This window comes from Cryptotermes secundus, unplaced genomic scaffold (assembly GCF_002891405.2).
Source record: "Cryptotermes secundus unplaced genomic scaffold, Csec_1.0 scaffold75, whole genome shotgun sequence".
In the NCBI taxonomy this organism is placed as follows: Eukaryota; Metazoa; Arthropoda; class Insecta; order Blattodea; family Kalotermitidae; genus Cryptotermes; species Cryptotermes secundus.
In genome coordinates, this window is record NW_019737390.1 from 333,618 (window position 1) to 392,562 (window position 58,945).

The 58,945-nt window shown below is 40.7% G+C and overlaps 3 protein-coding genes across 5 annotated transcripts in view; 2 read left to right on the forward strand and 1 right to left on the reverse strand.

The window, feature by feature from the left end:
- Positions 1-1,811: 1,811 nt before the first annotated feature.
- On the reverse strand, positions 1,812-21,351 carry LOC111870250 (elongation of very long chain fatty acids protein AAEL008004). Its single transcript, XM_023862368.1, has 8 exons — positions 21,322-21,351; positions 15,401-15,475; positions 13,951-14,141; positions 10,870-10,947; positions 7,690-7,746; positions 6,551-6,656; positions 2,619-2,755; positions 1,812-2,043 (listed from the first exon to the last, which is right to left on the reverse strand). The coding sequence occupies exons 2-8, from the start codon at positions 15,456-15,458 to the stop codon at positions 1,879-1,881; spliced, it is 792 nt and encodes a 263-aa protein (XP_023718136.1). The 5' UTR covers positions 15,459-15,475; positions 21,322-21,351; the 3' UTR covers positions 1,812-1,878.
- A 10,463-nt stretch (positions 21,352-31,814) lies between these two features.
- Positions 31,815-40,310, forward strand: LOC111870240 (elongation of very long chain fatty acids protein 7-like). The gene is made up of 6 exons (XM_033753742.1): positions 31,815-31,999; positions 32,405-32,485; positions 32,864-32,920; positions 35,113-35,218; positions 36,853-36,989; positions 40,020-40,310. Exons 1-6 carry the CDS (start codon positions 31,994-31,996, stop codon positions 40,179-40,181), a joined length of 549 nt encoding a protein of 182 aa, XP_033609633.1. The 5' UTR covers positions 31,815-31,993; the 3' UTR covers positions 40,182-40,310.
- A 4,275-nt stretch (positions 40,311-44,585) lies between these two features.
- The window catches only part of LOC111870257 (elongation of very long chain fatty acids protein 7), a 23,515-nt gene continuing 9,155 nt past the window's right edge, over positions 44,586-58,945 (forward strand). Inside the window, exons 1-5 of one of the 3 annotated variants that reach the window (XM_033753734.1) lie at positions 44,586-44,630; positions 47,935-48,001; positions 52,121-52,311; positions 54,676-54,756; positions 56,778-56,834. In XM_033753734.1, the coding sequence (XP_033609625.1) occupies positions 44,601-44,630; positions 47,935-48,001; positions 52,121-52,311; positions 54,676-54,756; positions 56,778-56,834 (426 nt within the window). In that variant the 5' untranslated portion in view covers positions 44,586-44,600. Of the gene's footprint in view, positions 44,631-45,019; positions 45,096-46,259; positions 46,375-47,934; positions 48,002-52,120; positions 52,312-54,675; positions 54,757-56,777; positions 56,835-58,945 lie in introns of those variants that run through there. The other 2 variants (XM_023862380.2, XM_023862381.2) reach the window with 2 other exon arrangements.

Consider the following 58,945-nt stretch of genomic DNA (forward strand, 5'->3'; position numbering starts at 1 on the left):
GGGCATCTCGTCTCACGTCATTGTGCTCTCAAGTTTACCAAGGGAATCTCTTCTCACGTCATTGTGCTCTCAAGTTTACCAAGGGCATCTCATCTCACGTCATTGTGATCTCAAGTTTACCAAGGGCATCTCATCTCACGTCATTGTGATCTCATGTTTACCAAGGGCATCTCATCTCACGTCATTGTGATCTCAAGTTTACCAAGGGCATCTCATCTCACGTCATTGTGATCTCATGTTTACCAAGGACATCTCGTCTCGCGTCATTGTGGTCTAATATTTACCAAATACGTTTCGTCTCACATCATTGTGTTTCATGTTTACCAAGGACATCTCGTCTCACGTCATTGTGCTCTCAAGTTTACCAAGGGCATCTCGTCTCACGTCATTGTGCTCTCAAGTTTACCAAGGGCATCTCATCTCACGTCATTGTGGTCTCATGTTTACCAAGGACATCTCGTCTCACGTCTTTGTGGTCTCATGTTTACCAAGGACAGCTGGTCTCGACCCATATTTATGGACTTGCCTACAAACTGTAAGTACCCAGTGAAAATCGCTAAGTATATTACATGCACATAATTTTCATCATTGGATTTTACGACACCAGATGAACGTAACCCTATATGTAATATGTTAATTGTGTTCTCGTTATTAGCGCTGTTAATGTGTTATTAATGTACCCTTAAGTAGATAACAACTTTATTTAATTTAGATATTGCCTGTTATACATGAAACAAGTTAAAATTTCCTCATGTTTTCAAAGTGATGAAGTAATTTGTGCTTCAGAAATCCATGTACGTGTAACTATTTTTTTCTAAAATTGAGGAAGTATGGTATTGCTTGGCCTACATTCTTCCTTCAAGAATATTCCACGAATATATAAAACAAACACAACTGCTCTACATAATTGTAGGATTTGAGGTTCGCACAGCGATGGTTATCAGAAGTACATTGTACAGTCATCTGGGATAGAGCGGGTGTAGTCCGTTGACAGTAAACCGACGTTTTGGAGGGAGATATCGTCTCAATCTTCAGGGAAGGAGAATAAGACGAGCAGGAAACCAGAATGAAAGCAGATGGCAGACAGATCTCTGTTCTATGTGCATATCACATAATATTCTCACAAACCATTTTATATTAAGTTCTAATTTTTCAGTGTCATGTCACAATATTTTGCCATAACTACTTAAACATTGCCCGTTACGTGGTAACGACTCGATAAATAAGAAAGTCATCGTTAGGCAACGGCTATCAAACACATTGTAGCGGCTTGTTTTTCTATACGTAAGCCCTTAGTTGAGGTTACGTTTTGCCTCTTGCTTGTAACTAGTTCTCGCTACCAGCGCACGACCTAAAACAAACCGCTAAAGTATAAACATGCAAGGGAAGAAATCGAAATATATCATCTGGACAAGTAGACGACGCCCTTGTAATGTATAAAAAAAGGACTTTACAAAAATTTTAATGGGGAAAATTAATGGATTTTAATAGAAAGTAAATTACAGCGTATGGTAATCTAGTTAATGTTAGCTAGATTGCGTTTACAGCATTTTAAATCATGAAATATTGCAGTTACGTATGAAGTAAATGAGTCACATTCAATAGAGTATAAGAGCTTTGGCAAATTATGATACCTGATGATGGCCGGTTGGGGCCGAAATATGTTGTAAAAGGGAAAGTGAAAAGGAAAGACTAAACATAGTTGCATTGTTGATGGAACTGTATTATTACGGGTAAAAATGATAGTAATAAAACAGGATTCAACAGTACGTATTAAATTTTTTCCACTTGAAATTCAGAAAAACTTTAAATTTAGGTGTCAGATAGAGCAAAATGTTTATTATTCCATGAAAAGGACAAAGTTGCAAGGAAAAGCCATCACATAACCTTTCTCCTTAAATATGATTTCCTATAAAAATTGTAAAACATAATAAAAACAAGTAAACTTTGAGTGCCTGTTACCGTGGCCATTATTCTTGAGTAGATACAGTCTTTAATGAGTAATGCAGAATAGGCATGAAGTCCAATAAACACAAACTGAATCTGAAATGAAACAAAAAATACATTACTAAAGGCCGTTTGTAAGGATATGCAATATGATGATTATCTGGAATCAAATATTACATTTCAATATGGAGATATTAAAGTAAATACGAACAAAAAACGTATCGGAAAGCTCGAACTCGAAGAGAAAATCCGGAGAGAGAGAGAGAGCAGAACATTAAATCAAGCGGGTTAGAAAGAAGACGGAATAGGTAAATAGAGATGGAAGGTCATACAACACAATCTCATATGCACCACTCAACACTGCATCATTTTTGCATAGAAAACACATGTCGCGTGATTGCTACCCGGCCAGTCCATTGGTGCTCTGGCTGCTGCCTAGCAAAATTCTCGGCACAGACCCACAGAAAATTCGTCACGTGACCGCTACCCTTTGTTTCGTGACGTTACAGCGGACACAATGGTAAAACTACTCAATATTTTTGGCCGCGTGTGTGTTGCGGGCCTCGCCTAACAACGGATCTACATGTCACAATATGAAGTCTACATTTAAACGTAGTAACAGATGGCAAAAGACAACTGAAATGAATTGAGTTAATATCTGTATTGTTTACCATTTGAAGTTGGGTGATATATTTCTTCCACCAAAGGTTATTCCTGTACTGAGGCCACATTGATGTCATGAAGTAGTAGGAATACATTACAACGTGGACGAAAGAGTTCACATATACCACCATCTCTCCGTGCCCGCCTGTAACATCGAAAGTTTAAGATACATCACTATCAGAGGGACGCTTGTAAAATTGACATGTATCGCATTTTCGCCTGTAACATTGAACCAATGCCGCACCATAGCTCAAGCGGTTAGTCGCTGGCTTCCCACCGCTGCGGCACGGGTTCGATCCCGCGTCTGGTCAAGTGGGATTTGTGGTGGACAAAGTGGCGCTGGGGCAGGTTTTCTCCGAGAACTTCGGTTTCCCCTGCCAATCTTCATTCCACCAATTGCTCCACAATCACCCTCACCTATCATCTGGGGCTAGTACAATAGGCCAGAAGTGACCGCAGTACAAGGGACTTAGTCCCACCCCACTGGCAATAAAAAAAACATTGAACCAGATCAGAACACCAAGAATGTCACCTGGTAGTCTATAATACTGAAATATTTCAGAAGACCGAAATTCAGCCATTGTCGTCTGTAATATCTAAGGAATTAATATATCCCAGTGTTGTTCCGGAAGCCTCTAGCAAGAAAATTTGAGATGTATCATCACTGTCGCTTGGTCGATTATAACTTCTGAACAACACATATATCCCAGCATTTAGGCTGGCTGTCTGTAACATCGAAAAGTCTATCATGAAGAGGTAACACTGAAAGATTCCAAGTATCATAGCAATGTCTCATGACAGATTATAATATCAAAATAGTTGACATATGTCATTGGTTCTTCATGGCCTCCTGCAACATCATTAAGGTCACAAATCCCACCACTACCCCACGTAAATTTTGGGTCTTCCATGTAAGTTTTAGATATACTAACACCTTGCGTGTGTTTTTTTCCATGGTATTGTCTACCCATGAGCCAATTCTTGTAATTGAAGAGTGCTGCATAGACGAAATTTAATTTCCTTTATTAAGGAAGCATATGCTTGATTTTAAGTGAAAGGAATCCAATGACTTGCTATCTAATAAACATTAATTTTGGTTTTGTCTGCAAAAAATATTACTAAGCGAATTGTTGCTGCAATTTTGTTGTAGGTCTAACTCCTGATGTATACATCAACAATCAGCAAATACCACGAAAAACAGAGGTGAAATATCTCGGAATGACAATGGACAACAAACTTACGTGGAAGCAACACATAACCAAGAAGCGTCAACAAGTTGACTTAACCGTCAAAAAACTAAATTGGCTAATAGGCAAAAAATCAAAACTATCAATAGCTAACAAAATTCTGATTTACAAGACCATTATTATACCTATTTGGACGTATGGCCTGGAGCTATGGGGATGCTCCAGCAAATCAAATATAACAATAATCCAAAGAAGCCAGTCCAAGATCTTGAGAATGATAACAAACGCACCATGGTACGTCTCCAATGCCACACTCCACACCGATCTCGGAATATCAACTGTTCAAGATGTCATCAAACGAAAAAGCACCAGACACCACACCAAAATCGAAACACATACAAATCCACTCATAATGGCGCTACGGGCGAGAGTAGTCAACAGACGACTAAAAAGAAACTGGCCAATTGACCTGATGTAAGGTACCGAGGATCCGTCGCTGGACGACTCCTCATCAAGACACCGAACCAAACAGACCATTAGCTTATAGAATGAAATTCTGATTTCTGATTAAAAAAAAAAAAAAAAAAAATTTGTTGTGCTGAAATGGACAACTGGAAGCACTGAGAAACGTAGGAATATCGTTCTGAGGGCTTCTGAAGGTAGATTCATTGATGTTAGGAAAATGAATTTCCATAAAACACGTGACAGGTCACCCAATTAATACTGGGGCTGAATAGCTCTAAGTTATCTCTACGATATATTATGAGTAGATATGTAGGGTAACAGGGTTGGGCGAGGTTAATGGAAAATGCAGGGTAGGATGTTTGTCTGGGAGCAAAGAGATGTTCTTTTGAAGATGAACTTTTATCAAGTGCTTCCCGTCCTCTGGTGTGGTGCGGCTACTCAGTTCTCCGGTAGAACAGTTGGCTTAGTCTCACGTCGTGTTTTGGCTGGCGATAAACGAAGAAGGAGAGTCTACTGTAACTGAATGATACTACTTCACGTGTTTCTTTCTATTTGCTATCTCAAGATAATATTTTTTTTAATTTGGTAAGTACAATCCAATTCCTGAATTTCTAACCAGGAGGCATACGTTGATTTGGATTGCAAATGTGGATATACGGTGATTATTTCAAAGCTTGAAGACCCTTGCCCCTTTCCTGCCTTCGTTCGATTATTTCATCCTGCACTCAACCAGTTTCTATTACGCTTACTGCTTCAGATCCAACTGGTCCCCCAATTTTCCCCATTTTACTTTACTCCAATAACAGGTAAAGTTGTCCCTGTGTTTACTTAGTTAAGCACTGTGCTATGAAGACTTATGAGGGAGTGGATGTATAGATTAACGTTTTCTGGACCTCGGCACTAGTTGGAGGTGTGGTGATCTTCACGCCCTGGCCGCTTTACACCCGGGGAAAGAGCCCCGGTACCAATAGGATAAGAGACTGGCTAGGCCACAGTGTCGGTTTGGGCGACGTGAAGAAGAAATAATCCTTGACTCTATAGGACTCGAACTCCGACCACTCGGCCATCCAGCCCGTAGCCAGAAGCCATCTCGACTACGATTTCCCGGCTCCTCAGTCATGCTACAGTTGCTTCATGTTTTGTTAGACACACGCACTACGTGGATATACAAAAATACTCCGTGGCCTACAGTCCGCAAGCGAACTTTACCGACCGAAAAACCACCGCTCCTCGGCGAAGTTAGTACCAATTTTAGCGGATAGAGGGTGTCGCGTGTTCAGCGCGACGGATCCCCACGGCCATTAATTTCGGTTTTCTGGACCGGAGCCCCTATTTCCTTGAAATAGCTACTCAATTATCCTCAGGAGTTTGAGTGGACCCCCGTTCCAGACCCACTACCTCTCAGAAATTCCGGTAGCACCGGAAATCGAACCCGGACCTCTGGATCTGTAGCCAGGAAATATGACCACTAGACCGCATATCAAAAAACATGTTCTCTCTGCTTACGAGATGGGAACTGCTCCCGTTACAGTTGTTGTCCCCGCAGAAGTGCTCTCCACTTCTGAAGACCTTAAATGAATCTACAAGGAACCGAAGCCATCTCTACCCGACAGTATCTGGCGGACCATGGTGAACATATTTTACTGTGGTACATTTCAGCCCATCTTTCTCAACTGGTAAATGATCAGTAATATTGAAACACTGTGAGTTGCGGCTAAAATGATAGAGTAGATTAACATGGGTGAATATTCATGTAAGCGAAAGATTCAGAATTTGGAAATCCTCAGAAAGAAAACAAACAATATATTCAGTTGCATATTTAACAGACATCCAGCGGTGAATTATATTGTTATTCAAATGACCACACTGCAGTTTCTGCTTTCGACTGGAAATTACAAAGTACAAGCATAAATATCTCTTTCATATTCATTTTAGATCCACTGATCTGTTATTCAGGAGGAAAGGTGACGATCAAAATGCTAACAGAAATCACGACAGATATTTTAGTATGTAGCAGCTTCGGCACCGACCACAGTAGCCGCACGATTTAAGGCTCGAACAGCGGGATCGTGGGTTCGAATCCCTCTCATGGCATGGTTGTCGGTCAGAGTATATTCTATGTTTATTTAGGTAGCGGCCTTGCGACAGGTTGATCCCCCGTCCATCACGTTTTACCGACTGTCTTAGAATTTAGGAAAAAGGAGATAGAGACAGGGTAGGTTGGGCACCAAATTCGCGAGTTGGCCGCGTTTTAATTGAACAACGTAGACAGACAGGTTCCACTCTACCTGGTACGAATTTCGTTGCAGCCCACACAGTGAACAGCATCATGATATGGTGATACACGTGCAGAAAAGTCACTTGGTTGCTTTTCTTCCGTAAGACGAAAAACACCTGTAACAGAGATTTGGGACCACTTATTGTAGGATGTCGTTTCTTTCGTGAGATAATTGTTACTAGAAGTGTGAAGTGCACCGGTATGATTCTGAGAAGGCAATTTTCATGTAAGGAAGGCTGCTCCGAACATGACGACTTGAGCTAAGTAAAACTCCAACATTCATTCCAGAACCTTTTGTCTTCTCATCTGCAGTCTAAAAACATAAAAATTAGAATATACAAAACTATAACTCTGCCTGTGGTTCTGTATGGGTGTGAAACTTTGTCTCTGACATTAAGGGAGAAACGTAGACTGAGGGTGTTTGAGAACAGAGTTCTGAGAAGAATATTTGGACCGAAGAGAGATGAAGTGACAGGAGGTTGGAGAAAACTGCATAATGAGGAGCTTCATAATTTGTATTCTTCTCCAAGTATAATTAGAATGATCAAGTCAAGGATGATGAGATGGGCAGGGAATGTAGCATGAATGGGGAGAAGAGGATTGCATATTGGCTATTGGTGGGAAAACCAGGAAGAAAGAAACCACTGGGAAGAGCAAGGAGTAGATGGGAGGACAATATTAAAATAGATCTTAGATAGATAGGATAGGATGATATTGGTAGGATTGATCTGGCTCAGGATAGGGGCCAGTGGAGGGCTCTTGTGAACACGTTAATGAACCTTTGGTTTTCAGTAAAATGTTGAGACGTTCTTCAGTAGCTGCACAATTGGCGGCTTCTCAAGAAGGGCTCAGCTCCATGAGTGAGTGAGTCGGATGAGATAATAAGCCCCAAATTGTGACCGAGAATATTATTAGTTACTCGACCAGGGCTATCACACGACTAAAGAGGGTGAGAATGGGTATGAAACGTTGAATCAATATAAATATATAATATTATATTATATTATTAAAATTAAAATGGACCTCGCGTTTTGAGTAAGTTTATGTTAAAAGAAACAATTAGGAAATATCAAATAACTGGAAATGTACGATTCCCACCCATAATTTTGTTTCATCTTCTACAAGTAATTGTTAATGATCGAAACTTACCGTGTCACAGAGATCGAAGACTTTCAGTAAGAAGTACATATACATCAACTTGGCCGCCTAAAAGAGAACATACGAAATGAGAATTAACATGTAATAACTCCACTGAAATGGCATGTACTGTCTTCGCTCACTTGGAAACCGGGATCGTGGGTTCGAATCCCACTTAGTGCATGGATATTTAGTTTGTGTGGGTGCGTTTTTCTGTTTACCCGCCCAAGGAGTCCTACTGAATGTGTAAGATCTAGAAAAACCGAAGTGAACGGAGAAGTTCATGGAGGTAGGCCTAGGCCCACTGGGGCTGTAGTGCCAAGGACAAAAAACTCAACGGAAATACAAGTTCCTCTCCATGCTGTTTAATGGTGCAACGGATATGACATATCTGCTGAAACCGTCTAGTCCTTGAGCAGTTCAAACAAGGACAATCTTGTGGGTATTTACTACTTAACTCTGGAACTAGCTACGTAAGCACATCCGTGGGCAAATGACTATTCACTTCAGACAACAGTTTTCGCTGTGCCACTATTTGCGGTAGTTGTTTCCTTGTGCACTTACTTTATTAATTAACAAACTAACGTGTGTGGCTGTTTACTTACTTAGACGACTAACAGCTTTTCCACGTGGAATAAGAACAAATACCAAATGCAGAAACAACAACAACAACAACTAATTTATTGGCAACGGCTTTTATAAGACTGCAATTTATCTTACGACCGAAAACCCACAAAAATTTTCCCACTGTTTTCCACTAATGCATTAAAAAATATAGAAATATTGTAGATTGCAAAATACCGTATTTACGCATGTATAGGCCGCGTGCGTGTATAGGCCGCAGCACAATTCTCAGACAGAAATTATAGAACAAATAATTTTCTTTGAATATTATTTCAGGAGTAGAACACTCTGTATTACTAATTATGAATATAATTTTCTTAAATGAAGTGTGATTTCGAATATTTCGAATATAAGCCGCATCCCAGTTTTCCTCTTGAATTTTTGGCAAAAAATGTGCGGCCTATACATGCGTAAATACGGTAGTAATAATTAGGTTTCACTTGAAGACAGAGACAGAATTCAGTCTTCGAAACATTGTGTTTTAAATAAAAACAGAACAATGAAAAGGTCCAGAAAAATACCTTTTTTAATATAAACTACTATACGTTTCATCTGATATCTGAGATAAGGGCCCCTTAACTTTCCAAGCGTGTCTACAAACCGTTTTCTTCGCGCTGATTCGAGGCCTCCACATCCTTCGGGTGAAGCCTACACTTCTTTGAGACTACATGCCAGGAATTTACATAGCTTCGCAAACTGATAGGGATCACACATATGCCTCCAAATTTAGGGCTTTTGGGTTTCATAGGACCTTGTTGTCGTCAGCATCAAAATCCACATACACATTCAGAGAGCTTTCCCCCTTAAAGTCTGTATTCCTCTACACGACTATATACGAGTATATCACGTGATCCAGAATACCTCAAAACAAACACTCGCCGACGTGTAAACCTCTAATGATGATTTCAAATGTGTATTTATTATTATGAAATTTGAGTAACAATTTTATTTATAACATCACTGAATCTATCTCTTAAATTTCTGGGACACAACAATTAAAATGTTTTGTATAGTTTCTTGCAGTGAACCAGCCCAAAGACCAAATCGGCTGGAATATGTACATCCACATTTCTACACCATGTAATCTTCTGGTATTATAAGTAAACGCTTGTTAAGGCATGTAAGATAGCCCGAAGAACACCTAGAATTACAGAGTTACAAGAATCAAATTCTGGGAAATTATTTAACATCTAATTTCCTCGTTCAATTGCGTGATTTCAGAGCGAATATTCAACAAATGAAAGGCGCAGTTATGAAGTAGATAAGGAAATCGCCATCGGTGCTATTCAGGGCTTCAGACGATGGTGAAATTCCGATCCCATGGCTCAAAGTATAACTGTAAATAGCATGAGTAATTACAGAACTGCGAAAGTAGGCCTTCTCTGACGAGCGGGTTGCAGTAACTACACAAAAATGTATTCACAGGCCAACTTCAGGTTAAATCGCACATGCAATCAATAAGAACACTGAAGTGTCCTGCCTCCTGCGGTATTAACGTCGTGCGGTCTGTTGATAGTCAACGGATCTCTGCCAGCTGCTTGCTTCATGTTAGTTTCCTGGTTGGCTTAATCCTCGACTTCGAAGATGGAGGCGACATATTCATCCAAAACGATGGTTGACTTGCAAGGGGTAACAAGACATTATGCCCCAGAAAAGAACTCTTTATAACCACCGCTGTGAGAGCCCAAACCAATACTGTAAATGGTGATTACAGGCGAATATTTAGTTAACTGGATACATAACCACACGCCTAATCCATTAATGCTTACATGGCTTCTTTTGTATTTACTTAGGTCTAGTTGTCAGAGTTCCTGGCTACAGATCCAGAGGTCCGGTTTCGATTCCCGGCTGTACCAGATTTCTTTATGAGAAGTAGTGGGTCTTGAACGGGGTCCACTCAGCCTCGTGGTGATAATTGAGGAGCTATTTGAATGAAATAGCTGCTCCGGTCTAGAAAACCGAAATTGACGACCGTTGGGATTCGTTGCGCTGACCACGCGACACCCTCTATCCGCTAAATTTGGCATTAAAATTCGCCGACAAGCGGCGGTCGCTCCGTCGGTATAGTTCGCTTGCGGACTAAAATCACTTATTTATTTTTGTTTATTTATTTAAATAGTGAATCACATGGTTAACTGCCCGCCTAATTGGGAAAAGAGTTGCCTACTTAATTATATGTTTCTGTGAAGTACGTGCTCCGCCGCTTCCTCGATACTGGTCAGCTAAGAATAAAAACAAATGTTGTAGCTACATGAAATGAGTGCCGGTCACAGTAACAGCGCGGTCTAAAGAATGGACTGCCTTCTCTCGCTTGAGCCCTGGGCTCGCTGGTTCGAATCCCACTCCAGGCATGGATGTTTATGTTGTGTGTGTATATTCTGTGTTTGTGTTGTTCTATGTGTAAGCAAAAGTCTTGCGACGGGCTGATCCACCATCCAAGGTGTCCTACCGACTGTGTATAGGATCCGGAAACTGAAAAAAGCGACAAAGACCCTACAGAGGGCTCTAGAGTCGTAATAATATTATGATGATGATGATTGATGATGATAAAATAAGCTGTATACATACGTGCAATCCACGTGGTGAGGTATAATCTAGCGGCTCGCAGAAAATGCGGTACTTCCTTCCCCATTCCAGATCATACAACTGAAAGAAAGAACACATTTCTCAAGATGGCGCGCATTGAATCACGGAAGGGCCCACTGGCACAGACGAAACAGTTTGCACAGTCGCGCGCTCTACTGGCGGGAACAGTGCGCACAGCACAAAATTTCATACATTACATCAACATACAGAAATTCAACTAATATATCATTGTGTATATTACACCGTTATACGTATGTACTTCAGCACTTAACGTATTACAGCGTTATAGGACTACTTTGTATTATGAAAGTTTGAGGTTCGAATCTTGGCATGGAAATCAAGAATCATGACTTAGGTTAGACGTGGTGTTCTTCAGCCCCGTCAAAGTAAATTTCTCGATAATATCTCAGATTAGACTACTATAGTGCGCTTCTCCTTCCTTTCTAGTTGTCTTCTCAGCAATATTCCTGTTACTTAATGATATAACTCTATAAAGTGAGGTATTGAAATCACTGTTAGAAATATCATAATTAAGTAAACCTATAAGGAAATAAATTCTCTGTTGCTGACACACTGTCTCCATGCTGGTTTCTTGTTTCACTTACTCTTTAACCATGAAGATGCAGGCGATGTTCCTCTAAAACTTCGGTTGAACTTCACCAGAAAATATGAAGATCTATCCCAAAAGACAGAATCTCCACAATCACTGCCTTTGTAATTTCAGTAAGTCCAGCAATATTAGGAGAGGTACGAACAGCGTAGAATTCTTGTTCAGTTCTTCTGCTACTTTCTCTAGGTTTCGTATCCGGTAACAACAAGTCATGTTTCTCTCTTATAACATGCATAACACGGAAGCGGAGAATATCATAAGTTCATCAGGCATAAATTCTTAAAATAACGAACCATATTCATACTCTTAAGCAAAGTACAACTTCACCTGTGGCAATCATATTCATTCACTCATTCATCAGTAATCTGTCAAGACGACAGGTCCACAGTCTCTTCCAAAACAGTCCCTCCACTTAATGCGATCTAGAGCTTTCTCCTTCAAATGAAAATATCCTCTTCTGTCCCCAAGGTTATCCAGCATCTTCTTACGTCTTCTTCCTCGTCTTCTGGTAACTTCTATCCGCCCCTCTATCTTTCCTTTAATAACTTCTTTTAGAAGGCAGTTACCGCATAAGATAGCCAATCATATATACTGAGCAATTATAGGATAAAGTTTGAAAAAAATCAGTCCAAATTTTGCAGAAAAAAATAGGTTGCATAGTACAAAAATTCATTTTATTTAATTATTTAATCGACGACAGCAGAAATATTTATGTAACACATTAAAAACTAACATATATATATATATATCAAATTATAAAAATATAACAAATAATCGCATATTATAGATATGTAGATGACATAATTACGTACAATATATGAACAAAAGAAAACAAACATAGAGAAACACACAATGAACTTAGTGACATCAAACAATCCATACAATTTACTACCGAGAAAGAACTTAAAACAAACTGCAAAGGCAACAAATTCGAATTTTCAATATAGAGGAAACCTACGAAGACAGATATTACAATAACTAACAGTTCTTGCCACCCATGTGAACGTAAACTGTCAGGCCTTAAATGTCTACTAAATCGGTTACACACATCCAATAACAAAAAACCAAACCAACGGGAAAAGACTATAAAATATGATACAGAAAAACGAATATAAAAGAAACCTACTTGAGAAACCAATACCACGAACACAAAAAAGAAAACATACGCTAAGATGCCGAGTACCACAAGAAATGGGTCATTTTTTTATATTACAAGAAAGGACTAACACAAATAACCAAACTTCTTTAAAAATATAACTTAGAGTAGCCTTTCACACACAAAACATCATCAACAATATATTGAAACATCACTTACAGACAGATATCCGCATATATCAGGTGGAACGCCTGAACTGCCCATTGAAATAATTGGCGAAACAGGAAGAACGTTCAGTGTTTGATATATTCACGCCATCAGAAGTAATGATAATAAATCTGGATATTCAAATCATATGTTATACACGGACATACTCGTACATATGGAACAATAGCAAACACCATTGACGTCATAAGGACGGGAAGGAAAGGCAGACACATTTACAAAATTAGCATGAACAACTTACATATGAAGGTTACACACACGAAACACACAATCCTATATTCCAAAGAGTACATGAACTTTAAGGTAGGTAACAGTACACAAGTCACCCTGAAAGATATTTAAGCGAGAACAACCACATCAAATCAATTGAAGGAATACAAATTCAGTACAAGGTACACGCGACCAGTGGAGCGGCACACATAAAGTGTAAAAAATACAACACTTAGACATCCAAGGGTAGCACAGTCCAAGAATTAGAGACAGTTTTACACTAAAAAACATATATTACACACTTCAAAGAGAAGCTGCAATACTAAGAGAAAGGACATCCTTAAAACACCAAACTGAGCATAATTACGACGTACATCAACAAGTATTGACAAAAGCGAGCACAGTACAGTAGGTTCCATCAGAATGTTTTGCCCGAAGTTAGCCCTATGAGGCAGAAACCTGCAGGTAGACATAAAATATATTTTGATGGTAGTTAAAGATATTTTAACTGACATTTAGTGAGCTGTATGTCAGTTTTGTATCATCTGAAATAAAGTGTGTTGCAATGTAGAAGGAACAGAAAGCACAAGACATAAATAACAATCGAATTGAGTTAAATTGGATTATTATTATTTTGTTATCAGGCACTCAGTTAAGGAAGAGTGTTACTATTTATTAGTAGAATTATGCTGCCGTGTGACCTGCTCCGATGAGAATTATTTCTAAACCGAAAATTCATTGAGTTTTTGTAGAAGACCTCGGATGGAAGATCGGCTCTCCACTAGAAAATACATTGAATAGAAACACAGGCGGGTTGCAAACCTAAACCTTGGTTTCGTAGAGGCCTGAGATTCAAGGCCGCTTTGTTATTGGCAAGATCATGAACATTAATTTTTAAAAATATTACACAATTATAACTCACCATTTTGAACAGAAAGGCGCACAGGATTATTTGCACTAGATTATACATCCGAATGGTTCGGTCCAGGTTGAAGGCAGGTCTGTTCTTCATCAAGCAGGGACCAAGGCTCTTCACGAAATACAGGTATGAAATTCCGATAAAGAGCACAGGCCAAGGTGAACCCATCAGGAACCATTCGTCACTCCTGTGGTCTGCATAACACGAGAAACAACAATATCACACCCTTGCGGATTGAAGAGCTTGGTTTATATTTCCAGCAGTGGAATATGCTGTTGTCTAGATTTGGGGCGCAAACATATTTCTTTTCTACTCATGTGTTTTCCTTTTCTTCGAGGTTGCAAGTCAGGCAGACTGCTAAGCTGTGTCGTGTACATGCTGGCGTGTTCCATACAAGGGTCCATATCCTAGTCTCAATGAGAGGGGTCGCAAGATAGAATATTATTCAAAATGTCTGGTATATTCAAACAATTTTCTGTTCTCTTTGGTTGACATTCGTCCCAAAAGGCTTCTTAATTTAGAAGATAAATTTTGGGGTACATCATGCTACGCCAATATGCTAAATCTTTACTTTAAAGGACACACATCCGATTATGTTCCTCAGGCAGCCCCATTATAAAATTGTCAGCACAGCTGTCTTTACCTCCAAAGATTAACACAAAAAAAAACAAGAAGATATTTTATATGTAAATTCGTGAGACGGCCTATATTGAAGCCAGAAAAATAACAAAAGAATATCGAATTTTAAAAGAAAGATAAAAACATATATACCTTTTACGCCTGTGGGTTTCATATGGTTCCGCCCCAACAATTCTCCTGCTAAATTTGCTTATCTATTTCACCCACACTCAGTCCACCTTCACTCCTCCCATGTTACTACACCTCACATCTGCACATCACTGTCAATGTCGCTATGTACAGGCCGTGCCATAACTCAGACAGTTAGTCGCCGGCTTTCCCCCGCTGTGGCCAGAATTCGAATCCTGGTCAAGTTATTTGGGGTCTATGATGGACAAAGTGGCGCTGAGGCAGGTCTTCTTCGAGTACTTCGGTTTCTCCTGCCAATTGTCATTCCACAGACTGCTCCATTCGGGGCTGGTACAATAGGCTAGTTAGTGGCCGACGCACCAGTCGACTGTCTCACCCCAAAGCAGGTAAAAAAATGTCAGTATGTAATGTCTTCCTTCAGTATTGTCTTCTACAGTACCACTGCTCATGCTGTTAGTCGGCGGCAACCCACTGCGGCTCGGAAGCGGGAAACACTACTTATATTGGACACAGCACAGATATTTCAAACATCTGGAAACTGTGGCTAGACTGCAGACAATTCCGGCTGTCTGATCATACTCCGAAAAAACATTCACACAGAACCAATAGCTCTGAAATTAAATCAAACTTGCCTTTACGCTCATGAGGTGAACTCGAGATCAGTGGCACTCTGTTGCTGACTTACCTGAGTGATGAAGAACTGTTGTGTAGACATCGGCAACCATATTGTAAATGGAAGCCATGTTGACCACGAGCTGTTCTGCAACACAACAAGAAGAATGCTTAAATAAGCTTCAAAAGTCTCCCCTCAACGAATTTATTTCTTGTTGAGTCTGAGAATTTTACGATGGTGACTATCAAGGGTACTGTTTTCTGTTTTGTAATGGAGATTGCTTCGATAATCACACAGTTAATATTCTGAAGACTAAATTAACCGGGGAAGCACCGCAGTTCGCTAATGGAAAACATTGGTACATAAAAATGTCACTTATGAAATTTTAAAATCAGAACTGGTGGAAGGTTCTAGTGATAAGGTACCAGACAGAATTACGTAATTCATTGCAGGGAGACACCAAAAAGAAAGAAGAGTCGCTCATTCAGTTTTTAGATGGATGCAGAATGCCAGGCGCAAAAGCCATTAAGAAAAGCACGATCCCCAAAGAAGAAAGTGTGTGTGCACTTGATGGCCGCTCACGGTCCCCGCGCGGTCTAATGTCTTCGCTCGCTCGAAAGTTGAGATCGTGGGATCGAATCCCGCTCGAGGCATGGATGTATATGTGCGTTTATTCTGTGTGTAGGCAGCGTCCTTGCGACGGTCAGATCACTCGTCCAAGGAGTCCTACCGGCTGCGTATAGAATTAAGAATGTAATAGAAATTGTAATGCGTTGAACTAGGATACAAATTAGGTAGAAATTTGTGCTACAAACCCAGACAACAAAACCAAGTACATGAGCACAATTGCAAGGAAATGGGGAAAGAAATTATGAAGATATGTAGTGTCTGCTGCTGGCGCCATCTGCGGAGTAAAACCTGAACTCTCAAGGCTGAAACCTTATGGAAAGCCAAGAAGAATCTGTCACGTCATACAATCTCCTTTGCGAATTAAAAACTTCATTGCTGATGAGGGGGATCCAGACAAGAGAAATGTCCAAAGTGGTTTGGCTGATTGGATTGGTTAAGAATGCCATATGGACTGATTCCTTGTTCTTTCGGTACCTGCCGTTGCTTTCAATTTCCAAATCCCAGCTTTCTCCCAGCGTCCCTATGAATCTCTTCAGAGACTTGTTGGGCTAATTTTGATTTTTCTAGAAAACTCTCTTTGAGATTGTGTCTATGTTCGCCAGGCCGCAATGCTAGAGGTCTGCCTATTTCTCCTACCTAGCTTCTGCCACATTCACAGGGATAGTTATTATTATTATTATTATTATTATTATTATTATTATTATTATTATTATTATTGGAGGGGGTGGGTTTCCCCATTTACCGCAACTAATACTATCTATTGTACGTCCCCCTTTGATATTCTACCAGTCGCCAGAACGCTGATCGCCGAAGAAAAATAATTTAATGAGGAACCGAATTTGTCTAGAAGGAAAGAAAGAACCCCGCACATTATAAGGACAGATAGGCAACAACTTCAACAAACAAACTCCATGGCCTGTAGTTCGCATGCGAACTATACCAACTAAGTGACCGCCGCTTGTCGGATAGAGGGTGTCACGTGGTCAGCACAATGGATCCCCACGGCCGTTAATTTCGGTTTTCTAGTCCAGAGCCTCTATTTCCTTGAAATAGCTCCTCAGTTATCCTCACGAGGCTGAGTGAACTCCGTTCCTGGTAGCGCCGGTAATCGAACCCGGGACCCTTGGATATGTGGCCAGGAACTCTGACTACTAGACAATAGAGGCGGTCGACATATAGGCAATCATATCCTAAAGAGAAGGAGAAAGTATTGTCACGTGTTGTGTATGTGGCGCGACAAATAAATTCACGTGGGTCTCGGATTCAGCGAATCTTTATTGGACACTCACACTTATTCACCGTACAATTGTCACCTTTACTGTATTCCGCGGCGGCTTCCTTCCAACCGTTTTGTATGGCCACTAGATCTCAACTATCTTCAGCGGCAGCTTCCTGAAGACTGACTTCTGTATCTCTTGGCGTCTATCCTGAGACTGTCTCGGCGAGTCAGTCAGAGTTACATTGCAACTGACGGTCAGTCATTCAACCCCTTTTTATAACCTCGGCCGTTGCTATGCAAACGACCCTCTGTTTTCTATCACCAGGGATACGCTTTGTTGATACTCCAATACCTACGCAACGGCCAACTGTTGGGGCTACAATACGGCTATTGTCGCTACCTATGCAACGGTCTGTTCTAGCGTTACTATGGAAGTGACTCCTTGATTCCGAACACGTGACAATATATAGGAAAAGAGACAGAAGAATTGGCACGTGGATAGGCGAGCTTCTAAGTACAGGAGGACAGTTAGCATGGAAAACCGTCCTGGCCAATTAATATAACGGACACAGATAGAGAGAGCAAACAATTTAGACCATAGATAATTATATCCATACCTCATCAGGAAGTGAATACCTGACAGGTTATGACCCCCCTCCCCCAGGGGTAGCGGTTTCTACGAAGTAGAATCTTCATACTAACTCGAGGGACCTCAGACCTGGGAGAATTATAGCCTAAAGAGAGGTTCTCAAACGAGAAGAAAAAAGAAGCATCGGGAAATGAGAGACAATGGCGACACCAACAAGAGAGATTCGGAAACAATTTTTAAAATGGCTCCGCAAGCGATGCTGCAGGTTCGAGGTAATAGGTACCATCGTGCCAGAGGTGAAATAGCTGACCGCAGTACCAGATCACCTGGACACAGAAAGAGAGAATATTTTAGACGCAAATGGAACAAAGTAAAACGGTAACAGCATACCAGAGCCATCTCATGGCTCACCTTGAAAATTAGATGGTCATTATTTGATACGACCTCCGAATAGGATTAATTATACGGAATAACGTTAGCCGACAAATTAGGAAAGCACAGGAACTGACGAATTAGGTGACAACACTATCAAGATATAGAGACTGACAAACTCGTTGATGAACACGAGTAGGAAAATAGGGTTCCATACAAGGGTAAATACAGGGTTTATGTTGATTTAATGCTAGTGGGGTGAGACTAAGTCCCTTGTACTGCGGTCACTTCTGGCCTATTGTACCAGTCCCAGATGATAGGTGAGGTTGATTATGGAGCAGTTGGTGGAATAAAGATTTGGCAGGGGAAACCGAAGTACTCGGAGAAAACCTGTTCCAATGCCACTTTGTCCATCACAAATCTCACTTGACCAGACCCGGAATCGAAACCGGGCCGCCGCGATGGGAAGCCAGCGACTAACCGCTTGAGCTATGGAGCGGCCAAGAAATACAGGGTTACTACAAATGATTCATTCCATTTCAAAACACTATATTGGTCGCTCCGTGTTTTTCCCTTTACACAGACAACCAGTATCCTTAAACTGCCGATACCACCGCAGAATGCTCTGTTTACATGGAGGTTCATTTCTGTACTCTGCTCTGAATGCACGCTGCACTACAATAACAGACGAACATCTCGAATTTTCCAACACAGAGAAACTCTTTTCCAGCTTCGTCGCCATTTTGTGAGGAACTGCATTCGTGCTGCCAACTGGTGTATCAGAATGCAAACTTGGCGATTTTGCGGTTCTTTTCATGTATCAGTCATACTTGTATGTATAATACTTTGTGAAACTATAGTGCTTTGAAATGGAATAAATCATTTGTTGTAACCTTGTATTTTAAAGGAAGTTTTCAGGGTTATTCAAGCAAAAGTGAGCGTAGGTAGAGTGGAGAGAGCATACTTGCTGCAGAAGTTTGCCTTGTCAGTTGTCCTGTGTATATTGTCACATGTGTCGGGGGGTACGCCTGACGAAATTAACCTGTTCCAGTTCAGATGATTGAATTTATTGGCATTTCGATTACACACTCTCTCTTAATTACAATTAATACAGCGCCACTACTGATTTACACAGTTTACAGTTCACAGTTGCACACGCACTAGGAGTCTCAGTTTCCACTAGTCGTCTCCTGGCGAAGTCTCTCAACACAGAAACTGGCACTTCAAATTACTATGAAGTCTTCTTGCTATTTCTTGTTCAGTCACCCTGAAACTCGGCACTCAACTAAAACTCTCCTGGACTCCTCTTAGCTGCAGGCGTATTCGTGTTATATAGCCGTCGCACGAACAACGCAGAAAACACAGTTCTACTGTTGCGTAGCGCAGACCACACGGAAAACATTAGTCACGTGATAGCTAAACACTGTTCGGATGTGATATCATTGCACCTGTACGGAAGTGTGTTTACCGAGCTGTTGCCTAAAAGCTGGTTGCATATCCCGATCGTTCGATTGTTGCGTGCGTGTATTACTAAGAAACGGCCGTTTCTGTGACTCAACTGTTCTTGCATGGAGCAAATATGCCACATTATGTATCTGCTTTAGAATTAATCATTGTAATAAAGTGACAACGCGTGTATTGTGTCCATAGATTTCGAATAATGTTACTTGAACGCTGCTGTGTGTGTGTGTGTGTGTGTGTGTACGGGTACACTCGCGCAAAACAAATATGGCGCCTACTCAGAAAGGTCAACCCTCCTCTCCGCGAAGAGATTACCCAATTTCCAAACACAAAAACGGTCTCTGAACGAACACAACTTAGGTCATGGGCCCGAGAGGGCCCTAAATCAAGAATGACTTTGCTGGAATTGCACCGAAGCAATTTATGTGACTGCACTGAACTAGACTCAGAACCGAACCTCTCCTATCATCAATGAAAATGTAAAAAGTGTTGCAATTTTGTCGGAAGATAAACAGTGGACGCTAAGTCAATGAACAACTCCCATTTTCAAATAAATAATTGCTTTTAGAGCGAACATAAATTAGGCCATGAGTTCCAACAGGGCTCAACACAAAAAGCAACTGTGTTGGCTAGGTTCAGTAGAACTTTACTGGACTGGCCTGGACTGAACGCGCAATCAAGGATCCCTGTGCTGGCGAGGCCCAGCAGTCTGTCAATAATGGTTAATCTGAATGTTCCCAGAGCCGTCAGACACTAAAGTACGGTCATGAGTCCCGTGGGATTCGGAAACAACATTTACTGTGCTGGCGAGGCCCAGCAGCAATTTGAGATTCAGTCATCAGTGAGTTATGGCTAGGAGGTAGGCGTAGTTGGTTGAGGCACTATCCTACAAGCCAGAAGGTCGCGGGTTCAAGTCCCGATGAGGTCATTGGATTTTTTTCAACTGACCTAATCCTTCAAGTCGCACTATGGCCCTAAGTCGACTCAGCCTCTAACAGTAGCAGGAATTAATTAAATAATTTTCCTGGGGCGTAAAGCGCGGCCGGCGCGTAAGGCTGACAACCTTACCGCCATTTTTGAACCGATTGTCTAGATAATGTGGGACCCTCAACGTCTCACAACCCTATGGTCCTTCACGGCCTGGTACAGGGATAGCTATACTCTTACTTTATAAGAAGTTGTACTACTGAGTAATCATAAGAAAGAGCGGCCTCCGTAGTCTAGAGGTAACGTTCCCACCTCTTGACTCGTAGTACGCGGGTTCAAATACCCGGCGGAGGTCGTCGAATTTTTAAGGGCGTAAAACTTCAGGGAACAAGTCCTCCGGGAGGGACTTTAAGCCGTGGGTCCCGTGTCGTAGCTTTACGGCACGTAAAAGAACCTCATATCTCCTAAGGAGGTCACTGAGCTAAATTCAAGGACATTTCCCGCCCAACAGCAGTCACTAATACCTCCGGTAGATGGGGGAAGAATTATAGATACCTCTCAGCTAAGTAGAACCGGTCTCGCTGGCTGGGCGGGACTGATGGTAAGCACCAGTACCGGTAGGATATAGAGACTGGTAGAAATCATAGAGGGAAGCACAATGGACCAATACAGGTTTCAGTGTATGGGGAAACCCACCCTCTCTAATAAATAACTAACTAATCATAAGAAAGTAAAATATAACAATTTGTCTTTATTTTTCCCTTGGCACTACAGCCCCAGTGGGCCTAGGCCTACCTCCATGAACTTCTCCGTTTACTTCGGTTTTTCTAGATCTTACACATTCGGTAGGACTCCTTGGGCGGGTGATCAGCTCGTCGCAAGGCCTCTACCTGTATACAAACAAAGAAAAACGCACATACACAAACTAAATATCCATGCCTTGAATGGGATTCGAACCCACGATCCCGGTTTCCAAGCGATCGAAGACAGTACATGCCTCAGACCGCTCGGCTACCGTGACCGGCCAGTTTGACATATACACGAATGAATAGTAATCAGAAAAGAGAATAACAAATACTAGCCTACTTCGGTACTTACTGCAGGCTATCTTCCCTAGATGCAAACTCAGACTAAAGGCCGTTGTGGAGTTACTCTACTTATACAGAATGTAACTGAAACTTTTAAAACAATTTAATGAAGGAAGTGACAAGTAATGTACACGCGCCTGAACTGTTATGTCACTGCATAATCGGAGGTTCATAATTAGATTCTAAAAGCTTAGAATTACTGTGTTTGTGGAACTTTGTCCATCGTCGGCTATTCTAAAGAACTAGAAAACACAACGTTTCGGAAGCTGAATCTGTTTCCTTCCTCAGGTGAGGTGGGAGACATCTGCTCTCTTGAAATGGACAAACGGTTTCGAAAAGATGTAGCAAAGAAATATTTATTGGTATCAGTATCCTGTCAACTGTTCTGCTTCTGTCATTTTCATCACGTTTCTCTTCATTAGCTCCTATCATAACAAATATGTAGGGTCCATTTATCTAGACTGCAAATAAATTTGTCCTTAAGATACACTGAGGGCCGCGCCATAGCTAAAGTGGTTAGTCGCTGGCCTCCCAACGCGGCGGCTCGGGTTCGATCCCAGGTATGGTCAAGTGGGAATTGTGGTAAACAAAGTGGCACTGGGGCAGTTTTTCTCCGAGTACTTCGGTTTCCCCTGCCAGTCTTCATTCTACCAATTGCTCCACAATCACACTCACCTATCATCTGGGGCTGGTACAATACGCCAGAAGTGGCCGCAGTACAAGGGACTTAGTCCCACCCCACTAGCAATATAAAAAGAAAGATACACTATTCAAATTATACAACATATGTCCTGTAGATTTCGTCTCAATATTTTCATCGGCGGGATCATATCATACGAAGCTAAGTTGTGATGGAAACAGTCTTCTGGGATGTGGCGCCGTGTAGATAAAGTGTTAATCGACGTTTTGGAGGAACATATCTCCTCCATCTTCAGGGTAGAAAACAAGAAGAAATCCGCGAGCGAACCAGCGTGAGCAGGCGTTGCATACGTGAGGCGACAAGTTCATCCGAGACGTCGGTTAACACTATATCTACACGGCGCCACATACCAGAAGACTGCTTTCATCATAGTCTTCGCCGTGAAAACCTCATTTACATAATTCTTTCATGTGGTAACATATCTCTAATGTATGTTACCAATTGACCCAACGCATCCATGAGAGTTTCTGCGTGTCCTCACAATTCCACTCGGGGAGCTCGTAGTACAGTGAATGGTTCTGCCGTCTCTGAGCGACACCCCGGAGCTCTACTGGTATAGGCGACTTCTGAGAAGTGTACATTCCTCAGGCCACATGCAGACACAAAGTAGAAGCATCGTCTCGTTTTCTGGTCATGATTAATAATGAGACTTGTATTCGATAATTGGATATTTTAAATATTCTTTTAAAATCACAATAAGTTAATATAACTCAAAATAAATTACCGCCTAGAAATTTCTCAATTCGGACTGGACTATACCTTGCTCCATTCTGGTTCCTCTCTCTTCTGTTCTGGACTGCAACTGTCTTCTCTTCTTGCCTGTCTTCTCCTCGCTTCTGTCTTCTACTCAGCGCTAGGGCATCCGAATCCAAGGAAATTTCGCTTGGTTCCACAGCGCCATTGGTTTCCAAGAATCTATCTCCATGGAAATGTATTTGTCAACTCGTTCCCTAGCAGTGGGTCTACATGTCACATTTTATTTTAATTATGTACAAGAAAAAGATCACGAAATATTACGATCACTTTTCATGCTGGGAATTTGTCATCATTTGTTCCACATAATTTGTGCAGGATTTTCAAATTCTGTTACTGTATTACACATACATGTACAGTACGGAAACTTACGGCCAAAGGATTTTCTTGATTTCGGGTCCTTTAGATAAAAAATTAAACTCATGTAAATTAAATAATTAACTTTTATTTTTCAACATTTGCTTCACCTATAAATTGCTTACAGTTAACAACGAGAGCCATAATTATCACTTTTCTCATTCGATGAGTCTTCATTTTTAAATATGTCTTGCAAAATTAATTTTTCCGAGCATTTAAGCTTGAGCTTGAGCTTATTATAAAACCTCTTCTATGCTACATACCCACAATGTGATGTTACATGTAGACCCATTTGTAGGTAACCCCGAAATACGCGCACGCAAAAACAGAAAATGTATTGCAAGAAGGGTTTTCTATGTGATCCTCACCATAGCCATTGCTAAGCAACGGTTAGCTAAACATATTCCCGCAGAAGTAATTGCACAGAATAAGAGAATATCTAGTGCTACACAAAGGTGCGGGAAACATGCTTTATCAGCAGTACAGTATGTGTCTTCTATCATGTAGCTTAGTTGGTCGAGGCACTATGCTACAAGCTGGAAGGTCGCTGGTTCAAGTCCCGATGAGGTCATTGGATTTGTTCAATTTACCTAAGCCTTCCGGCCGCACTATGGCCCTAGGGTCCACTCAGTCTCTAACAGAAATGAGTACCAGGAATCTTCCTGGGGGGCAAAGGGCGGGCGGTGCGTAGGGCTGACAACATTGCCGCCATCTGTGGGCCGATTGTCTAGAAAATGTGGGAACCTCAATATCTCACAACCCTATGGGCCTTCACGGTCTGTTACAGGGATGCATTTACTTTATTTATTTACTTGCTATTATATACTAAAATAGAATTTGGGGAACATTTGTAACCATATAAATGAAGCTTAGATCAGTGTACACTGTGTATTTATATGGTAGAGCACCGTGGACAAATTCCTATGGCAAGAATCCCACTCCACAAAGGGGTCTTGTAATCCCTGGATAGGCAGCGAAGAGCTATTTCTAATAAGAGTTTTATTGCCAGACTGAAGACCCGTTTATTGGAGCGAAACCCACGCCAGTGCTATGAGAAAGTAAACCCCCAAAAGAGAGTAAAAGAATTATGCTACCAGAATGTCAAGCAACTTGGCTGCCGGGGTTTGGCAACCTCTTTAGACAAACTTCTTTACGAGTAATGGCACCAACTGGGAACCATTATATTTATAGTCTTACCCTTCCATATTTCACAGGTCCTCTAACAGAACGATGTAAAATTGTGTGTTTCAGTACGAAACAAGTCAGCCACTGGATAGCATCCGGAACCTCGCTTATACTGAACTTAGCTCAGACAACGGACAATGTAAATTACAAATGTTTTTTATTTAATAATGAATACAACGATGGATGAATTTCTAAGTGAGGGCAATGAAATTTGCAATCAATCACCAGGTCATTGACTATTGCCACAAAGCCTGAATGTTTTGCAGCAAGATTGCTCTCAATAATATATGGATAAACAACGATCCGCATGAATGTGGACCTGTTGACCTTTGCGGTGGACCTTACGTTCTGGAGACTGTGTGCTTCTTGTGTTACGTAAGCTAATACATGGACTCATGGTGGACAAGCATGATACTTAATTTAAAACTATGTATTCTAATAATTGAGGAGTTGGGATAGCTCTATCGGTAGAGTGACGAGCAATGGGGCTGATAGCTGGGGATCAATTCCAATCAGGGGCAAGAATTTCTCTTCTCCATAACGTCCACACCAGCTCTGGACCCCACCCAGCCTCTTATCAGCAGAGATTTCTCCAGGATTAAGAGGCCGGGGCATGAAGCTGACCATTCACATCCATCTAGTGTTAAGGTTTAGAATGGTGGAGCTAAACCTCCATTCTCTCATATGTCTTCATGGCATATCATTTACTTAATTAAGCAAATGAACAATTTTAAGTTTTACTCTGCTACATGAACACATAATGAAAAAATAAAGCAAAAAATTTAAAAAATCCAGATATCTAATTCACAAAAGCTGTTGAGAACATCCTATACATTAACAGATATGTCCATAGGTCTCTTGCAAAAAATTTCTATACACAAATATTTTCACATAGTTATTTCATTAATTTATTAAGAAATTAAGAAAGCAAATGTATTTTTGTAACAGGCCGTGGAAGCCCATACGGTTGTGAAATGTTGAGGTTCACACGTTTTCTAGACAGTCGGCTCATAGATGGCGGTAAGGTTGTCAGCCCCACGCGCCGGCCGCCCTTCAACCTGAAGAATATTCCAGATAGTCATTTCTGTCATAGACTAAGTCGACCCCAGGGTCATAGTGCAGCTAGAAGGATTAGGTCAATTGAAAAAATAATTCAGTGACTTCATCGGGACTTGAACCCGTGACCTTCCGTCTTGTAGCATAGTGCCTCAACCAACTACGCTACCGCCTGACCCCTACAAAATAGAATTTCTCTGTCACACACTGGTAGATAGCTTGATGAAATTTTGTGGACCGGAAGTGCCAAAGAAAGAGATTAATGGACATGCTCTCGGAATCCCGGTGCTGGAACCCCTTCCGAAATTATTTCCCGTAAAATCCTGCTCCTCATATCAAATTTCCTTCTATGTAGCGGTCATTCACTTGCCTCTTGACCTCCAAGCAGACTTCCCGCGTCCATTTCTCGAATCTGTTTTCAATGCATGAAAATGCCATCAGATATTATATTCATAATGCATCGATTAAGGATATGAGTTGACAATTCAATGGAAAGTCATATCACGTGATATAAAAAATTCATGAAGTTGTCCTGACTCTTCAACATTTCCTCATGCCAGTTTCTTGGGTTATGTGAGAATAGCTTTACCATGACGAAAGGTAATTCATTATTGAAGCCTTTTGTAAATTCGAATAAAGAGACAAAAATCCTGTAAATGAGATATCGTGAATTATATTCGTTAAATATCAGAGCTAGTATAAACTGCTTAAGAGAAAATATAGTATAAACTATGTAAGATTTNTTTGGAGGCGATACGTTCCTCCGAAACGTCGGTTTACACCACATATACACGGTGCCAAATCCCAGAAAACTGCTTTCTTCATAGTATAAACTGCTAAGATGAAGTATACTGTCACGTGTAGGGTAGTACGCGTGAATAAATGACGGGTTGTAGTTCGGATGATTGGATTTATTAGCTCCTTGGTTATAATATCTCTTGATCACACTTAATTTCAACTCTATCACTGATTTACACACTTCAAATTTCACCGTTGCACACGCACTACGATTCTACGTCTTCACTAGTTGTCCTCTGACAATGGATCTGAACGCAGAAACTAGCGCAGTCTCTCTGAGCCACACACTCCAAATATTGCACATAAATGAAGTCTCCAAATCACAAGCAAAGACTTCAAACGACGAATTTTTCGTGGCTCTCTTATAACGAGAACTCATTTCAACGGAACTGCACTTAAAACTGAACTTGTTAAGTAAAAGTCACATTGCGACTGACGGTCAGTCACTCAGTAAGTCTTGGTGTCAAGCCCCTTCTAGGGCTCACGACCAGAAACTGTTTGACAGTTACGGTCTTGTTTCTGTGGGGCGCCCTCTCTGACGAGAGGACGGGTCTGTCTTTTGTATATGCTGCTGACCCTTCCAACGCAGTCTTCTCGGGTCCGAGTCCCTTGGGACTCGCGACCGTACTTTAAAGTCTAAAATTTAAGACTTCCCTTTTCGTCGTCTCCTAGGTCTCGCAAGGTCAGGGTTAAGGTATTTAACTCTGCCTCCGAATGGATGTGAACCTGTTAAGTCAGGTCGGAGTCCGCCTTCAGTTCAATGGGTACAGTAATGCGGCCGGGGTGTGATACTGGCCACTCTCCTCCAACAACTGTCGAAGGGTAAAGTATGGTGGAGCTATAATTCAACTCCCCAATATGTTTTCATGGCATGGTGGTTAATAAATTAAGTCGCAAAGACAACTTTGCTTTTGCCTTCTTTACCATATGTCTGGGTTTATACTTTAATCATTTCTCCGTGTGCAGCTATAGCCAATTAAACAGATGCATCACCCATAGGTAACAAGTAGTACTATTAGAACCATTCCAAATTAACAAAATAAATAATAAAAGTTCTGACACTGGATTTAAGCGACCTTCTGGAGGAAGGTGTTCTGAGGGAATATTAATGTATGCACGGTAACACATCTACTGCTATTAAAGAACATTGACCGACATGCAAACAATAAACCTTTCTTTATTGAACGTTGTGTGACAGAATAGAGAGAATTCTAATTGGTAGGGGCCTTCACCTTCGAGTTAGGCAAAATGTGTAACTTTATCACTATCGGCATTATTTGCCATCAACAGCGTTAGCGTTACGCATGCGCAAGTGTAAAGAAATTGAGTAAAAAATTCCGAATGTGAATGTGAGGCTGCAAGAGGGATTACACCTGTTGGAAGGATTGAATTGGTGAGGGTAAACCAGCTTACAAAAAGTTCCAGCGGTATTGTGGGCATTGCAGTAGCGTTATGGTACACGGCAAAGGGTATTTGGGAAAATCAGTGCCAAAAATATTGTGCCAAAGATAGCAGTGCTCATATGTAAAATTTCTGGTGTATATTGGCACTGATAGTGCACTTGTCCTACGACATCAAAAGAATTCTGGATGTCACAACAGTGCTGGAATTCACAGTGACAGTGGTAACATGGGGATCATACTAGCGCTGAGATACACAGAGACAGTACTACTTCGGGGATATACGGGAGCAGTGAGACACACAATGCCAATGGTACTTACTGTGTGGATTGTAGAAGCGGTGAGACACACAGTGTCAGATGTACTGTGAGGATGAAAGTAGCGTTAGATGCACAATGGCAGTGGTATTGTGGAAATGCTAGTAGAGTTGAGAATTAGAGAGAATGGGGTGCTCAGGGTATGGTAGTAGCGGTGAGTTGCACACTGACAGTTGTATTGTGGAATAATAACGTGAGATGCAATTTACGAGTGCTATTGTGGGGTCGGGAGTAGCGGCAGATACACAGTATCAGTGGTATCGTGGGGATGATAGTATCGTGAGATAGAGCCAGCTGTATTATTGTGATAATAGTGGCGTGAGATACACAGTACCAGTGGTATTGTTGGGATAACAGTATCGTGAGATAGAGCCAGCTGTATTATTGTGATAATAGTGGTGTGGGCTGCACAGTACCAGTGGTATTGTGGGGATGACAGTATCTTGAGATAGATAGAGCCAGCTGTGTTATTGTGATAATAGTGACGTGAGATACACAGTACCAGTGGTATTGTGGGAATGACAGTATCGTTAGATAGACAGAGCCAGCTGTGTTATTGCGAAAATAGTGGCGTGAGATACATAGTACCAGTGGTTTTGATGGGCTAACAGTATCGTGAGATAGAGCCTGCTGTATTATTGTGATAATAGTGGTGTGGGCTGCACAGTACCAGTGGTATCGTGGGGATGATAGTATCTTGAGATAGACAGAGCCAGCTGTGTTATTGTGAAAATAGTGGCGTGAGATACATAGTACGAGTGGTTTTGTTGGGATAACAGTATCGTGAGATAGAGCCAGCTGTATTGTGATAATAGAGGTGTGGACTGCACAGTACCAGTGGTATTGTGGGGATGACAGTATCTTGAGATAGATAGAGCCAGCTGTGTTATTGTGATAATAGTGACGTGAGATACACAGTACCAGTGGTATTGTGGGAATGACAGTATCGTTAGATAGACAGAGCCAGCTGTGTTATTGCGAAAATAGTGGCGTGAGATACATAGTACCAGTGGTTTTGATGGGCTAACAGTATCGTGAGATAGAGCCTGCTGTATTATTGTGATAATAGTGGTGTGGGCTGCACAGTACCAGTGGTATCGTGGGGATGATAGTATCTTGAGATAGACAGAGCCAGCTGTGTTATTGTGAAAATAGTGGCGTGAGATACATAGTACGAGTGGTTTTGTTGGGATAACAGTATCGTGAGATAGAGCCAGCTGTATTGTGATAATAGAGGTGTGGACTGCACAGTACCAGTGGTATTGTGGGGATGACAGTATCTTGAGATAGATAGAGCCAGCTGTGTTATTGTGATAATAGTGACGTGAGATACACAGTACCAGTGGTATTGTGGGGATCAAAGCATCGTGACATGAATTGTTGTAGTGAAATATCCATTGCTATGACAATTTGCAGAAGCATACCGTTAAAACGAATCTACTATTGTCTCATCGTTATATCAGGATTTATTCAATTTCATGAAAATGTCCTTTGTGTTTCAGACCCTCTTCTAACAACAACATGGCCTCTGTGTGCAAAAAGCTTTATGCTGAGTATAGTAAACTTTTCTATTATCTTGCAGGTGAGATATATTTAATGAATAGATATATATTTCCCTTAATAAATATATCATCGTGTTGCCTGTGTTTAAAATAAGTGAGCCTAAGGAAAGTATTTACTTACTTACTTACATCTTACAATTCATTTTAATATTATTTTTCGTTTATTCCCCTTACTGAGCTTATGCAACGCGTTGGTGTTAAAATAAAACAAAAACAAAATTGGTTCTGTTTATAGTCGAAGGCGAGATGTTCATAGCTCAGGTTTTATAGTTCTTGCAGATCTTAGAGGAACGTGGTGTATGGTACAATAGGCCGTAAGTGACTGCAGTACAAGGGAATTAGTCCCACCCCACTAGCAATAAAAAAATGTGTTATAACGGGCAAATGCATTCCCTTCTGATCCCTCCAGAATTTTTCAACCAAATCTTACAGGAGAACCTGATTGTTTCATGCCTTGGGGAGGCAAAGTGAGTTTGAAATACTTACAGGCATATGAATACCATGAGTACATTGACAAAATAATCTTATGACTATCGAATGAAAATACGAAGTTTAACTACATTAAATGATGATGATTTATCATCGTTCTGGATGTAAAGTATAAACAGGCCAACATTTCGTATTTTCTTGTTTCCTATGGCGCTACAGCCCCAATTTGGGCCTTGGCCTAACTCCAAGAAACTCTCCGTTTCACTTCGGTTTACTAAATCTCAGAGATTCAGTAGGACTCCTTGGACGAGTGATCAGCTCGCCGCAAAGCCTCTACCTCAGCATTTCCTATAATTTATCTAAAACTCTTTAGTGTAAGTAAAATCGTTAGTGAATATCCTCACGCAAGAAATGTCCTGTAGTTTCAACGAAATCTAATATATGGCACTCATGGGGAGCACTGCTTACAAGTTTCACAAATTAATACTAACTTCTGCGAAATTAATAACATATTTATATCTGTAAGTAATTTTGGTTATTAATGACTACGTTCCCTCAAAGGTATTACAGACAGAGACGTGGTTCTCTTCAGATTGCACTGGACGTCGCATTTTCAATCTTCTCGAAGCTTCGTCGTTAAGAGTTTCAAATACGAAGAGTTAATTGAGAAATTCAATAGTCTATCGAAGAGATGTAATTAATGTCATATTTTCTGTGATATGTTGTTGAATAATCTGATAGACGTTTCGAAGGAACGTGCTTTCTTCAGAGTGGCTAAGATTCAGACAGAAGACTCAGAATCTTTGGCATTTTCGACTTTGGATTTGAGAGAGCAGGTTCCTCTAAAATGTCGTTAAAAATGTAGCAGATTACACGGCGTCACATTCTGGAAAAAAAAATTATCTTCATTGTTATCACCCTGATAACCTCTCATATTTACCTCAATTTGAGTATTTAATAAGTTGATTGAAATTATATTAGGTCTCTCCCCAGGAACTCCAATTTTCTTAGGGGCTAGGATCCTTCATTTACTCAATTCTACATTACAGAATATATTACTTGTTGAAAATTTCACAGGTCTTTCAATATACGTTTTCTACAAGAATCAATTATAAACTATTTCTCTGTACCTCGTATCTCATATAGCTGTAATAATTTGCTATCGTAATTTCCAACCTCGAGACGTCAATTATAGTATTTCTACCGTGTTGCAGATCACAGGAGTGACGAATGGTTCTTGATGGGCTCTCCTTGGCCTGTGATCTTCATTGCCATTTCCTATGTGTACTTTGTGCAGAACCTGGGTCCCCGTTTGATGAAGCACAGACCTGCCTTCAACGTGGAACCAATCGTTCGGGTGTACAATCTGATGCAGATATCCATGTGTCTCTATCTCGTTTACAAGGTAAGTCACACGAAGTAAGGTAACATTTTACAAAAATGAATTATGAAAAAGCTAGTTGTAATTAATTATTACTGACTGGTTTGTTGATTTATACCGTGGGAATTAACCACGACGAGCAGAATGCAGAGAATAAGAGAAGGAACGAGTCGACTGCTGAGTGCAAGAGGAGCGAGTGTTGGTGTGAAGCGGGCAACAGAAGCAAGGCGCGATCTTATGTTGCTGCTGGGGTAGGCAACCTCCAGATGTGGAGGGTAAAAGTCCAATTTTATGGAGAAATAGATGAGTTGTAATCTGTCTCTCCATCAAGTCGGACATTTACACAACGGAGTCGCCCGTCAAATTGTATTAAATATTAAATAATAACATACAACATAACAACAGGCCTCCGAACACCATATCAGCCATTGTGTATATAATATGTCGGTATGAGCCTTACATATACGTATTACGATTACAACTGCCAACTTCCAAATACCATCACATATACAATATTTAGATATACTTTAGACTATGTAACTTGTTATTTAAGACTTCAATATTATTTTAATTTATATTTTATATTCGGTCATATCATTTTATATCATTGTATATACTTGGAAGTTTAGCACTGTATACTATATTTGACATGCAATTCAGTAACGAAAAGTTTAATGTATTTGCCTGATGATGGCCTTTTGAAGGCCGAAACATGTAGAAACATTATCTCCTAGAGCTACGTACACATATTATTGATTGTTGTGTTATGACGGTGTTCAGTAAGAAATAATATATGATACACAACAGGACGCATTGTTTCTCGGCAGTGATACTCAGCCGTACTTGTTACAGGCACATGCTTTGGGATGGGGAACAAAATACCACGTGTTCTGCCAGCCTATTGACTATTCCAACACAGAAACAGCCACACAGGTGCGTGTGTCTCATTAATAACATCTGAACCTGAGTCACTTCACATTCTTACTCTGTATTTGTTAAGGTACTGCTTTAATATAACCAATCCCCTGTTGCATTTTAAGTTCTGCCTTACAAACCACTCCCACTGTTTAACTTCATGCGAGCAGTAAGAACAGATCTAGTCGATTCAACTCAATAGTAATACAGTATTGCTCTGCAAGTGACTCAGTCTCAGCGAGAGTTTTCCTCGTAATTCAATATGCTATATTTCCTAGTCTCACCTTCGTGAGAAGACAGTGTCCATTCTGCTTTTACTCTTGAATTTATCTTTCTGTAAAGTTAGACATTCCTCATTATTTCTGTATGAAATCTGAACTGGAATTATCTGTGCAGATGGCAAGAACGGTGTGGCTGTACTTCATACTTAAAGTTGTTGATCTTCTGGATACGGTAAGAGAATTTTATTAGCAAAGTAAGTTAGCTTAGTTATTAGCTTAGTAAGTAGAGAGACTAACGTAAACGTTTTGCTTGTTGCGTAACGATATATCAGTAGGGAGGAGTACAGGTTCTCTTCCAAATCATAGTGTGACAGTCCTCAAATTTAAGATCAAAATGGCTACCAAGATGTCAGAGAAGCCAAAATACGTCTGCTAATTTATTTAAAATAATTTATTGTGACATATAAAAAAGATCAAAATATAATCTCAGTTTGAATGAACCTTTTAACCCATGTTTTTTCTCGACAAAGAAAACACGATCACTTTGTTGCATGTCCAGCATTTCAGAAAGATGTTCGCAGATGAGTTAGCTTTCAAATCATAGTTCGAACATACAAAAAAATATGTCCAGATACTACCTGGAACTGACCGAAATGCGGCTTTACGCTCTATTTGAAAACTTCAGTCTATTGGTATAGAAAGGCTCACAAGTTATAGATCTCCAGATATCATCAAATTTCAACAGAATTTATTCAGACACTATGAGAAATATCATGCTCCGATAACAGTAAGCTTATTAACGATTTATGCAGTAAGGAAAAATTGGTAAATAGTACCAATTTGTAAGGATGGAGAAAAACTGCCTGCAGAAAACATCCAGGCCTGTCAGTGTTATCGGCTTCACACACTATTTTGTGCAGTATTGTTCTCTCAAAGTTGATTTCGTTTGTAGAATAAGTTACAGAGGTTCGTCTTAGAGTTCTACGTAATGTATCAACTATTGATTAGATTTTCTACAGATGCTACAGATCAAATTGGAGTATAACAGGACAGTATATTTGATATACATAAACTCCCTCAAACCGTAAGTCTCGGCTATGAGAAACTTTTTGCAGAATGTTTAGTCGATCAGAGGGGCCGCGCATTTGTGGCTCGCTAGAACGCTGAGATCGTGAGTTCAAACCCCACCAAGGCATGGATGTCCGTCTGTGCGTTTTATTCTGTGTTTGTGTTGTCCTGTGTGTAGGTAGCGGCCTTGCGACGGGATGATCACTCATACAAGGAGTCCTGCCGTCTGTATAATAATGATTATAAAACTGAAGAAGAGGCGAGGACCCAACAAAGGGCTGTATAATCATTAATGAATAAATGAATGAATGAACGCATGAATCTGAATGAATAGATGAAAATGAACGAATGAACACAGCGTTATATATATCAGAAGATAGAAATTTCATGTAAATAATTGTTCTACCTACTGAAAATAAAAAAATCAAACACAGGCGAGTCCAATGCATGCAGTCAGACGCAGATGTTCTCACAGAAATTCATAACAAAGCTGAACTGAAAATTTAAGTATTCTCTCTCTCTTTCATCTTGCTTTTGCTCCCACTTTGGACCATAGGGCATCCGTGAAACGTTTTGTTTCTCTTCAGTTTCTTAATCATATAAACATCCGGTGGGACTTCTTGGACAGGAAATCAGCCCGTCGCAAGGCCGCAACCTGCACACAAAGCAACACAAACACAAAATAGACTTACGCAGATAGCCATGCCTCGAGTGGAATTCCAATCCACGATCCCAGTGGTGAAGAGCGCACACATCTCATGCCTTAGAGCGCGGCTACTGTGATCTGAAATTTATTTTTTTTTCCTGGCACTACAGCCCCAGTGGGCCTGGGCCTACCTCCATGAACTTCTCCGTTCACTTCGGTTTTTCTACATCTTACACATTCGGTAGGACTCCTTGGGCGGGTGATCAGCTCGTTGCAAGGCCTCTACCTGTACACAAACATCCATGCCCTGAGCGGGATTCGAACCCACGATCCCAGCTTCCCAGCGAGCGAAGACAGTACATGCTTTAGACCTCTCGGCTACCGTGACCGGCTGCAATACAAATATTACCGTCTGGTAATTCCTGCTATCTCTCTCTAAAATTCTCGAAGTTGATTTTGTGTATTCATTTAACATTATCAGGCATGTGTAGTATAATAGTATAGTGCGCTTTGTTTAATAGTGAGATATTTAGTATACATTGCGCGCTTCAGTTTAGCAATTAATATGTAACTGATACTTGCAGACAACTTAGAAATCCTCAAGTGTTGCCCCTGATTGTTTAATGAGCGGCAGTTTTACAGCAGTAAGTAAACACCACAACACAGCATATAGGGGAGCTAACCGAGTTCTATTTTCATGTTGATTGTAGGTATTTTTCGTTCTTCGGAAGAAAAACAACCAGATATCTTTCCTGCACGTATATCATCACGGCATGATGGTGATCCTTACGTGGGCTACGACTAAGTTCTTGCCAGGTAATATTCAGTTATATGCCACTGTTTCCTACCACTAATATCATAAAAATGCGTTTTTCTCAAAAACAGCCTCAGTGAATTTAATTAATTTTTGACGAATTATGGAAACCGTACCTGTAAATAAAATTGCATAGACAGCGCCCTCACTAAAATGACGACACTCATACTACGGGGACAAAAGTAAACCGAAATGCGAATTATATCGAAACGGGGTTTCGTGGTGGGACGGATTAAAATTTTGTTCGACTTTCAATAATCACTAATGGTCTATGGCGACACAATCGAATTGTTTTCAAGGTAAAGTAGTTAAGGTTAATCATGTATGAGAAGGTATGTGCAATGTTTGCACTTTTATTTTAAACCCCCCTTTGTAAATATTACATTTTCACATTAGCGACCCACTTGACATTCTTGTTCTTCGTCACAAAATCACAAAATTTGCTTTACCATTATCACTCCACTAAGAATAACCATTCCTATGTTGTTCTCTGGGAATTATTGGTTTCCTTCAAAAAACTTGGATTAAGACCCTTGTTTCGCATATGTCGTGTACAGAGATAATTTTACAAAATCGTTAGCTGAAATATTTCTTATTTTTAGACTACCCATCCACATTTTAATTTTTCATAGATATGTTGTCTTCACTTGCTGACACCCGAGTTGACTGTTTCTAGATTACTTTCCTTATTTTGAACTAATAAAAGCAGGCTTACGTCTGTGTGTCTCTCTGTGTGTCCCCTTATTAACTTCTGAATCACTGAAGCAATATTTATTACATTCTGTATATATATAATATTACTTGAGCCCATTTCAGAGGCATAATTCCTAAATCCCTTCCATCAGTCTGTGTGTGTCTCTGTGTGTCACCCTGTCGTTGCTAGGTAAAGACTCGGTATGCCGCTAAAATGACTATACAAGCAACAGTAGAATTGTTGGAGACGTCGTTTTATGTGCGGTCCGTGTCGAATCAAAGGAAAGTACATGATTAGTTTTTCCAGAACTTGTTGTTTGTGAGTGCTAAATTAGTTCTTTAATATTAAGACAAGAGTACAAATTGACTGGTTTTGTGAAAAGAATACGCTGAGGAGATTGTTAGAATATACGAGGGACAAAGTAAAAAGAGTGTAGAAAATTTGAAGAGTGTCATAAGTGGTACTCTTCAGCAAACCTTAACAGAATGATGAAGTCGCCTGTAACACGCAAAGTGGGGGCAAGATATGCATAGAGAATTTTATGGGAAAACCTGAAAGGAAAAATTATTTGGAAGATCTAGGCGTAGATGGGAGATTAATATTAAAACACACAATGGCAATGAGTGAGGAGACAGAGAGTGGATTTGCCTACCTCAGTATATGGAGAAGTGACGAGCTGTCAGATACATAAAAGGCGGGGTGTTTATTCAATAGCTGAAAGATTATAAGCCTACATCTTTAGTTTTATTAAAAGTAGACAGATGATTAATAACGAACATTCAATTGAAGAGTAATCCAATTAACTTAAAAGAACACTCCTTTCCATCATTTTACAGAACAATTTGCGAAACAAATATGGACCTACTGTTACCCCCCCCCCCTTCTCGACGCCTTTGAGGTGTGGCGACTGGGGTACGCCTCAGTTACATATTGATTTTACAGGTGGCCATGGGACCTTCTTGGGATATACGAACTCCATCGTCCACGCTGTTATGTACGCCTATTATTTCATCACTTCCATGTGGCCGGAGTATAAGGGCAGCTTTTGGTGGAAGAAGTACATTACTCAGCTACAGATGGTAAGCAAACAAAATCTTCCTCTCGTCCAAAACATTCCTTCGAATGTGGAACATTATTAATGCTGTTGCTTTTCCTTCCTCTTGAAAGGTTTTTCCTTCACACGCATTAAAGTCTCTTTATTTACACGAATTGCCTTATTTTGTTTGAAGTACATATGCAAGCTCACCTAGCTATAATTTTATAGCTACAATCATGTTGTTAATATTGGCGGTAGTTTTATTTATTTAAATTTACAGTAAATTTTATGGATGGGGCAGGAAACATATTTTGCTCTGAAGGAAGTAAGGACGGATTTCGATACAAGTGCAATTATTTATAAAAAGGTGAGTATAGCCGAGTACAATTGCAGAGCACCTGGACTATTTAGAGGCTTCGTGATGGCATTCCCACTGCAACTGGAGTACCAAAAAATTAAGTTGGGTTAATTCGAATATTTTGATACGAAAGTAATACAAAATTGACAAGCATTTGTTTCTATTGAAAATTGTCTGACACAAACAGATATTAATGAAATTCTTCACAATGTGCGACTGTTAAGCTTTAAGGGAATAAGGGAAATAACAGGTGAATGAAAGACTTCAGTCACTGACGGATAAAGAAAGAACCATAAATCTGCAGAATATGGTAACAGATACCGCATTATAATAAATTAAAATCGTGGTCCAGAAGCGAATACAATATCAAGTAGAGTGCAGCACTCCATAATTCGAAAATCTGAGATAGGGGCAATTTCAGGTACCAGAAGTTTCAGGGTACCAGGCGTTCTTTCCACAAACTGATAAAATGATTAAACACAACAAATATTACACAAATATTACGAGTATACTACTTTCAGCAGATTGGCAAAATGCCAACAAGGTGGTCTTTTAGCGGGCCAAGCAGATGGAAGCCACTAAGTGCCAAGTCAGGGCTGTAAGGCAGATGTCCAAGAAGTTCCCACTGTAGTTCCTGAACCCTCTTCTGGGTTGCTCGCGCTGTATGGGGCTTGCATTGTCATGTTGAAGCAGTACTCCTCTTGCCAGTTGGCCTGAAGGTCTTGTGCGAATTTCAAACCAGCGCTTCAATAGAATTTTACAGTATGATGCAGAATTCACATTTTCACCACTCTTCAGAAAATTGGCTAACAGCACTCCCTCATAATTCCAAAACACAGAAAACGCCTGTAGCGTATCTTTAAACTTTTTCGGTTGAAGGTGAATTTCTATATTTCCATTTCACTGAATCGCGCTTTGATTCGGGTTGATAGTGATTCACCCATGCTTCATCCAAACAACAATCCTGTCGAGCATACTCGTATATGCTCCTTCATCCTTATACCGCAAGAGACGTTGCAAGGACAGGCCCATTGGGTTCAATTTTTCTCGATCTTTCAGTTCTCTGGGCACATACCGTGCGCACATTTCCGGAATTTCAAATTATCATGCATTATGTTCTATGCTAACCCATGGGAACACCCCAGTGCAGTTTCTACGCTCTCTGTTGTTATGCTCCTGTCAGCTCGAATCAACTCTTCCGCTGCACAGTGGCTCCTGTCGCAATCTCAATCGGGCATCATCTGCCACCCTCTGATGTCCTTCAGAGAGTTTCTCGACCCAGTTATGAACCGCTTCATACGATAAATACTTCCCACCGTAAACAGAAAGCATTTGTTTATGAATATTTTTGCACTGAGAATTCTTGTCCACAAAAGGCGCGAAACAGAAGACTGCTATTCGGTAGTATACTTCTCCAGCACGGTCGCCATTTTTACTACTGAAACTAGTCTCTCACATTGAGCATGAGCGTCTGCTACCTAGGTTGTTATGAAGCTAGACTCTGCTGCTACCTAGTGATACATAGATAAGACTTATTTCATCCATTACAGTTGTTTTACTTCAATTTGTGACATATTTACTGACTCCCTCGTACATTCACTTAAATAAATGTAATTAAATTTTTCAAATAAACAGATGAAACACAGAATATTAATAAGCAAGCCAAACACCAAGAAAGTAAGCTCTTCCAAATACCAGTGAAAAGGTCACTTGGAAGTGTTAAGACTAGGTAATAAAAAAATAAAGCTATCCCTGTAGCAGACAGTAAGGCCCATAGGGTTGTCAGGCGTAGATGCTCCAAAATTTTCTAGACAGTCGGCTCACAGATGGCAACAAAATTGTCAACCTTAGGTGCCGGCCGCCCTTTTCTCTCAAGAATTTTCCTGTTTTTAATTTCGTTAGAGGCTGTATTGACGCCAGTGCCATAGTGCGGCTGGAAGGATTAGGTAAATTGAAAAAATTCACCTCATCAGGACTCGAACCCGCGACCTTCCAGCTTGTAGCATAGTACCTTAATCAGACCTTACCAGACGACGGAATGATATTAAAACGTGTTATATTGAGTTATTCATTTATTCAGCACAGAGGGGGTCGGTTTCCCCATGCACCGCGACTAATAGTCTATTGTACGTCCCCCTTTAATTTCTACTGTCGCCATACCCTACCAATACTGGAGCCCGTTATCTCCCCTTTCTGCCAGCGAGGTCCGCCCTCTACTGGCATTGGTACCCGATAACTTCCCCATCTACCGGAGGCATGGGAAACTACTTAGGCGGGAAATATTTTGCCTAATTTTGCTCAGAGAACTCCTAGAGACATGAGGTTCTTTTACGTGCCGTAAATCTACGACACGGGACCCACGGCTTAAACTCCCTCCCGGAGGACTTGTTCCTTGAATTTTTCCGCCCTTAAAAATTCCACGACCTCCGCCGGATTTGAACGTTACTCCTAGACTACAGAGGCCGCTAAAACGTGTTATAACAAATATTGAGGATGAAATATTAGAGATGACAACACAATGGCTTTTTTTCGTGAACAAAGGACCTTTAGTCAGGGTTCAGTAGAAGCAATGTCGGCATGGAGTTTATCACATTTCCCAGTCTGCCACATGTTTCCCCACACTATTCGCTTCACTGTAGTTTGCTTGATTTTGTTCCCAGTATTTAATATATTTTTGTGTTCTATACAGATGTATTTATTACTGTTTCCTTTCAGATTCAATTCGTGCTGATTGGTCTACATGCGTCAACAGCTTTAGTGATTGAAAACTGTGAATATCCAACATTTATGGCCTTAACAATGATCATACAAAGCATAATTATGTTCAAGCTGTTTTACGATTTCTATCAAAGAGCTTATGTGAAAAAGATCAAATAGGGCATAAGTATTCACTTCAATTAAAGCACATTTTGCATTTTTTTTTCACCTCTGAAGGAATATATTACAGCTGCATATCATTTTGCAAGCACAAACTTATAACATGTACTTCTCACATTTGTAAGTACATCAGGATCAATAAACTAAGATTTATGCAACATCCAGTAAGCCTAGTGCTCGCAGTGTTTGTCATTCAGCACATTCAAGCATAGAAATACAATAGGAAAATCCCTCAATGGGGGAGGAGCGAAGATGAACCTGAATGCGGTGCAAATGAGACACTTAGAGACAAGCGTTGCATTCTAAAACAGATAAGCTGAATATGTCAAGTCAATTAAAATGCAATGCTGCTTAATTTTTACTGTTAATGAAGAAGAGAAAATATAAGACAAAAAATTATTTTATGCCTTACACAATCCTCAATAGAAGTGCAGTTGTGTCCCTGTAAAATTCAAAATGGAAGTCCAACGACCTTCTGAAATAATTTTCATTTCATGCACCCTGTTGTTTTATTATATACAGTTCTTTATTAGAGTCCGTCGCAACACAACAATACAATGGTCAAGGCCAAAATTAGCTTAGTTACATGTTTCGGCTGTTGGAGCCATCATCAGTTGCAATCTACATTCCCTGAAGAACGGACTAAATACACTTTAAGATGAGGCACCGGCCAAACGATTAATGGCGAACTATGCAACGTCTATACCACGGACCTCCAAGCAGTTTATTACATGTATACAAGTCTAGATTATACTGCTATATGTCCGTGGGAATATAACAAAATTGCAACAACTGAGTTCATATGGAATATCACACGAAGAGTTTTATAATTTTTTACGCCGTAACTTTCGTTTTTATAATAAGTTTATAATTCATTCTATTTTTATACCATATATTTTATAATGTAATAATTATCAAGTATGCAGCTTCACCATCGCAATTGCAGTTCAGTAGTGTGTGAATATGGTAATCATGTGTTTGCCTGATGATGGCTTTAATAGCCAAAACATGTAGCTGAGCTAATTTTAGTCTTGGTCATTGTATTGTTGTGTTGCGACGGGTTGTAATAAAGAATTTCTTCTAAAATATATAATCATATTCCGAATTCGAGGAAAGACTGATGTTGCAGATCAAGGAAGAGATGGAGTCGAAGACTGGAACATGGTTCTTCTGCCTAATCCGTGATTGTAGATGATCATGATAAAGTGAAAAATACCTATTCTAAGACATGAGCATCTAGTTCCAATGTTGTATTTTAGCGTCCTGTTGCACGGATTTTCATCCATGATATGTATACAGTGGTCGTCTTGTAGTGCACTCAATTTCACCTGTTACTTCACTTACGCTAATTAGCGTAATTAGGGCACCTGATGATGACACTATGTTACCGAAACATGTCGTGAAGTAACAGGTGAAGTTGAGTGCACTACAAGACGGCCACTCTATACATATCATGGATCTAGTTCCAAGTTCATGCCTTTTCCTGTTATTGGTCTGCAAAGGGTTTGCAATTGAAGTAACTTTATCCAAGTCATAAAGTATCTACTGATGCTCGCACGAATCTTCAAAACAAATGTTTTTTTTTCAGTAGTTCCAGAAAGGTCTCTTCTGACCTTCAGAATTCATTATGGCAGCAAAGTTTTTGTCATGTGGTGACCACAGTTACAATATGCTTGGTATGAGCAGGGTGTTGCAAGCCAAGATAAAAGGTGGTACTTCCTTACTGTGTTTTAATATACCGGAACCTTCATCTTCGAACTGTCACTTAACTCAGATGTTTCACATAAATTGTTCTGCAGTCACTTTCCAAAAAAGTTTTCTCAAAAATATTTACTGCATAGCAAACTTGCAGAAACAGTTCCTCATACCACTACCATACCACTCTAAAAGTAAACATATTGTATTGGAAGCAAATAATATTTCTTACCATATAAACAATTACAAAAGTTGTCATGGTGTGAAATTTTGTGGTTATGCCTAAGAAATCTGAGCGGCATTAAGAAATATTTGATGATCGTAAATTTACAATTTGTAAAAATGGTAGTACTAATGATATCCAAGAACACATCAGCAGTCTACATTATTATGGTTGAAATTCAAGGTGAGTTGATTCGCCAGCCTCATATATTGAAGTGTCATGTTGTGATCTGCTCGAAAAACAAACTGACAGGCCGCGCCATAGCTCAAGCCGTTAGTTGCTGGCTTCCCACTGCGGCGGGGTTCGATCCCGGGTCTGGTCAAGTGGGATTTGTGGTGGACAAAGTGGTCCTGGGGCGGGTTTTCTCCGAGTACTTCGGTTTCACCTGCCAATCTTCATTCCACCAAATTCTCCATCATCATAATCACCCGGGGCAGGTTACAATAGGCCAAATATTGGCCGCCGTGCCGAGTGGACCCAGTTGGATTCCACCCCCCACTAAGCTAATTAAAAGAAAAGCCAAATTGACCTACATTTAGTAAATTTTTTTCCTCCATGGATTTTGGATTGTTCGTCAAATCAGTTTCTCAAATTGTTTGCCCGTAGTGTTCAAGAATCTGATCTGGCCTAAGTTTTGAGGAAATGTGTTTTTGCTTTGGGTTTCGGTCGAGTAATAAACTTTGCCTCCTTCCAAGCAGCCGGGAGGTGACCAAGTCGAAGGCAGTGATTCAGTGAAAGTGTTAATTATAGAAGTGGTCTTCTTGGAAAATGCCGGAGATATTCATATAGCGAAACTGGCACAGTAGTCAGCACAGCAAAGTCTTCTCTGAAATCTGCTTGCGTTTCGTCACTGATATCTTTCTGGAACGTGGTAATGAACGGGTATTTAATCCAGTACAATTATTTTTATTGCTATTGGGGTGGGACTAAGTACCTTGTACTGGGCTACTCCTGACCTATTGTACTAGCCCCAGATGGTAGGTGAGGGTGAGTGTGGAGCAATTGGTGGAATGAAGATTGGCAGGGGAAACCGAAGTACTCGGAGAAAACCTACCCCATCGCCACTTTTTCCACCACAAATCCCACTTGACTAGACCCGGGATCGAACCCGGGCTGCCACTTTTGGAAGCCAGCAACTTACCGCTTGAACTATGGCGCGGTCTCCTACTCCAGTATTAAGTCCCTCCAAGTAATGTACTAATGTTGCTTATCTTTCGTCACTGACGTTTTTCCTTGGGATTAATGGCGACAAAGCAGATGGTACAATAATCATGGCAACAGAACTGTGTGTGAATACTGGCTGTCTCTACTATGAACACAGCTGTCTCGGCATGCTGCGGAGTGCGCAAGCGTCAAGATGTATCATTCATGCTATTTACTGCACTATCTTCTTCGATTTTCAGCTTGATCTACAACATTCAATTAATTTCCCTAACAACCCTCCGGTTAACATAAGCATTTCATCAAGTTCTTGTTTTCTCCATTGTGTTGGAAAGCACTAGCTGAAGGTTTTAGCCGACATCGGTGGTGTGCCGTGCATGGAAGCAAGGGAAGCATTGCTTCCGTAGTTAAGAAACAAAAAGAAAAAAAGTCATATATAAATAATTCAATTTGAATAATATTGTCATTCAGCGCGTGTCCCTGCTCAAGGCCACATACCGCCTCCTCCTCCCTTACCCTGCTTGGTGCGACGGACCAAGTTTCCTTCGTTAATCTCCGTAATAATTCGTCGCACACGAAGTGGGTACGGAAGCAACTTTCGGTTTGTTCGCTAATGCCTGTGATATGGAAGATAAGGATTGTGTTCTTTCGATGGTTATGTGAAAATTAACTGTTTATGTGTGATTTCAGTCTTGTTGGGTGTTATAGGTAACATTAAGTTTCATTAAAATATTGTAAGTGCATATTTATATGACGTAAGATTGTATTTGTGATCTATTTTGACGCATCAGAAAGAAGCTATTCGCGTTTAAGGGAAGCAAGTCTGATATTGCGGTAAGATGGGCAGGGGCGTGAATAGACAACACGCACAGGCCACAGCTAACAGGAATGCTGGCAGACAACGCTACTGCGACTGTGCAATCGAAAGCCTTTGAAAACGGGGGTTTAATAGCAGGAACTTTTCTGAAAAGAAAATAATTATAGAAAGAGGACGACCGACATGAGGGTTGCCAGAACTTAAAGCACAAACGAAATTATGTGCGAGAGAATTTAATTTGGAACAGTATTCTAAAACAGAGTTGCCGTAATATAGGAAAATTGTTTTGTTGGCCATGCCTATTGTTTCTCAATGAAAAAATGTATGGAACAAGACTGGGTTTGGTGATATCAACACACTTCATAAAGCAGTGAAACGACATGAGAACTCTCAGACTCACATTATTTCAACAATGCAACTCGAATTGGCTGTCAACTTGACAATCAAAAGCGCCTGACGATACTACATAGAGAAATAAAGAAAGGCTATCTTGATAACATCTGGCAACTTGGCCTGCGTGATCATGACGAAAGCGTGGATTCTATCGACCGAGGTAATTATGTGGAATTAGTTCACTTGTTGAGGAAATATGATCATAAACTCAATGTTCACCTTGAGAACAGTACAGTATTTACAGGTTTATCGAACAGAATACAAAACGAGCTTATTGACTCAACAAGTGACGTAAATTTTGGTGAGCTGATTGCTGTCAGTTCGCTTATTAGATACCACTGCTTCCCTAACAGAAAATAGTACCGCACGCCACTGGCCGACATCCTAAACACTCGAAAAATGTATTCTAGCACTAGGGCCCTGATATGACCTCAGACCTTCATTGCCACGCATACGAAATGTGGATAACTTCTTATTTCCTTAGTCATGTTCCGGTCACACAATTCAGGTTAGTAAGTTGCATAATACTCATCATTAGCATATTATTAGGACACGCTTATTGGTGTGCTTGTTGGGTGGGATATCATAGTGCTTTTATTCTCAGCAGGGCTCGGCAGGACTCCAGGTAATGAACTTGTATGTATTTCTTGCTAAACTGAGTATCATACACTTACATCGCCTTACTTATGCGTCAAGTATAAAGCAATTTCAAATTGGAAAATCGTTTCCATCTTCTCCCTCTACATTGCATCATCAAAATCACGCAATATATTTTGTCTACATTTGATTTTCGCAGGGGTAGGCCTATAATATCGGCCATGTCTAAGCACAATAACCCATTTTTGCTCTATACTCGTATTGTGATTGTCCCCGAAGGCTCTTCTACTTTCTCGATAAAGCAACATCTCCACTACTGGCGCCTTAATGCTTCAGTTTATTTCATTTGCACCGTCCATGTCATTCTCTCTGTCAGAGCAGTCATCAATATGTGTTCTATTGACACACGCACTCATGCAGATGAGCTCATCTTGAGAAGACGCGAATTGTGCAGCTGCTCAAGAGTTTCCCAGCATTTTATGGAATCCGAAGGTTCATTACCGTATTCATAAGAGTCCTCCACTGGTACCTATTTTCAGCCAGATCAATCCAATCCATACCATCCCATCCCACCTCTCTAACATCTATTTTAATGTTGTCTATCCACCTACACCTTGGTCTTTCCACTGGTATCTTTCAATCTGGCTTTCCCACCAATATCCTATATGAATTCCTCTTCTCCCCATTCATGCTACATGCCCTGCCCACATCATCTTCCTTCACTTTATCATTCTAATTATACTTGGAGAAGAGTATAAGTTATGAAGCTCCTCATTATGTAGTTTCTCCAACCTCTGGTCACTTCATCTCTCCTCGATCCAAATATTCTCCTCAGCACCCTGTTCTCAAACACCCTCAGTCTATGTTCTTCCTTTGATGTCAGAGACCAAGTTTCACACCCATACAAAACCACAGGCAAAATTATAGTTTTGTATATTCTAATTTTTATATTTTTTGACAGCAGACAAGCAGAAAGTAGATTTTGGACTGAATGGTAGCATACATTACCCGAGTTCAATCTAATCTTAACTTCCTCCCGAATCAGGTTTTGATTTGTTATCGTCGTTCCAAAATATCTGAACGGTGCCACATTTAAAAAAAACTGTTACCTATCTTTATGTCATGATTTTGCTCTGCATTTTAGTGACGAGACAGTAACATATACTTAGTCTTCTCTGCATTTACTTCTAGACCAACTTCCTCACCAGCGTCAATTAACATTGGCCTGTGTGTTGATCCCAGTGGCGCGAGTGGGAATGTTTCTCAAAACAGTGGCGCTGCTGTAGTAACCAGAAACTACTAAAGTGGTAATTATATGTTATCCACTGTAGCCAAAAAGTATGGTTTTCCCTTGTTGCATGATATAGCAACAAAGATTTTAAGCGTTTATAGGATAATATCACATTGCATTTGTTTCGGTCTGTAATTCATGCTACTAATATTAGCACGACTATCAGCAGAGAGAGAAATATATCATTCTTTTTACAGTGTCGTTTCCGCTCTGTAGTACGGAAGAACAAAAATTCTGCAATCTGTTCTACGTTCTCCTCAATTTCAATTTCTTGCTATCTCTACTATGTCCCCTACATACTGCTGCATGTCTCCTGAAAGCCACAATTGTGAAGCCAACAGAGACAGCCGTTGCTAGAGAATTGCTTTCTAAACATGCCCGTTGATAGGCATGGCTCAGTAACCGTCACTTTAAGGAGGCAACAGACAAGCACCCAACCATGGAGTGACTGTATGAAGCGGTGGTGTCTACGCGGTCCGTGACGATACCGACGTCATGCAACAATAGAATATCTGTAGCAGAGATGTTTTCGGTGGGTTCCGTGTTGAGGCTATATAAACAGGGCCAACTGCCGTTATGAGTTGATTCAAGAGAGAGTCTGTAAACAGAGATTTGCGGTAGATGAGGCCAGGGGCAGTTTGGAAACCCAGACCAAGTGAAATGTCCGGAGTTGGAAGCAGCTAACAAGCAGTGCAGTGAAGACCTGTCCGAGAACACTAGTCTGTGCGTGACATTGAATTGTAAAGTGTAATAATGTATAAGTTAAAGAATTCAGTAAGACCAATTACGAATCTAAACTCCGTCTATAACCACTCCGTTGCGTCACAATATCTTCTAGTAACTAATAAGTTTAAAAAATTAAGGAAAAAAACGTAGAACTAGCAAGCTTACTACGTTTTCCATTTAGGCAAACATTATGAAACAATTACACTCTAAATTCGTATAAAATATAGGGGGATAGTCGACTTGCAAATCCGGGTGGTCTTCTTGTCATAGGTTTTGGACTTGGAATTGGATTAAGAACAACAAGAGACTAAAATATTGTCACGTGTTGAGCGTATAACGTGACAAATAACTTCACGCCGTATTGGATATAGCGAATTTTATTTCACATTCGCTCTTACAATCAAACAATTTACAGATTCGCAATTACTGCTATCTGCAGTATCACAAATACTACACTGCAAATGCTGGTTGACTGCCTGGCTGACTCGTAAATCGTAACCAGAGAACTTGAGAACTCAGAACTGACTGCTGGCTAACTCAGAACTGACTATGAATAGTCTTCGCTGTTCCGTATCTAGCCTCGTTCCGGACAACGCAGAAAACAGCCACGAAACAGGCACCATTGTTGTCTGGCGCCGTGGTTACCGGTGTTACTGGTAACGCTGTCGGGAGTTGTCTCCCGCAACCACTGTTTACCCGCGTTGCATAGCGACCAGTGTGCCGGGACTTGGCTCGCTTCGTCTCCGCTCGGCTCACTTCGGCTCCGCTCGGCACGTCACCGCCGCCGGCGGGGTGGGGAGTGGTGTCCTGCATAGCGCGACACGTCACAATATATTTTCTCGTGTTTCAGGCCAACATGGCGGCAGTAATCAAAGCTGGGCGGAGAGCATTCGACGAATGGGTAATAGGAAAAATGGGTAAGTATGCTAAGAACTTGAAAGCAAGAAACTGTTCGAGCTTTTATCTTGTAGTGACACGTGATCATTTCCTCTGAGAGAAGTACATTCTTTACATTAAAGGGGTTTAACTGAAATGACGAGAACACAGCATATTACATTACGGGGAAATGTGTGATCGTACTAGTCATAGAGAATTTAAATGTGGCTGCAAAAATATATCTTGAAACACATGTATGCTGGTGATATCACTTGTAACAATGTTAGGTGGGTCCATTTTCACCTCGGCATGGCTAGTCCTCAGGTTGCAGATGGAGAAGGCAGCCTCAGGATATGGAGGACAATTACGAATATATTGAATAAACAGTAGCGGAGCGCCGACAAGGGGTGGTCTTCCAGCTTGGGGTTGGGTGTGGAACTAACAACGCCTCATTGTAAAAAAAATAAGCATATTACGAAAGATCACAAGAATCCTCGGACCTGGACGGAATCCTTGGATAAACGCCCTAAGCGAAAGCAAGTGGATACGAGATTTCGACCTTGGAATGTTAGAAGTATGCATAAGGTTGGTTCGCTTAGGGCCGTGGCGGAAAGAATTTCAAATATAATTTAGATTTAGTGGGAGTACAGGGGGCCAGATAGGACAGAGGGAGCACCGAAACAGCAGGCGAATATACATTTTTCTATGGAAAGGGGAATGAGAACCATGGATGAGATTATTTGGACCGAAGAGAGATGAAGTGACGGGAGGGTTGAGCAAACTGCACAATGAGGTGTTTCATAACTTGTACTCTTTTCCAAGTATAATTAGAATGATCAAGTCAAGGAGGATGAAATGCTCAGGGCATGTAGCACGAATGGAGAGATGAGGGATACATAAAGGATAGTGGTGGGAAAGCCAGAAGAAGAGACCTCTAGGAAGATCAAGACGTACGTAGATGAACAACATTAAAATTGATTTTAGAGAGATATGTTAATATGGATTGGATTGATTTGGCTCAGGATAGGGACCAGTGCAGGGCTCTTGTGAACACGGTAATGAACCTTCGGGTGCCATAAAATGCTGGAAAATTCTTGAGTGGCTGCACAATTGGCGGCTTCTCAAGAAGGGCTCAGCTCCATGAGTGAGTGAACAATCCGCTATCATACCCAAAAATGAGATTTGAATATAACAAGAAAACGACAAGTTGGGTTGTAGCTACTTTTGTTTAATAGAGATCCTAGTGTGCTTAAAACTTACATCGCTTCCATCTTCAGCGTGGAAGGGTAAGTCAAGCAAGACATCAGTAGAAATATGAAACAAGGTAAGAGACTCTTGTTGCGTCACAACATCGCTGTGAGAAGTTCCAATCAAATATAATATTAAAGTGCTGTTCGTGAGATGAGTTGCAATATTTTAACTGCTGTGATATGTCTGGAAATCTTGTCCCATTTGATTGAGCTCTAGTACAAGGGCTTACCAAACATGACAAGTGAATTTGGCTTTCATTTGTAGTTTTAACCTAGCTGACATGTTTGAATTGCCGTATTCTATCTGGACTCCGGTGTGCTCTCGACCCTGACACACCGCTCTGTATCACACCAATGCAAATTCGAAAGTTCTGTTCGATTGCTTTTCTTCCTGGATACATCTGGACCCGTGTTATAGATGTAACATTCGGCTACATACCACACGGCAGTACACTGTGTGCAAATAAACCCATATTTGTTTTCACAGTGAACTGAAACCGAGGCGAGTGCAGATTCATTTAAATTAAAGCATAAATAACGCGCTGCTCAAAGAGTTTCTGTCACACAGACATTACTGTGCGATTCACATAATGCGCCATTTAGTGTGAACACCAAAATGAAAATTAAATATTTCTATTCCCCTTTCTCCCAATTTTTTAATGGCGTGCTAATTTAGATTATTCATTATCTCATCATACTACATTTGATATAGCGACTGTCTACGGTCTGGATGGCCGAGGGTTTGGTGTTCTAGTCCTGGTATGGGCAAAATATTTTCCTCTAAATATCCTGTAGATCAGTTCTGGGGCCCAAACATTCTCCTATCCAATGACTCCTAGGGCTCCTTCCCCAAGGTTAAAGCGAACGGGACGTGAGATTAAAAACTCTCCTTCAACTAGCGTAGAGGCCAAGAATACTTGGATCTATACATATATTATTCCTAAGGCTTCATGGCATAGCGCTTAATTATTTCAGCGCCGGGATATATTTACCTTTAACATTTTAATGATTCAGAAGGAAGGGCTCAGTTGGTTATTTTCTCCTGCGTTTTAAGGAGCCGCACGCCACTGCTTGCATATTCTTATTTAAAGACATGCGAATATATGTTCAGTTTTTCCCGCAGCTTTTTTGACGACTTCTATTTGTCAGTTACTAACTTCACATCGCTTTATGAAATGCGTGTTTTCTCTTCATGGTTTACCTTAATTGCTAATAAATTAGAAATGTATGTGTGTGTATATGTGTGTATGAAAGTGAGTACTTTAGATTGCTTGCTTCTCTAAACCATCCAGAATGCCTATTGCATAGCAACGGTCGCTGCACGGACTCCACTGTTGCGTGACATCACAGTCTAGCGGGAGGGATGTTTACGAGCTTTGCGTAGTGACAGGATGAGTGGCAATATATAACGTCACTCACGGAAACGCAGAGTTCACGTGACCCTACTTCCTGTTACGCTATCCAAGCGTCCATAGAGTTGTCGCCTAGCAACGCGCCGATACAATCCGCCACTCTACCATTGCTCGCGTGCCCCGAGGCCTTTGCGGCTCAACAGTTCCTGCATAGAGCCAATACGCAACAATATATTAGCATTATTTTATGTTGGTTGTAACATAGGAGGTCAGGACAAGACTTGTGCATCTTGTATGTTCACTTCTACATATTTAAGATATCCAACTGGCTGGCTAAGTGGGTAACAAATATCATTCGCTTTTTCCATGGTGCGGAGAGAGAGGTTAGGCATTACTGCGAACACTACAATACAGAAATATAACATAAAGTCTACATTACACAATTAAGATTTTCTAGTACAAAAGCCGCCAGAGACGTGGAGTTTAGGTGGTGAGAATTGTAAAATAACGAAGCTGAGAACGCCAGACCCAATGAGTCCCACGTGAGTCCCTCAGCTCTGAGTACGAACTGCCTCTAGTTATAACTGTTAGGCGGCCGTGATACCAGACACCGCCTCGAAGGATTCTATTCTTCTCGAGTTCACGATCGAGTTGTGTCGGAAACCATTGTAATTACCGTGGTTCCTCGGCGGCCCTGGTTCGATCCCGGGTCTGGTCATGTGGGATTCGTGGTGGACACAGTGGCGCTGGGGCAGGTTTTCTCCGAGTACTTCGGTTTCCTACGCCAATCTTCATTCCACCAATTGCTCCACAATCACCCTCACCTATCATCTGGGGCTGGTAAAATAGGCCAGAAGTGGCCGCAGTGCAAGGGGCTTAGTCCCACCCCACCAGCATTAAAGAAAAATTACCGTGGTTATCACATCTGTAGCGTACCCGCGGATAAAAATATTTACCAAACCGTTGGCTTGTAATGGACGTTTGCTAAGATTTCGATATTCCGGCTTTTATGCGGCACGTCACAATAATTTTTCACATTTGTTTGAACAGATAGATAAGGGTTTCCTTAGTACCACTCATGACTTTGTAAACCAATCCTGGTTTATCTATAACAACTGTTTGCAGACAATTTGTTTCCGTTTATATTTCTGTTGACTTCATTAAAATTCTTTCAATTATCGATTAGTGTTAGTTTCTGCCCCAAAAAGCTATAAACTATATTTTGACTGCTTTTCCTTCATGAAAATTTGATTGGTGCACTGGGTGGACGATAGTCGAAAAGATTTTTTCTAAAGCAGCGCAACTACTGTCTTTATGTAGACTCAGCATTTTGAATTCAAAATACCAATATCTTAAAGTTTTAATGCTGGAATGTTTAGATGGATTACAGCAGTATGCATTACATTAATAATTTGTTGTTTCTGTGTATTACTTGTCGGAAAGTACATGTGCTCAAGTCCTAAGTAGGCGACACCAGGGAGCTCCCAATTTACTACAAGCTCTAGGACCTTGTTGGAAACAGAATAGAGAATCTTACAGAAAAATCCATTTGTTCCAGATAGCAGAAGCGATGACTGGTTCCTTATGGGGTCCATATGGCATGCAGTCGCCATTTTAGCACTGTACCTGTACTTCGTGAAACATCTGGGCCCTAACCTGATGAAGAACAGACCAGCGTTCAAGTTGGAGGGGCTGATGAAAGCGTACAACCTACTCCAAATAATAACAAACGTCTACATGTTGCTATTGGTAAGGCTCAACATCTATTTCATTCGAATGTATTGATTGGATTTGATATATCTCAAGGAAGCGATAGCATAACGCTAAACTGTGGCGAGGTGTAGGACACATTTGTCCCCTCTGTTTCTCACTAGTAGTTTCTAGAAGCATTTCCATGAAACATGTCATTCACTAGATTCAGAATAAAGCACTTTAATCTAAAGGAACACAAGCGGCTCAGATATGGACCTAAATCTTCCAGATATGAATTAAACTATATTACATAAGACGAACATCGCTGTAATCTTGCATATTATTGTGATATGACGCTTGAAATTCGGAATAATACATTGCTAGACAACGGCTAGTTAAGCATTTGTAGATATCAGCGCGTCGCCACGGAATTAACACAATTTTCGTAGTAACAGATAAACAGAAAATAACAAAAGAACTGTTTGAGATGGTGACCTGTATTCGGTTTGTCCCCTATGTAATAAATGGAGACGCATAATTGATTTGAGTGTTCGTTACTGTCAAAGGGTTCAATCAATCATTCGGTCGTAAGAAAATTCAGAAATTGATTGTTCAGCAGTGGGGTGTTAGTCGGCGGACAATGGAAGCAGGAGAAATGATGGATTCGTAAATCAGAACAAAGTCAGTCACAGTGGAAGAAAAAACATTCGTAGTCCAGTAAGGAATGGAGCGAGTCTTAGGCAGTCAGCGATTTTGTAAAAAGTAAAGTAAAGCTATCCCTGTAACAGGCCGTGAAGGCCCATAGGTTTGTGAGAAGTTGTGGCTCTCACATTTTCCAGACAATCTGCTCACAGACGGCGGTGAGATTGTCAGCCTCACGCACCGGTCGCCCTTTACCCCCAGGAATATTCCTGGTACTCATTTCTGTTAGAGACTGAGACTATCCCAAGACCATAGTGCAGCTGGAAGGATTAGGTAAATTGAAAAACTTCCAATGACCTCATCGGGATTTGATCGCTATGGATCTCCACGGACTGTTAGAGGGATACCTTTACTTTTACTTACTATTTACTGGTCTACGAAAAAATGCAGATTTCAGACATCTGCAGAAAAGTTAAGTGCGAAACGCATCTGTAGCTTTGCATACCTAAGAGCCGCAGTCAGAACGTGCCGGAACATATCCCTATATAACATTTACAATTGCTACAGTAACCCCTGCTTCGAGTTCATCCCACGTGTCCACTCATTGACTGTACACCTGACATTTCACATGACCTCAAAGAGAAAAGTCCAAACGCGTAAGATCAGTAGAACAAGGAAGGGGGGCACGCAATTGATCTTCTGTTTCTATCCATGGATCAGGAAAATTCACATTCAAAGAGTCTCAGAAAATATGAACTGAAGATGTAAATAAATTTCCAAGATGTTAAGGTATTAATTACTTGTAATTATGTTCTCATTAACGAAAATGAGTCCGATGGTTTCCCATGTGTCAGCCCTCACCACACGTTCAGTTTAAGACTATCCCATTCGTGTTCTGAACACTTTCTGTAGGTCTCGCTGCCACAGATAACAGAGTTACGGTGACTGTCGGCTGCACCATATCTGAAGTGGTTAGTCGCTGGCTTCCCATCGCGGCGGCCCGGGTTCGATCCCGGGTCTGCTCAAGTGTGATTTGTGGTGGACAAAATGGCGCTGGGGCAGGTTTTCTCCAAGTATTTCGGTTTCCCCTGCCAATCTTCATTCTACCAATTGCTTCACAGTCACCCTCGCCTATCATCAGGGGCTGGTACAATAGGCTAGAAGTGGCCGCAGTACAAGGGACTCAGTCCCACCCCACTAGCAGTGATAAAATATGGTGACTGTCGTGTCCACAGATGAGAAATTTTTTCTCGTCGGTGAAAGAAGGTACTTATTATGTATCGTGTTCCAGAACATGTGTGCACATGTGTACTGTCTATTATGCGAACTGAGTAGAGGCTGGATGGTGATCAGGAACTGTCCCAACGTACTGCCCCTCTTGTAGAATATTACATCCCTTTCAGACTCGGATATTCCGATAATGTAACGTATGAGTAGCCTCACTAAAATTGCGTGTAAGCTGTCATAGCTGCCAAGAGAGACAGAGACCGCTTCTAGCAGTCGAGAGAACTCGGCCACTGGTTTCGGGTTCTCTGCAGCTCACGGGGTTCTATATTTCACCCGGCCTCATATGCGACGGGGGGCAATACTCTTTACCCAGGAGAAAAGCAGACGAGAACTGAGGCTCATTATTCAGCTCCATATAATACCGAAGTTAAGAAAGTCCGCATCTCCCACACGGACACACGGCACGTGCTCAACTGAGCACAACTTTACTTCAATTCGCTTTAGCACGCCGTTTCTGCACAAAAGCATGACAACGAGGCCTTCTGTTCACAGAGTCTGGACGCTGCCTGGGCCTTCAAGTACAAATGGGTGTGTGAACCTGTGGATTACTCACGCACACCGTCCGCCTATTACGTAAGCAACACTCTTGTAACAATTACGTAAAGAAATCTATAACAAATGATGCTGTATGAAGGGGAAGAAAATATTTTCTTTCCTAGGTTTTACTCGTCTTCCTCTCGTCAAATTCGATTGTTGTGAGGATGGTCAAAACAAAGACAACGTGACAAGCAGTGTATATACTCGTACAAATAGAAGCACAAGGGGGAGGAGGGGGTTCAAAATATCAAATGAAACGCTTGAAGTGAATTTTCTTAGCAGTAAATGGGAAGCTAATATTAAAATTCATTTAAAATAAGAGTGGCTTGAAGGAGTGACTATAACAAACCAAATCCTGATCCAGGAGGTAATTAAGAGGAGACTGAACTCGGGTAATGCTTGCTACCATTCAGTCCAGAACACTTTGTCTTTTTGTCTGCGGTCTAAAAACATAAAAATTAGAATATACAAAACTATAATTTTGCCTGTGGTTCTCTATGGGTGTAAAACTTTGTCTCTGACATTAAGGGAGGAATATAGACTGAGAGTGTTTGAGAACAGGGTGTTGAGGAGAGTATTTTGACCAAAGAGAGATGAAGTGACAGGAGGTTGGAGAAAACTACACAATGAGGAGCTTCATAACTTGTACTCTTCTCCAAGTATAATTAGAATGATCAAGTCAAGGAGATTTGGCAGGGCATGTAGCACGAATGGGGGAGAAGATATTGGTGGGAAAGCCAGAAGGAAAGAGACCACTGGGAAGACCAAGGCGTAGATGGTGTGGACAATATTAAATTGGATCTCAGAGAGATAGGATGTGTTGGTATGGACTGGATTAATCTGGTTGAGGATAGGCACTAGTGGAGGGCTCTTGTGAACACTGTAATGAACCTTCGGGTTCCATAAAATGCTGGGAAATCTTTGAGTAGCTGCAGATTTGGCTTCTCCTCAAGAAGGGCTCAGCTCCATAAGTATGTAAGCAAGTGGCTTGAAGGAGTGGACCGGTTTCAGCAGAATCAGACTGTAGTCCAATGAACGATTGTCGAGAACACGGTAATAAACAGTCGCGGTCCTTACAAGGTACGAGATTTCTCATCTACATATCTGACTACTTGCCTCTCGAGCATTACTCGCCAGGACTATTAAATGTCGTCCCGAGATTTCTCCAAATTCTTCTGTTCATATTCCTTATAATTTAATTGAATAAAACAATGTTTATGTACATGCGAATGATACAGAAACAGCTGCTTCGGAATGACTGTTCATTAGCATGATAGTGCAGTGGAACTGTGCGTTGAATTGCACAGACATTAGAGCTGAACTGCCTAGTTCTTGTGGCATGTTCATTCGCTGTTGATAAACCTAGCCATGCAGAAACCACATTTACAAAATGTTTCAAGTATATATACTGCCAGCCTGAAGTACAGATCCTATAAACAAATTTGTATTTAAACTTTGGAACTATTTTCTACAGGAAGACACTCTTAAGACATTTCAAATTGGCTTTGAACGGGCAGGTTACAGAGACTTCTGTGCTAGAGCAGTAGGTTCCATCATGAGAACTTCCATACCTGCCGTAATAAAATAAACTGGCACCGCTCAGATATTTTGGAAATTTACATTCCATACATGCGTCGATTTTATTTACTAAGAGCAAAAGACTAATAAGAAAGTAAAAAAGTAAAAGTATCTCTGTAACAGGCCGTGGAGGCCCATAGGGTTGTGAGATGCTGAGGTTCCCACATTTTCTAAACAATCGGCTCATAGATGGAGGTAAGGTTGTCAGCCTTACACTCCGGCCGCCCTTTACCCCCAAGAATATTCCTGGTACTCATTTCTGTTAGAGGCTGAGTCGACCCCAAGTCCATAGTGCGGCTGGAAGGATTAGATCAATTGAATAAAATCCAATGACCTCATCGGGACTTGAACCCGAGACCTTCCGGCTTGTAGCATGGTGCCTCATATAATAATAAATTGCATAGGCAAATTTCTGATTTATCACAGGACCTCAAATCATTCACACGTATCACAAGTGACACAGTTTCTTTCTATTTCAGGCCTTAAAAGGTGTATGGACATACTTGATGATAAAAGTTTTGGACCTCATGGACACGGTAAGGACCTAGCAATTTATTTATTTATTTATTTTTATTTTTTACTTCTTGTGTAAATCGTGATTCCAACTACTCGGGCTCAAACAATGGTCTTAAAATGGCAGCAAGGGCTCATTTATGGATTGTGGCCCTCTGGGGTGTGACTATGTACGAGTAGTTTGGAGGGAGCCTGGCGGTTTGAAAGACATATCGGCTAAATCTTGGAGGTCGATGTGTAGACAGGAAATTGACCGCGCAGTCTTAGCTACATGGACGGAAATGAAAGTCTTAATCACCTTCTGTTACGACCGACGGTCACCTTCAAAGTAACACAATATAGGACAACAATGTAAGTAACGATAGAGGTCCTGAGAGTGAGCTAGGAAGTAACAGATCATACGGCAACAATGTAAGCAACGACAGAAACTCTGGGAGCGAGCTTGAAAGTAACGGACTACATGGCAACAACGTAAGTTATGACAGAGACCCTGATAATGATCTTGAAAGTAACGGACTACATGGCAACAACGTAAGTAACGACAGAGACTCTGGGAGTGAGTTTTAAAGTAACAGATTATGTGGTAATATTTCCAGCCATAAGTAACAATTTTACGAAAAGTTTTGAAGATCATTAAGTGTTGAATTCCGTAAAGAGTTGGAAGTGAAAATAGAAATGAATAAATAACACGAATATATACAACGACCTTCGAAATAAGTGAGCATCAGAACAGTCATTGTATTCTATTATCAATAAATCGACCTTGCAACAAAATTGGCAACCAAAATTGAAACACAATGGGAATGTCTTTACTGATTGCTATTTCTGTATTCACTTCATACAATATAATGGAGAAAAGAGATTAAAATTAAATTAAATTTCAAATATTTAATAATTCAGAGAAGGAGCATATGGAATATGTATGTTGAATGATCAATAATTGTTACTATTATTATTGTTATTATTATTATTATTTATTTAAACTGCAAATGGATTTTTGCCCGGTGGTAGTGGTACTACAATAAGACACAACACACAAATACACACATCGCACAAAGTAACACACCACACTCAAACAAAACACAGCACACAAAACTGAACAAACAACAAAGGACACACTAGCATACTGTAAATACAATGAAAATACAATTACAACTATAATTATATAAATTAATATTAAAAAATAAGTATATTATACGCTAAACAGTAATAGTTCTGGAATGTGTAATGTCATGTTCTGATGCACCCACATTTCACCATGACTTTCCCTTTATCACACTTCACTTCACTTCCACTTCACTTCGCTTAACTGCCTTTTCGGATGATTTCGTCTATACCTTCACTTCGCCTTATTTATTGCTTTCCTAGCCCTTTTCCTAAAAGTACTTAATTTACAGGAGAGTCCCTAAAACATCTCCAGGCAGGAGGTTCCAAAGCTCAATGGTCCTATTTACAAAGTAACATTTTCCGACATCTGTCCTTTGCTTTCTGCTCCTAATTTTCCTATCATAATCGACCCTATTAAGGTAGCATGGCCTTTGTAATCTATCACTTATAGCCTACCAAGCCCGTTCTCCCGTGTACGTTTCGAAGAGAGTGCATTTGCGAGCTATCTTTCTGCGCTTTGCCAAGTTTTCCCAATTTGAATTATTTCTATGATGCGCAAATTTAACGGTTATATTTTGGGCTCTGTCTAGCTCATTTATCTGGCCCTTCTGGTAAGGATCCCAGCACGTAGCCCCATATTCAAGAATCGGACGCACTAGTGATGTGCAGGCTAAAATTTAGTGTTACTATTTATAATCGTCCAATGCCGCCCTCCATTTATATATATTTTTTATTTTTATTTAGTTATGAGTCTTATAAAATAGTAGGTTACATTAAGGAATAGTAGATGGACATAGACCTGTTTATGTATTTAGGTGGTTAAACAATTAGTTTTAACGCACATGCAAGAGCCAGGCAGGAAGACTCCCTGCTGAGACTCCTTAGGATAGCTGGAATGGCAGAAAGTGACCATGTCGAGAATTGTGAGATGACAAGCGTGAAGGGTCGTAAGTTTAAGAAAGGGGGGGGGGTATTCGCTTTCTGACGCGTAGCCCAGAATACATCATTTTTGACAGCAAAGACGTTG

Coding starts and splice junctions, on each gene's coding strand:
- LOC111870250 (XM_023862368.1), bottom strand. CDS start 15,458: ATGGCTTCCATTTACAATATGGTTGCCGATGTCTACACAACAGTTCTT. Junction 10,948..13,950: donor GCGCCTTTCTGTTCAAAATG/GTGAGTTATAAT, acceptor TCTTTCTTTCAG/TTGTATGATCTGGAATGGGG. Junction 6,657..7,689: donor TCTTCGATCTCTGTGACACG/GTAAGTTTCGAT, acceptor TCTCTGTTACAG/GTGTTTTTCGTCTTACGGAA.
- LOC111870240 (XM_033753742.1), top strand. Junction 32,486..32,863: donor ACACAGAAACAGCCACACAG/GTGCGTGTGTCT, acceptor TTATCTGTGCAG/ATGGCAAGAACGGTGTGGCT. Junction 36,990..40,019: donor ACATTACTCAGCTACAGATG/GTAAGCAAACAA, acceptor GTTTCCTTTCAG/ATTCAATTCGTGCTGATTGG.